Below are 72,089 nucleotides of genomic sequence, written 5' to 3'. Positions count from 1 at the left end.
AACCAATTTAGCGGAAGCTTAATTGAACATGAGAAACATCAATAAGAACACATATAACTGATAAAAAGAAATCAATCACACATAACACAGAAGATATAACCGGGTAAAGCACCAACCTAAAACCCCATCTCTGTATTATCATACAAGTGGAAATATAACCAGTATTACAAAAAGAATCAACTCAAAATCTATCCTACTCTCTCTGCAATACCTCTACTGCTCATAGACAGTCAAAGGCCTCTATCTAACCTTTGGTATACCCTCCAAGCCTCCTATTTCTTTGTGCAATTTGATTGGGGTCCAGTGCAACCACTTGTGTGAATTGGCCTCTTCACACACTCACTAACCTCTGATCCAACTACGCAGTCCTGAAGGAGATAAATCCTCATCCATGGATGAGCTTCCTTTATAGGAAAAAAATTCATCCAACTGATAGTACGTTGTCCCTTCTTTGATCTCAATTGGGTCTCTATCTGAACAGACATGCATGAGTTATTCATGAGTGAATACTCAGTTATTTGAAATACAATAGTTACATGCATGCCAACATTAACTAACTAAACTCTCATTAATTTAACAAACTGTTAAATTAGTCTAACTGGACTTGACTCAGTTAACTAAGCCAACTAATTACAACTCATATTACAACTCATCCTTATCTCTTTAACTGATGGATAAATTCCTCAATTAATAGATAAACTGTTGCATTTCCTCACATAGACTTCAAGTTTGATTTTCCTTAACTAATTAACTCAAGATGAATTAATTAATTAATTTACAAACTGCTAGTAAGACCAAATTCTAATTTTACTTCCTATTTCTAGTCTAGGGACTGACTAAAATAGGAATCCGCACTACATTGCTAAAATAGAACTTCTATTTTTAGCACTTCCATTTTTCATTCCTTGTTGCCCAATCCAGCACTGATGCCCAAACTGCTATTTTTAGCACTTCTATTTTTTAGCAATTTCTTGTTGCCATTTTTCAATAGTTTTCTCCTATCTGGATTGTCCAAATGACTTACTTGATAAGTCAAATGAAAACTATACTAGAATAGAATTCCAATGAACTATCATGAGCTCAATTGGGAGTTGAGGACGGCCTCCAAAAGTTTACTGCAACAACACTCTGAATTTTTGCACCCTCATTCTGCAATTTTTGACTAGTCTTGGGAGATTAAGTTTTTGATAGGTGAAATGAGCTCCAAATTGAAAACTAAGGCAGATAGGAAAGTAGACTCGACAATATTTCTAACGAGCTATCCCAAGCCTAATTTGGACGCTAGTAAAGCCTCCAAATGTGGCCTGCAAAAAGGTGTTGCACGCTTGTTAAGAGTGTTGCGCGTTTGTCAAGGATGCTACGTATTTCCTAAGGGCGGGCGTGCTGCCTATCAAGAGTGCTGCGTGTTTGCCCAGTGAGGTCCAGGGCCACTCAAAACTCAAAAAACACCTCCAAAGTTCAGAATTTTATCACCTAAAGGCTTTCATCACACAAATAAGTAGGTTGCTCTCTATTTTCTTTGCTCATACATTGTTTACTTGATGTATCATTGTGTTTAATTTTTCCTAAATTAAACTAAAAACCCTAACCTTAAGGCACCTATTTGCCTAGGCTCCCTATACCCTAACCCCAATTCACATCTCCTATCCCTAAAAACCCCTATCTTCACTTCTACCTCCCTGTCATCCCTTTCACATTCCAATATATCTTTCCCATCCCCTCAAAATTCCCTCTCATTACCACATACTCCCTTCATCTATATACCCCTCCATCACCTCCCTAGGGTTTTGTTTTTCCACTCTAAATTATACAATGGCAGAGGTGGACATGTAGGAAGAGAAAGGACTCCATGAGAAAGAAACATATTGAACTTATAGAATTGGACACAATGGAGGATGAACAAAAAACTTCAAATGGTAATTAAAGGTTAATATGCTAAGATCAATGAGCTCCAAACCAATCTTGATAGAGCAAGATATGTTATTGACTTCCTAGAGCAGAAAACAAGCAGCTGAAAACAAACACTTCATTGATGAAGTGAAATGCATCAAAGCACAAAGAGAAGAAGAGAAGGCTAAATTATTTTTTGAAGAGACATTAGAAAAGTATGGTGAACCTGATGATGAGGAGGACCAACCTCCAAGACAAAGACCTAGGACTAAGGGTTGTAAAGAGCTCTAGAACTAGAAAGGAAAAGACAAGCTGAGCTTGCTGAACAACTCACATTGATGAACAATGGGAAAACATGATCAATCAAGATTGGGAATATGGCTTGATAGGGTCAATTTGCATTTGGAGAAGCTGCTAAAAAAGGCCAATAGGGACAATCAAATTGTTACGCACATGGCTCACCATTATAGGACCCGGAACAATATTTGTAACATAAGAGTCAAGCAAATGAAGACAAGGCTAAAACAAACCCTCAAAGGCAAAAAGGAGGGTGATAGGCTTAGGTTGCTTACTAAGCTTCCTTGGCTGACCCATACACTTGATGGTGGTGGTCTCCCACAAATTTTGAGCAAATTTTGAGCAAGTTTTTGAGATTTTTATTTTTGCATTTTTGAAGAATTTAGCAGTTTTTGACACAAAAATTTTGGCCAGTGGTGTGCTGTGCTTTTCCTAGGAGCATCCAATGGCCAAAATAAGACCACCAATGGATTCATAATGATGTAAGCATGCTCCCTATGAATTTTCTAAGATTTTGGAGCAAAACTGGTCAGCCAAAAGGTAAAAAGCACCTAAAAAATCATGTTTTTCTCAAGATTTTTGCCCCTATAATGACCATGGCGCTGCGCATAGAAGCAACCTTTGGCGAATTAGTTTTTGAGAGGTCAAATCAACTCAACTCCAAATGGAAATAAAGACAAATTTGGAAATTAGACAAGACAATGCTTTCCAATGAGCTATCATGAGCTCAATTGGACACAGGGAAGGCCTCCAAATTGGCCCTGCAAAGAGTGCTGCACATAGCCTTTCTGGCGCTGCGCATAGGACAATTTTCTGCTAAATTTTCACTTTACTGTGCCATGAATTTAAATTTTGGGTTTTCTCTCATGGATGGTGTTTTTACTGATGTAAATGGTGACTAGACATGTAAATAAGATGAATATTAGTCACTGGAGGGTAGATTCATTGGATCAAAGGTTTTCTTGAAATCAAATGAATCAGTTTCCTCCCTTTTAAAAGCAAGTTGTTAGGGTTGCCTAGATTCTAGTTTCTTGTTCAAATTTTGACGGATTAGTTCCTCATCTTAAGGATTCGACCCCTGAGGATGGGAGGAAGTTGAATTGAGGTCTATATCTTCTTTTTCTTTCTCATTGTAAAGGGTTGGACTCAGTGGGATGCTTATGTTTTGATTAGATATCATTTTGTATCAGCTACAACAGGAGATTAATGAAAAATTACAACTATTTCTTTGGGATCCATGCGGTATGATGCTTAGTTCAGTTTTTCTTTTGTATTCATGTGTTATAATGTATTGTTGACTCCATTTCATCATTTCATTGCTTTTTGTGAATGTATACAAGTCTGAGAGGCATAATCCATATCTTTTATGCTCTGTTTTGGGTAGACATTTCATAGTCTGTATTTTTCTTCAGTTTAGGAAGAATCCATGTGGTTTACATGATCTTTCTAGCTCCTCACCTGTATTTCACCTCATCCATCAAACCCTAAGGTTCTGATCATTGTGCCTACCTTGCCCCATCGAACACCCCTGCAGTTTTGACCTAATTTCCTTGCCCTAATTGTTTGGCTCCTTCTGATCCAGCAAAACCCTTCCAAAAAATCAAATCAAAAACCTGTGCTACTATACCTAGCCTAATTTCAGTTTCTTGATCTAGTCATTTTGGCTAAGATCCTTATGGAGAGAGCCATCTCCTTGTTAAGTAGGGCTAGCTACTTGGCTAAGCGTGGTTTGTGGTTACCACGAAATTGCCTTATTTAGCCCGAGGTTCAATCCAGGTGCTAACAGGATATATGGTTTCACACTTATGATTATCCCCTTACCATCATATTGAGCACTATCATGAGACATGTGGTAGTGATATGTTTGAGTTTTCACTTGGTAAATCCTATAGCCAAGCTGTATGCCATGTTACTAATTAACAGGTTATGAGGAGAACTTTGTGATATTGTTTTTTAACCGTATATGGTATAGTTTGCAGGAATGAGGTGAGTTGGAAACATTAATGGTGATATGACATGTGTTTAAGAAGAAAAATACTGAGGTCCACTTCAGGACTCCCAACTACGTGAAGGTAGTTGGAAAGAGGCCGCAAACCCACTATGTTTCCATTTCCAAAGATGGAACTCCTAGCATATTTTAGCTTAGATATTCAATGAACCCTAGATCGACACTCTCAGTTGTTGGGAAGAACCACCAATAACCAGATCCTAGGAAAAATAAGAGTGTTTCATTATAGGTATGAGAGGATTTCAACTTGGCCTCAGCATGTGTATGGATTCTCCTTGCAAAGAATAGTTTGTTTAAGTCTGTTCATTGTTTTTGATAAGAGTTAATCCCTTTCGCTGTTTTCTCCTTCCATCTCTGTCCCATTCGGTGCTCTACTATTATACATGCAAAGAGTTTAAGTGTCTCTATTTTTGAAATAGTCTTTCAGTGTATGTTTCATGGCTTTTTAAGAAAGAGAAACTCATTTTTTACACACAGTCACTCGATTTTTAGGTCTCTGAAGCTATTATTTACTCTAATATTACCTATATTTCATTTTGTAACCTGAGTTTATCTCTTTGTCACTTAGAGTAGTTATATTTCCCAATGTCAAGCCTTGAGTATTTCATAACAAGGACACTTAAACTCTTTGTCCTCTCACCATGCTTACCATTTTACATGTCTTCAGATTGATTTAGCATCCCCTTTTTTAAACCGCAAGTATATAAAAAGGTATTTTGGGAAGTTCAAGAAAATTTTCTCCTATCCTAGTGTTATATATATATATATATATATATATATGTTGGATCTTATCATGCCTAGGTCACAAGAAAGAGCTCTTATCCAGATGCAATATCATGACTGATTATAATCAAATTCCCCCTTGTTCAAAAGCATCATATATAGGAGATGAAATTGTCCTTGTCGGAAAAAATTACATACAAGGTAACTTCCCTTGCTCCTTTTCACATTGTTTAAGCAAATTTATTTCACATATATTTCTATGATCTACACCTGGTCATATATTTATGTTACTCATGTACAAATGTCCATTAGCCACCATGAAGTAATGAGAGAAAGTTTAAAAAATTGTCTCTTGGTTGTAGTCATATTGCACTTATATTATCACCAACAATTTTGCATTTCAGCTTCTATAGTTGTCAATGTATACTTATTTACATACTATACTTACATATCTATCCAGTTGCACTTTGAATTGTGACATATATATTAAATGAGAATCATCTCAAAATGCACTCTCTTTTCAGGCACATAATAGAACTACTTATGTGACTCTTTCCACACATACTTATAATGTTATGATGTTATGGCTATACAACTGTTTCATTTTTGCTGCCATTCGCATTCTTTCTAGAGTACATGTTTTATTGCATGTATAATTAGTTCCCTTCCCCACATGATTTTTCCTGTGTTTGTTTTCAAAGCACTCTAGCATTCATGTGAAACATGATTTTAGACAGATTGTTGCTTTGCTGATTGATGCTTATACTCTGAGATTAATGGTGAATGAAAGATTTTATTGGTCACATCACATCATGAGCTTCTTTAGAAAATTTTCTCGAGGTGACCAAAGAGGTCATGGTAGAAGGAAAAATGTGTCCAAGAGGGAGAATAAAAACAAGATGATCAAATTTTCCATACACATTGATGCAAACTTCGAGGAGTTCAATCAGTTGACTTAGACAGATAATTTATACATTAGGAGAGGTCCTCCTCATCCACCCACTCCACATGCTTCACAAAATTATCCTCCCCCACACTCCAACATCATGTAGCCTCAAGCCTTAGATCCCACAACAACAACCCATGCACCATGATGGTTGGGACCTCAATCATGCTAGACCAACATCCAGATTTTCCCATTGGCCCATTGTATCTCATCACTCAATTCCACCTTTGATTACTGCACCATGTGCACCTTCTACATTCTTTCAGGCTAGGTCCTCCTGTGCCAACCAACTGGTTCATTCACCTCCTCACATCATAGTTGGAAAAATTAATTTATTCATTGTTCCTACACATTCCCCTTCGGAGGCTACATTTTCACACTCCCACACTAGTGCATCAGGAACAAATGGAAAGAGAGAAAATTTATTTCCAAGATATGCATTCAGAGATTCAAGGAGAAGAGAGGAGTGGAGGAAGAAGTAGAGGGAAGGTTCTAGTAAGAATCATGAATTTCCTTGATATTTGAGTCCAACTTTCTTTTTACTCTTTAGTTACTTCATGCAAACATACTATATTCTGTCGTATACACTATATTTTTGGACAACATATTGTTTTTTATCATGCTATGTTTTGATGATGTTATTATTTATGGGAGGCACAAGGTTGTTTATTGATGATATGATACTTTATGTGCACATTTTTTATGATGACGGTGTTTCTTGATGATTTCATAATTACATATATTTTATTTTTCATGGGAGTTATAATATTTGATGAAGATTATTTATGAACAGAGACATAATTAGGGACCACCTACCAATAAAAAAAGTAGAATTAAGTAAATATTCTTTCTAAAAAACCCCCTTAAGAATTAAAAAAGAAAATTTTAACTTAATGAAAAAATTAATCACAAAACAATTGTGCTCTCCAACTTCCCAAGGAGAATACAAAATCAACCAAAGGGCATAGAAGGAGAGGATGGAAAATAATAGTGAGGAGAGACATGCATAAGTTTTAAAGTTTCCATTTTCCCTTTATATATTTATTCTTGAGTACGAAGGCTTCCTTGTTTTGGTGATATCAAAATATTTCAAGGAATGACAAGAAGGAAGCAAGCACATCAATTTCAGATTGATATGATTAAGGCTATTGTTTATTTTTGGCATATTTTGTTTGTTAGAAGGTCTGATATATATAATATTAGAGCTAATTGGTGCATCTTTTGTAGAATATCTTGCTGACCCAATCTTATAAGAAAGGTCCAAGTTTTCCCAACCATATTTCTTGCTTATTTTTGGCATTTGAATGTCTATGTATGAGTCCATAACATATTATACATTTCATAATAGAATTTTGGTATAGATTCTCACAGGGATAAGCCAAAACAATTTGTTGTACTCTTATAATTTTCAATAAAATCAACATTTAAAAACCTTAATTTTTTGGCATATATCTTTGAAAATTTTAATTTATATTTGTTGAAATCCATGAGTAGATCTGCCAGTATTTATCGCTGATATTATTGGTTAATTTGTACCAGTTCATCAGATACTCACGTGGTCTTGTGGCAAATGGAGTATTATTATAAATCTACATATAAATTTTCTTATTGATTTGTCTTACACTATTTAATTTTCAATGTATCTATGCTATAAAGTATATATCTTCTTGTTTTTAATTTATTTCCTTGCTGTACAAAATGTCATCTTTATTTCAACATATTTGCATAGTGTTCATAGCCAGAATTAAAACACACTTAGGGCGATAAGCAACCACGCTTTGTCCATTATCTCATTCGCCTTGTGAGATTCAAGGGGGTTTTCATTGAATCTTAAAAAATTCGCTCGTCAATAGATTTTTGGTGGAAATATTACGGATTGATTGATTCATCTCTAGTTTTCTAAGCTTGCATATGACCATACCATCTGCTAACTAGTCTAGACTTCATAACAATCTAGATGGTAAAATAAATATTTCTCATTCATTGTTGAATTTCATACTTGATAACTCCAACTCTCTTGTTCAATTCGAACAATCTTGGGTTGTCATAATTCATGATATTGATTTGCAAGAATGAAGAGAAGCCCTTGAAATGCGTATCTAAGATCATGCTGCTTGAAGGTAATTGATTTATGACCAATGAATCCTATTCTTCTAGGAGAATCTATGGTTTAAGTCCTGAATTTAAATTGCTTGACGAAATATAAAGATGAAAAGATACCTTTACTACTCAAGCTCATCTCAAATTCTCTCAGGATCTTACTTTCTATTCTAGAACTACCTCTCCTTCACATAAAGTCACATAAGGAGCTCAATCTTACACTCAATCTACTTCCTCTTCTACACATTCTTCATCAACTGTGTCATCATCCATTCAAATTGATAGTTTATATTCATATTTTAATCCAATACAATCTACTACTAACCCTACTAAGGTGATCAAGTAGTATAGTTTATTTCAATTTGAGGAAGATGTAAATGCCACCCCTTGGCATGTATCTTCTCCATTGAACTTAATGCCTACCAATACACCAATACCTAAATTCAAAGATCATTTTCCCATGTTCTTGGATGATGGTACCATTAATACCAACAAACATCTAATTTCTTTCTCAAATGCATGCCATAAAATTGGCACAAATGATAACGACACTTGCACACACCTATTCATTAACTATTTGGAAGGAAAGGTAGTGATTGATTTTTTTGAACTTCCTCATAAGGCCTTTTCTACCTAGGCTGAGCTTTATTACTAGTTCAAATATACTTATAGGCAACCTCAGAGCCCTATTGATATGATTTGGGAATATAATAACGTTACTAACTTAATGATAACTATATTGAGTTCTCATTTTTTTAAAGGTTGCAAAATATCATGATTTTCATGACAATTTTGAAAAGTGTTGATGTAACATCAACCTTTATTTGGAGCATATTTTTCACATTTTAATTTTTATGTATTAAGTATGATTTTTTTTTTTTTAAATGTTAGTGATTTTCATGTCAATTTTGAAAAATATTGAAGTAGTAACAACCTATTTTTGTTTGGGGCTTAACTTTGACACTTTAAATTTTCTTATGTATTAGGCATGAATACTTTTTTTTTTTAAATGGTGTTTTTCACGCTGATTTTGAAAAACGTTGAAGAAACATCAACAAATTTTTTTCTTTTTCGAGGGCATGTTTTTGATACTTTTTTTTTTTTTTTATGTCTTAAGTATGCACATTTTTTAAAAAAGAAATGAGTATTGAATATGATATTAAAAAAGCTGAGATATAGCCCAAAGCCATTACAATTCTTCTAAAAACAAGAGCTACTTGTTGACAGTGTTGGACCTGCCAACATGTCAGGGGATCTCCCCGTAAGAAGTCCCAATTAGACCTCAGACCATTTGGTGTAGGAGTCCCAGCAGTGGGTTGTATGGTATTGCCTTGACTATGGTTTCACGCAAGGCAAGTAAGATGTCCCTGTTGGTAGCAAGGGTGTGACAGCTGCGGAAAGACAAGGAAGGTGCATGAACGGTTCTAACACACAGAGAGTGGGGTGAGTGCGCCCCTTGGAAACTTGTGATAGCACGCGGCTTGGAAGGGAACACATGAGTGAAGATGCATCACAAACTGGAAAGAAAGTTAGCTAACAATCCAAAGTGATGGTTAAACCAATCAACACATTTCAGTAAGATTCATACATACTTATACAGAATAGTCCATACATGCATGTGTAAGAAAACATATACATATATCATTTAGAGTAAACAAGATAGCTAGAATACAATATGACATATGCATGAAACGTGCTGGCTTTGTTATATTAAGAAGTGTAAGTTCCAGTCATACAATACATCCATGTCCAACCACTAGTTCTGATAGCGGAACGTTACAGTCACAACCGCCTGCTCCTCCAAAGAGATATACTAGCTCTGCATAGTGGAGAAGCCAAGGCTCATTATAATACTGTCCAAGCTCTCTCTAAGATACTCTTATCAGAAGCTTGGCTGACCAAAAGCCTCTACAATGAGTTATGAGGGACTATTTATAGCAAATGGTGGGGTGGCCCTTGACATTCCCCTTTGTGACAGTTCATCTACCCTCATGACTCTTCATCTACTCTATGACTGTTACATCCAAATATCGACACTTGAACTTCCACTTGACAAGACGTTACATACAATCTGCACATGTACCCATGTGAGACAAAATGGCTTGAGAAAGCCATGAAAGACATCACTAACACTCAGACCGTTGTGGTGAGACCAACTCTTTGACATCCTTGTGATGGTCGATGGTGGCCGACTGATGCCAAGCTTGGTCATCTGTTATGGTGCCTGTGCACTCAATGGTGATATCTTGTTGAAGCAAATTCTTACCTCCATTGCATCTAGGTACACTGATATGGCTCCTCCATCCAACTCATCTGATAGCATGCGCATGGTCGTCCTGGGTGCAACCGGACCGAAAAAATGTTGATGCATAGTTTTGGTGTTGATCTCCAAGCATGTGCTAGTGGCCATGCACATCAACTTGTCAAAATACATGTTCAACTCCAGTTGGACTTGCTTCTTATCTTCACCTCGGTGAGTGTGCCAAATGGGTGGGATCGCATGCGTGTGCACAATGAAATGCATGCTGCTGAATTCACTTGCATGTGATCAACAACACTACTCACCTTGTTTGCTCCGTGCCAGCTGCTGGGATGGATCCATAACTTGTATGAGCATAGTTTCATCTGTCTGTGTATGTTACGCCCCCTGCTGTACCTGTTCCTGCTGCAACTCATTCTCTTGTCTATGCAACTCTTGTTCTTCCTTGAGTTGCCACTTCAACACATGCAACTCCTTCTCTATTTTGTTCTCTGCCTTCACGCGATCTTCATGTCGCGTCGTCACCTCATAGCTTCAATATCCAAAGCTACTTTTGTCATGAGTGGATCTGCTTTAAACTTGCAGCTTTGCTCCGCCTCTATGTTGTCAACAACCTTCCTCTTGCATTTGTCACATGCAGGTGTGCTACCTTGTGCTGCTGCTGATGGTGATGCTTGCTATGATGCCGTTGCCATTGATCTTGATATCCTTGTCCATGAAAAACTTGATGTCTTCATGGATAGGCAAGTTCATAAACACTTGACCGGTTTCATCCCCAATTGCGCTCTTAACAGTGTCTTTGACTCTTCTCTCCTAGAAGCCATTGTACTTGTGTTGTTGAGAGACACACAAAAACCTGTGATTCTTAGAGACATAGCAACACTCATGGAAAGAAATCTGTAAGTCGAAAACTAAAACAAACTTGAGGATTGACTTGCAACATACTTGTGTGATCGAATGTGAAGGTTGCGCAATTTTTGCTGGGAGGTCAGGAGACTGACTGCCAAAACTACACAAGGCACTATCTGGGCTGTCGAGAGGTTGACTGACTGCTGGAACTATGCAATGCACAGTCCACCCTAGCCTGTTGAGGATTGAAACTGCACAATGTACAATTTTAGTTAGCAGTGACATGCAACCAACAAACTGCATTACGCAGTTTCTGGGGTCAACAGGACACAACCTCCAAGAATTGTGCAATGCAAGCCTAGAGGTTAGTGCTAGGATAGGTTTGCGCAATTTCAAGAGGGAAGGCAGAGCCTTCGCTTCCAGAAATGCGCAGTGCTAGTCGGGCAAGGCACGGTCCGGGCCAAGGCAGCCCAGTCTGGCCGACGGGTGAATGAAAACATGAGAAGTTTGAATGCATGGTGAGATGAGTGCAAACAAGAGTGACTGATCATACATGCAAATAAAAAGTGCAAAATTCAGAAAATGGGAAAGCATGCATGTGTGTAAAGCAAGTCTCCGCAACGACGACCGTCCGTGAAAAAACAGTGTCATGCATGCGACAACAGTGAGATGTGAACAAAAACTGAACAGTGCTTCCACAAGCTAACATACATCAAAATGAAAAAAAGAACTCACTGAAATCAAGCAAACAACACTCACACAAAGCGAAACACAAAAAGCGACAGAAACGCAACGCAAGACATGAAAGGCAGGCTTACCCCAAAACAGCTGAGCTGAATGTGCCGATGACTCCTAGATGCAATGTGGGATGTCAAAGCTGCAAGGTCGATGTGAGGAATGAGCTCTGCAATGTTCAGTTGATTAGTTTTGATAAAATTGAGGTTGTGACGTGCATGCTACAAATCTAGGAAAAGCGATACTTGGCTGGAGGTTTCTGAAATGATCCTTACATGTAACTTCCAGCTGCTAAAAATAGATCCATGAATCAAGGGATGCTTTTGCATGCTGCCTTGGGAGAAGTAGTCCATGAATGCAAATCAGTTTTGCTCAGTCCTGGAGGGAACCGGTCAACCTAAAGGCACATGCATCAGTCTGTGAACCTGGATGAAAATCTACGTAGTTTCTAGGCTGAGAAGAGATGGCTGTAGGGATTACACAATTTCTGGGAGGAATAGGTGACTGTTTCCTAGGATTGCAAAATTTCTGGGCTGAGCAGCTATCCTGGGTCAAACTACGCAATTTTCTCAAGGAAGCATGTCTGACATTCTTGCACAATTTTTGAGCCCAACAGGTTGCCTGGCTAGATTTGCACAATTTCTGCTAGCTGCTAGGCTGGCTGTCCCAGAGGGGTTGCACAATTTTTGGGAGCAACAGGTGACTGCTGCCCAGAATTTCACAATTTTTGGGCTGAGCAGCTGTCCTGGGATGAATTACGCAATTTATGGGAGGAAGACTATCAGGAAGAATTGCGCAATTCTGGAGCCCAGCTAGCTTTGTGCAATTTATGGAGGGAAGGTTGGTTCCCCTCCAGAGTTGTGCAATTCCTAGAGTTGCTCAACTAGCAACTGACACTAAGTCTAGAAAGCATCCTGTGAAGGGGATGGAACAAGCTTGCATGCACAAGCTGACAAGACTCTATGAAACAACTGAAGCTGATGTGCTTGACAATGCAAGACATGCTGCTGAATATGGTCGTTAGGGAGCCTCCAAAATGAAGCTAAGGAAAAATTTTGGAGGGTGGTCGTAGCCGCTACAACACTACCAAAATTCATTGAAGATTTGGTATTGATTACGTAGGATCAATCCAAATCCTTAATTGAAACTCCACAATACATAAAATTTGTTCCCATTCCAGTTGAAATTTTTCCAAAAGACCCCTAAAATCCAAATGTATTTGAATCCCATTCTTAACTTAGTGTCATTTTAATTTTGATTGGCTTCTCATTATCCTTGGAGAGTTATTTTCATATTTTTTCCAAATTGGATCCATCCCAAGTTTTCTGATGAATCTGTCTTGTCACCATTCATTGAATGGTCTCTATTGCCAGTTTCATTCTTTTTTCCCATTGGTGGTTCTTCCACATTTGCCTAATCAACCCATGAGGGAACTATTTCAATCCTTTTTTCTGGAAAAACACTCTTAGAGGCTATGTTCTTGGAGGAAATTTTTTTTCTCTTGACCGCTATTGGATGTTCAGCCCCAAAAGTTTTTTTTTTTTCGAAAATATTCTCCAAAGAAGAAATTAGAATACTAATATTCTCTAGATTGTCAGAAATGTCCTCACTGCTACCTGACTTCACTTGATTTGCTGTTGAAATTCCTTGGTCTTTAAGAGGATCTATCTTGAGCTTCGATTTATTTTTTTCCTTTTGCTGATTGGCCTCATTACCGAGAACTCAGGGGTGAACCTCCTTATAGATCATATAATGATATGATTTGGTGCCATCCCACCATATTAGTTTTCAAATGTTTTTCTTAGCTTTATTCTTCCCAATTTTGGGAAAATTTTAAAGGGAATTCTCGGTTTCATAACATGCTTTACAAAAAGAAATAATATTTTCATAATCCAAATTTTGCACCCATAAATAATCAAGAATTCTCGGTTTCATAACATGCTTTACAAAAAAAAAAAAAAATATTTTCATAATCCAAATTTTGCACCCATAAATAATCAAGACTTGCTAACTTAATTTCAACAACAAATCCTTTGTTAAAATCCATCGCCATACAAATGCATGCATATATGGGCTTCAAGTAGTGTTTAGTATCATCGCTTTGGCAATAAAATCTGCCTAAAGCATTACCAATTGTTTTCAATGATGAAATATTCCACATATGCAAAGGGAGATTGGGGAGCCTTATCCAAACTGGAGCAGTAGAGATTGAAGCCGAAAGGGGGTTGAAGGAGGGATATTAGGGTTGTATAGAAATCCCTGCACTACCCTAGAACCACAAACTAGAATCAAATATCAACACCTAATCTTCAACTATATCAAAGACTTCAAAAAAAGAATCCTTTGGTTAGAGGGTAGATATTCAAATCATCAGAAATTAAGGGTTTCTAATGTTCATAAATCTAAGAGTGGAGATCAACTAGCCATAGCCATAGACCATTAAACTTGCAAATAATACTAGCCTCTGAGAAGAATTTCGCTTCACTTAGAGCTTCAACCACCAAAAGAACCTCAATCAATAAGGCTTCATGCACTGACAACCCAGAGAAAGAGGAACCATAATGAGTTTTCACGACATCAGGAAAGGAAGGAGGAACCATAGCTATATTTACACCCTTGTGGAATTTCTATAACCAAAGATGATTTTTGAGCCCTTCGCTGAAGAAGCAGGGGGTAGATTCAATGAGGATGCGACACACATAGCAGCAAGAGATCTGAAGTGAAGGACAAATTTGATCCAACCACCAAGGAACAAGACTAAATCGACTTCTTGTTAGAAGACATCCACTTGGTTCCAACCATTGAGGAAGCCATGGCGAAAGATGAGATTGCCATAGAGGCAGAAACATAAGAGATTGATCTACTCACAACTGAGAATGCCAAATATTCTGAGGAGATACCAAGAACTATGAAAAATGAAGAGGAAGGAGTCGAAGCTACAATGAGATAGGGAGCCTCCATTTGAAATATTTTGTAGAGCAGGAGGAGAGGTAGTCGATTAGGGATGAACCCTAGTCGCCGCAACATAGTAGCCACACTTAGGAGCCATTTCAACAGCAATAGGTATGCACATTTTTTAAAATGTTGGTTATTTAACCATTTTTCAAGTTTGCTTCTTCTTATTCTTTTTTTTTTTTCCACTTCTTGAGATGTTTGTTTCTTAAGGGTTTTTCAAGTTTGTGTTTTCCGTTTTTCTTTGCAATGTTTTTATTGTAATGAAATTTTCAATTTTTTTGCAAAGTTAGAAAAAAAATTAAAAAAATTAATAATTTGAAGTTAGATATTTATATTTTTTTATATATCCTTAATTGATGATGATGGTTAACGTCCACTGAGACCAAATTGGTCTATCGGACCTATAATTTTCTTAGTTTTTAATTATCTGGCTCCTCGTCTTTCTTGGCGAGATTGGTGCTGTAACTTTCTTTTTTTTTCTCTACGGTCTTCCAACTTCCTTTATCTTGCATCTCCTTCATCTCTTCTGGTTCTTGGGACATTGGTGTCTTAGCTTCGCGATCCATTGTGTTCGTCCTTTTGAAGGTAGTCGGAGAAGAAGTTTGGTCTAGGAGATTTGCTTTGCTGTTAAATGAAGATTTATTTTGTGCGGTATTCGAATCCTCATCACTGTTGATGCTTGAGGGGTTGTCGAGTTCACTTTTTTGTTGTTGGGCGGGGCTTTCTCCCTACTTGTCTTGAGAGTTGTTTCTTTCTTTCCCGATTTCTTGTGATTCAGAGTTTTCTCTAGAGTATTCTTCTTTGATGACAGTGTAGTGTTCTTTTTGTGCTCCTTCCCACCATGTAGATCTGTGGTGGTTTTTTCTAGTAGAATTTTTCTCGGAGGCTTTGGGGCAATTTTTGGCTAGATGGCCTGTCTCAAAGCAAGATCAACATCTGAAGAGGACACATTCATAATCGAGTTTCTGGTTCCACGCATAGTCTTTACTTGTTAGGTTTATTTCAGCTGGGAATTTGGTGCTAAAGTCCATTTCCACACAGATGCGTGCATAGGTGGTTCTGGAATATTCCTCTATTTCTGGGCACCTGCAGTAAAATTCCCCAATTGCATTTCCAATGGCTTTTAGCGAGGAGAGGTTCCAGAGATGCAAGGGTAGACTTGGCAATCTCACCCAAACTGGTGCTGAGGTTATGACTGCTGTTGATGGATCGAATGATGGATTCCATGGCTTCATGAATAAGCCTGATTTTTCCCAAAACCAAGGGCCGAAATCTAGAATACATTGTCTGCTTTCAGGATTTTCAAAATCTACTATACAGAAACCCTTAGCACAGGGGTAGATATTAATTTCATCAGAAATGACAAGCTTCCATACCTCCGAGATCCAATTGTGGAGAGTTGTCAGCCGCGGCCAAAAACCATTGAACCGACATATTAGGGAACTTTTAGAAAACTTCAAAGCCTCATTGAGTGAGGCCTAGACCACCTGGACAGTGGGAGATGGGGATTCACTGACGATATGGGCAGGAGCTTGCCCTCCAGAAGCGGACGGAAATGAGCTAGCAGCTATTTTTGCGAAGCTGGGAGCCATATTTTCCTTGCCCGTAGAACTTAGCCACAGAGAAAAAAGCAGAAGATAAGATTAGATCTAGCTCTAGCCACAGAAGATTAGATCTAGAACCTAGCCACAAAGAAAATTAGATCTAGATCTAGATCTAGCCGCACAAGATTAGATCTAAAACCCAGCGGCAGAATCTCAGTAAGCTTTTTAATCTGCAAGAAACCCTTAGCATATTTTGATTGCATGGCCCATAAACAGATCTATGGATCTCAACCAGCACTTGTTTCCAGTCCTACTGAAGAGGTTACCGTGGCAGAGAAAATAGTCGATCAAAACCCAGCCGCGACAGATCAGCCGCAGAAGAACCGCAGATCAGCAGCAGAAGAGCCACAGAACAAACGTGGGAGCCGTAATTCTAAATCAAAGCCATTTCCGCAGATCCTCAGAAGCAAACTCTGCGAAAAAACCGCCTGACACCGCCAAAGTGGATGCGTAGATCTGGAAAAAAGAATCAATGACGTGCTGATGAAAGCGACAGGATTGGAATGAATTAACGGCAGAGCGAAGAAAACCCTCAAAACCCAGTTGCGGCAGATCAGCCGCAGAAGAACTGTAGATCAGTGGTAGAAAACTTCGAAGCTTGGTAGTGTATATTAATACTTCAATACACATAAATAATTTCGACTAAAAAAATAATAGTTCTAAACAATTGACAAATATATATAGGGACCTTTTTAGTGATGTCAAATAGAGGATTTTTAGGGGAAAAAATGAAAAGAAAAAGTTGAAAATAAGAAATTTTATGAAATTTATAGGAATTTTATGTCCGAACATAAGAGCATTTGAAGTGTTTTTTTTTTAAATAAAGATTCACATAAAATTTTAAGTAAAAATAACAAAAAAATTTCAAAAAAACCAAAGACAACTTTAACAAAAGAAAAAAAACAACATAAAAAATAAAAATAATTTGTTAAAAAAGAAGAAGAAATCTACAAAAAAAAAAGAATTAAAAAAAAATCATTTAAAACAAAATTTGGAAAAAAACCCAAAATTTAGCCCAAAGAAAATAAAATCAAATAAAAAATTAAAACAATATAAACTAGTTAAATCAAAATTTATTTTAAAAAATGGAATAACAAAATAACAAAAAAATTAAATAAAAAACTAAAATAAATTAAACAATCATAAAAATAAAAAACTAAATGTTTACCCAATTTTTGTTTTGTTTTGTTAAATTAAACAAATTGGAAAGAAACAACGAAATAAACAAATTAAAAAAGTAAAGAAAAAAAACATAATTAAAAAATTCATATATGTGTGTGTGTGTGTATTAATAATGTCCACTAAGACCAATATGGTTTATTGGACCTTAAGAAAGAAGTGGTTAATTGAGATTATTTAATATTTTATTTCTGTGATAAAAAAGGAGGGAAAGAAGCGTTCTGAGGTCACTATAGTTTTCCTGACTCAACAAGTCAAGGAGGTTGGTAGTGGGGCAAATGTTATGGAAATGAGAACGGATGTGAGTAAGGGCCGGAAAATCCAAGAGAAAGTGTTTTTCATCTTCAACTCTCTTAGTATCACAAAGGAGGCATATTATTTCATCCCAAGGAATCTTGGGAATAAACCAATGCCCAGTTTCACTCCAGAGCTCATGAGAATTAGTTATGATCCTTGCAATATTCATTCACTTCTTAGCACTGGTTAATACAGAAAGGTAATTCTGGTTAGCAAGCGTGGGGTTGATTACCTCCTTATAGTATCTTAACTCTTTTTCGCCTCTAACTCCTTATAACTCCACAACTTATCCTTAATTTTTTTTAATATTATCCTTGTTCCCCAATAGGATCTCCTCCCTTATCTCCCAATGGTCAAGCCAGGACTTCGCATCCTTATGCCACCCTTTCTTGAGCCGAAGGTAGTTTCGACTAGAGTTAGAAGCAATTTTTGGGAGCCTCTCGGCATCCATGTTCTACAACTTCTTCTTATACATCAGATACCTAATTATAGCCATGCATTCAATGGGGGAAAGGCTAGCCTCAATCAAGAGAATAGGGTAGAGATTATTACTTTTAATATTGAGGTTGTAAGTTATGAATTTTTTTTGGATCATTTCAATCTTTCTCCAAGAATATCTAGATAGACTACAACCCCACACCTCACATCCATATAAAATAACAGGGGTGACGAGAGTCTCGAAGAGGAACTTTTTTTTACTCCAAACCCAAAGATCAGTTGTCTTACAATTGTTTTCAAGCTCATAGTAAGCTTTCCAACCTCCTAAAATCCTTTTCTCAATGCTATAGTTCCAGTTGAGCTGATGGTGAATGTCAATACCTAAATATTTGTAAGAAGAAACATTCTCTAAGTAATTGTTATCATAGATGAAATTGTCATAAGCGGTCTTCTTGGATTTAATAATCATAACTTTAGTCTTATCAAATATTAATAGTCGTACCATCTTGATACAATAATCATGGAGGGTTTTAAGCTGCTTGTCGAGATCATTGGGACTCCTGGAAAGAAGAATGATATCATCAACATAAAGAAGAAGAGTAATGACTATACCAGCAAGCTTGGGTCCTTCACAATCTATAACTTCTAAGCATTCCTCAAGCTTGTCAATGTAAATGCCAAAAAAGGTAGGGGATAGGGGACATCCTTGCTTAACACCGAAGTTACATTTAATTTCAATAGATCAACCCTCTTATATATATATATATATATCCATATTTGAACTTTCTCTTTTATGTTTTTTTTTGGTTTTTTGTCATTATTATTTTTTATTATTTTTTAAAACTTTTTAATTTTTTGTTTTAATTAAATTAAATTAAATTTATTTTTACTTTTTTGTTTTTGTTTTTTTGCTACAGGGGTTGTGTCAGTGCTCGACTAGCAACCCAATCCCACTATATTTCAATTTGATAGTTAATTTTAAAATTTCGTTACAAGGGATCAATTCTGCCCCTAACGTGTGCCAATTTTATGGTTGTTTTTCAAGTTTTCATTGCAATGGGTCAAATCCATCCCCAGTGTGTGTCAATTTTATGATTGATTTTGAAATTTTCGTTGCAATGTGTCAAGTTTTCTTAGGCTAAGATTTTAAAATAACTATACTTTCAACATTTAAAAAATTACTCTTGGTATAATGACTCTTTGATTTACGTATTCATTTTGAAGGTTTTTTCTAGACATGATATTTGGTTTTAATTCCATGGATGAAAAATGTCAAAATTTAAAGTTTTTCAGATTCGTGATATTTTATATTTAACACTATTGTTAGAAAATGTTAAAATTTTAAGGTTTTTTGGAGTCATGATATTTATATTTAATGCCATGGTTGAAAAATATTAGAAAGTTTATGTTTTTTTGAGATGTGATATTTTATATTAACACTATTGTCAAAAACTATTGGAATTTTAAGGTTTTTCAAAGTCATGATATATATATATGCACACACACACACACTGCATTGCTAAAAAATGTTGGAATTTTAACAAAAAAAAGACGTTGATGCAACATCAATAATTTTTTTATTTTGGAGTGTTTTTCATGTTTATTACACAAAAAAATTAGTTTTTAATGCTATCGTTAATTACTTTTTTGGAATTTTAACCAAAAAGAAAGAAAAAAAACGTCGGTGCATCAACAATTTTCATTTTAGGGGTGTTTTTTCATGTTTATCTCATGAAAAATTTAGTTTTAAATGCCATTGCTAATTTTTTTTTTTTTGGAATTTTTCCAAAAAAGCATTGATGCAATATTAACACTTTTTATTTTCAGAGTGTTTCTTCATGTTTTTTTCGCAAAAATGAAGTTTTTGTTGGGCTAGAGTTCTTGTTTTGAGGTTACAATTCTTGTTAAGTTGGTAACTTTGTTTATATTTACAAAAAGCGAATTTGTGAAATCATTTAATCTTTGATTTACCAAATTATATAATTGGCTTCTTGAGAAAAGGCCACAAAACCAATAAACCGTGATGCATTATTACAATGCTATACCTCCTGCCTACCATCAAGGGATAGAGGAGAAAATTTTGATAATCTATGGTATGCATTATGAAAATGTTTGGAATATGAAGAACAGTTGCATCAGACTAGTCTTCCATTAAAAGAATCAACAAATTAGTCTGATATATCTTATGTCTTCCAACTCATGCAATACGTGAGAAATAAAATGATATATTTCAAAAGGAAGGTCACGATGCAACCGCATGCTGAGACTTCAACCTCGAATATTATAAGAAATCCTTCCCAAACATATCAACTAAATGCCCTTCTCTCCTGACCATGGTGTAATTTTTGCGAATATTATAATGATGAAAAAACCTACGATGTTAAAAATAACACTTGGAAAAGGAATTTTGGAAAGAGAATATACTCTATAATTGCAACCTTGGATTGGGATGATGATAATGAAGTAATGTTGGCTGAAACTAGGATTGTTTTCAAAGCTAGAGATACCAAAAATAAGCCCTTCAAGGAAGCTAACAATAGAAAAACTCTTCACGCTATGACCCTCACGTCCAAATGTAAATTCCACCTTCTCACCCTCTTTAGATGTATCTCAATTTAATATTCTAAAAGAAATCGCCAACGTTAAAGCTTATGCTTAATTGCTGGACATGACCACCATCCTTCAATAGAAACAACATTTAAAGAGTCTTCTCAAAGGAAAAATGCCTTCTCTTGTCCATTTCCTCAAGGTGCATCCAAAAGACAATTCTCACAAAGACAAGTCTTCATCACAAATAATCCTAGAAATTTTGTCAAAGACCATGGTTTTTACATTTCAATGAAAGTCTGTGAAGAAATTGCTCATTGTTGTTTAGTTGACAGCAGGTTAAGTCCTAACCTTATTCCTAAGATCATCATGGAAGAGTTAGGATTACAATGATCTAAAGAAAGACCCAAGGAAATGGTAGCCAACAAGAATTCTCAGAAAGCAACTATTGGCGAAGTCAATGATGTCACATTAGTCTTTTGCGCTCATCCCAAAATCAGAATCACATGTAATATCCAACTAATGGACATGACATTAAGTAACTATTCGATTATTTTGGGTAGATATTGGAAAACTAGAACATGTGGATATATTTATTTAGATGGTACTCATATGACTCTCCATAAATATGTTACGGATATAATTGTTTTTAGGAAAGGGAGAATCTCGCCTTACATTGAGAATTTACCTCAGCCTCACATAAATTATATTGAAGAAGATCTAGGGGTTTACTCTCTCTTCATTGAGGAAGAATCACTTCCTCTTCCTAATGTTGATCAAGATTATCAAGTCTAGTACATGCACTTTGATGGTGTATCTTCAAATGAAGGGAATGAGATTGGAATCATGCTATATTCTCCCCTTGGTAAGATGCATTGAGATGATTTTAGACTTGAACTTTACTGTACAAGAAACGTTGTAGAGTTTTAGGCTTTACTTTTGGGTTTTGAATGAGCCCTCAACTTGGGTTCTATACACTTGACCACTTTTGCGACTCTAAGCTTATAGTTAATCTAATTAACAAAGTATATTCTCCTTCAATAAATTAAGTAAGCCATATACACAAGTTGCTTGACAGAAAATTTCTGAATTACTTTTTGTTTATATTATTCATGTTCTCAGGGATTTGAATGCCTTGGATGATCTCCTACCTATATATGTTGCTAGTATCCAAAAACAACTTCTTTCGAAAAGGCCTGACTACATCCTACAATCATTATATTGGCCTCATCTCCTAAATAACAGGGAGGATTGGCAAGTATTTTCGGATGATGATTTTTTTTTCATTTATCTAGGGTCAATAATGTTATAAGAAGCAAATAATTTCTCTTAAAGACAATAAGTATCCTAAAGGGCTTGCTCCCCTTGAAAATTCCTTTTCACCCAATGGTGTGTCAAACAATAAAGAAGAGTTAGAAACAAAAATATGTGAGACTGTATCGACAAATATTGGGAACATAGAAGAACAAAGGATTCTTGCAAATAGGGGCCCAATGTTCCAAGGATGAAAATAAAAGTATTTTTAGACCTTTTCCAAGATTTTAGTGATGTATTTTCTTGGTCGTACAGGATTTTCATGGTTTTGATTATGGAATAATTCAACACACCATTCCAATCAAGGAAGATACCAATCATGTTAGGTAAAGGCAAAGAGGCGTGAGTATGCTCTTGAAGCCACAATTAGGAAAGAGCTTGAAAAATTACCCGTTTCTCACATTATTTTCCCTATCAAATGCTCAGAGTGGGTGGCTAATCTTGTGCTTTCCCGAAAGAAAAATTGGTGATATTTGTTTATGTGTGGACTATCACTCTTTAAGTAAAGTAAGCATGAAAGATAATTTTCCACTTCCTAATATGGTTTTGATTTTGTATCAATTTGTAGGATCTAAAATGATTTCACTTCTTGATGGTTTCTCTGGTTACAATCATATACACCTCAAGAAGGAAAATACATACAAAATCACATTTACCACATATAGGGAACCTTTGCATATGAATGTACGCCCTTTGGGCTTATTAATACAGGTGCTACATTTCAGAGAGTTGTGCAAATAACTTTCAATGACCTCATTGGGAATATCATCTAGGTATATATCAATGATTTAACTATTTATTCTGCATCGTAGATATCGCTTTGATCATCTTAGACAAGTATTTTAAAAGTGTAGAGAATACATGTCTTTAAACCCTAAAAAGTCCATTTTTGGTGTGACCGTAGGGAAACTTCTTGGGCATATCGTTTTTGAAACTAGAGTAAGCATTGACCCAAAAAGAATCAAAGTTATTAAGAAATTTCCATCCCCTAAAACTAAAAAATAAATTCAATCTTTTATGGGCACAATAAAATTTGTCTAAGGGTTTATCTATGTTTGTTCAATTTTTTTAAAACCCATCAATAACCTTCTTAAAAAGGATTGAACCTTTCAATGGGATGACACAGTTGAAAAATCCTTTGTGACCATTAAAGAGGCCATAACTTCAACCCCTATCTTGGTAAAGCTATAATTCACCAAATATTTTATCATATATATAAATGCAATGGAGGAGGCCATTTTGGTCATTCTTCTACAGAAGAATGACCAAAGTGAAGAATATCCTATAGCTTTCATGAGTCAAAGTTTGTTCGATGATGAATTGAAATACTTGATAATTGAAATTCAAACTTATGCATTAATCAAAGCTATACAGAAGTTTCGACACTATATCCTTGGAAAGCATACAGAGGTAAGAGTCCCATTACCTATTGTGAAATTTTTGCTTTCTTAGACTTTCTTGTTTGGAAAGTTAGCTCATTGGCTTGCAAAAATACAAGAACATGATCTAATAATTATTACATACAAAATAATCAAGGGACATGATCTTACCATGCATTTAGCCCAACACCTTGAGCCAAATGAAGGTGATGAGAAATATGATTCCTTATCAACCTTGTTTCTAATCAATGGTGATCAGATTGACATTGTAGACTATCCTTGGTACAAGAATATCATTTTTTATTTGCAAAATGAAAGGTGTCTTGTTAACATAGATAAGTCTCAAAGAAGAATATTGCAATTTGAAGCCTCCAAATATTTGATTCTTAATACTCTCATTTTCTGTGAGTTATTCGATTGATTCCTTTTACGTGGTGTAAATAACAAAGTACCAACATACTTTTGAAGGTGTTGTATGGATCCACTTTTCTGATATGCACATTGGTGGCCATTTCACCACCAAACATGTAGCTCAAAAGATATTTAGAACTGGTTTCTACTGGCCATCCGTCTTTAAGGATAACTACAAATTTGTCTAACGCTGTGAGGAATATCAGAAAACTACCAGAATTTTCTATTCCCTAAATGGGGATTAGATATCACAGGTCCTATTTGTTTGCCTTATTCTCATTATAACTGACTAACTATTTTACAAAATGGAAAAAATAAATACACTTAAAGAATGCCAAATATGAACAAGGAATTGAATTTATTGAGAATAACATCTTCTCCAAATTTGGCTTACCTCTTGAGATTGTTTCAGACAATGGATAAGCATTTGTCTCTCCTAAGTTTACTCGGTTTTGTTCTAAGTATAGAATTAAACATTCTACTTCATCAACCTATTACCCACAAGGTAATGGCCAAGTTGAGTCCACCAATAAAAATATAGTTAAAATCCTCAAATATATTATTAACAATAAGCCAAGAAATTGGCATACTCTTTTGATGGAATTTCAAAATTTTACTCTTTTATCGAGTTGAAGCCCTCAAAATTCATGTAAGCATTGTGAATTTTGATTTGGAGTAAAAATACAATTTGTGGAGAATTATGTTGTTGTTATCCTAATGATATTGTTTTGCAATTTTTTTTATTGTCGTATAATATGTCAATTTTCTATTAAATGAAATGCTTGTCCTTGCAAATTTTCACACATCATAAGAGGTATATGTGTGTTCACATAGCATAAATTAGTCTAAAATGTGTATATATATATATATATATATATATATATATATATATATATATATAGCATGATCTACACAAAGAGAGCTAAAGTTTTCATATTAAAATTTTATTTTTATGCAATTTTTTTTAATTTTTATTTATTTATTTATTATTTTTTTTATTTTTCGAAGTTGGAGAAATAATATTTCAATTGAATTTTGCAGAAACATGTTCGCGTAAGTTTTTTTTTCAAATATTTAAATAAATTTAAAAACCAAGAGTACCCTTTTGAAGAGGACTCATAAACAAATATATTGGTATTTTTTGAATTTTTTTCATTGTGTATATTTTATGTTATTGATTTTTTATTCAACCTCTTTAAAATTGTCCAAAACAATTTCAAGCATTATGTTTAAAAGAAATTAGAGGAAAAATATCATATGAATTTGAAAATGTCAAACTCATTTTCCATTGGATAGAGGATTCCTTCATAAATCTAGCTTGACCAACTCCGCCACTTAAGGACAAATTTTTCCCTAAGTCTGCTAGGGTACAAAATGGTGTTGCGGAGAAATTTGCAGAAGGGGTACTAAAATTTTCATTTTAGGACCTCATAAGCTCGATTGAGCACTTAAATTATAAATTCAAATAGCTTTATAGAGGGTTTAAGAAACCCTCAATCGAGCCATTTACATGGTTAACTAGGGGCTCGATCGAGTTATAATGCTCGATAGAACTATTGAGCTCGATCGAGCTATCAAGCTTGATTGAGCCTTTGTAATTTTTTTTTTTAGGAAAGGATCCTTATGTGAATCCCATAGATTTAGAATCAAGAAATATCTAAAATTTAATCCATTAATAATTTAACCAAGTCGATGTGATACTATTTTACTAAAAATGAAAAATCAACTGGATCTAGGTTATGAACAACATTAGATTTGTTTTATGTTATTGCGTCGAGAGGCACATTCTACAAACCAGTGTGTGGGAAATGTGTAAGTATGTCTATTCATGATCAAAATATACCTTATCATATACCTTGAATTTGAATGGATCATAAATTCACCTTCCACAAATGTTTTTACCTAATTAAAATTCCAAGTTATGTAAAATCTTAAACATATTTTATCTTTACTAAAGTCAATAACATTTCTTAAATCAAAGAAAAAGGTTAATTTAACATAAAGTATAAAAAATCATTCAAGTTTTATATAAAATGGATTCAAAATATTTTAATATTTCTTTGAATTAAATCTTTATAATATGAATCTTTAAAAGGAAAAACCATCTCTTATGAATATATTAAAACTTTTAAAGACAAAAAAATATTTCCAAATCAAAGTTGTAATAAAATTTGGTATATTTGAAAATATTAATTTGATGTAATTTTATTATAAATTTTGTTATCATGTGATGTAGGAGCATGAGACCTAGAGGAAAAAGACTTCAAACTTATTCCAAAAATACAAAAAAATATACAAGCAAAGGAGTGGGATCCTTTAGCCATCAATTTCCATGTTTTTCTAGTTTAGCATAGAGATAGAATCTAGGAATAAATCATGATGTAATAAATGTTAATAGATAAGTTATAGTGGAGGTTCTCGAGGAGAATACCTCGCTGAATAGATAGGATTAGTTAGCATAGTGGAGGTTCTCGAGGAGGATGTCTCGCAAAACTGATAGTTGTATTAAATTAAGCCTTTGTTTTAGGATCTGGTTGTTAATACGAACCAGTATATATGTAATTTGGATGCTATTGTAATAGGATTTGGACCACATGCTTTTATCACATATTTCTCAAAGGAAGAGGGATTTTCTCTGTGTATTGGTCGATCTCGGAGGCGTGGTGACCTCTGAACACCTTTCTGTGCATTTGAACTGTATTTTCCTGTTAACTGGTATTTATGTGTGTATTGGTTTCGTTTCTTTTCTTTTGAGTCTTAATAACAGTGATTTGGCCTTGTTTTCCAACTAACACTTCGGTTGAAGCCTGTTGGAGTGCGTTTCCTTTATATTGGCGAGCCCTAGCTCCTTTTTATGCATTACAAAGTTCCACAGGTGAAACTCTAGTTTACACTGGAAAATCGTGGAAAAATGTAGCCGGAATGGAGTTCCAGACTTGAAATCTTATTATACCTGGTTTATACCCATATCGGGTTCGAAACCAATATCGCATCACAGAAATACAGTGGAGAGGAATTAACCCTTTGAAACGCCGAGGTCCGAAGTGCGACTTCTGGACCCGAAACATTATACTGGAGACTCTATTAACTTGTCGGGTCCGCAGGATTGTCGCATTCGCGAGCCTTTAGGTGAAGGGAGTCTGGTAGGGGAGTATTGGAATCACCGATTGCGATTGCCAATAGCTCCACATGTTATTTCATCAGGAGGCGTAATGTTGTGTTACCGTCCTTTGGGAACTGCCGATAGCGATTGCAATAGTGTATAACGTTTTCCCTTGAAAAGACTCGCCGATAGTGTATCTCTATGTATTAATGCTTTCCTTTGTAAAAGCCCACCGATAGTGTATATCATGTGAAATAGCATTACAGTAGTGAAACTCCGCTGATAGTGCATTTCCGTGTAAAATCACATTATGGTTGTGTGAGACCACCGATAGTGTAATTTATGCACAATCGTGCTAATTCCACCCAAATGCCCCGCCGATAGTGTATTTCGTAATTCCTGTGGAATTACAGTCCCGATAAAGGAAAATAGGTTCTATTGAGTAAATTTTTCCGGTAACAAGGGTTGGGGCGATTAAGGGGGAAAGAGTGGTGATTTGAAAAAAAGGGGAATTTATAAACAGTCAGCCAAGAAATAGATGACTAATACTCCAGTGCAGGAAGAAGAAGGAACTCCATCAGACTTAGAAGAAACTGTTTCAGGATTTGCAAGATTGTCTAAATCACCTACACCCAAGCCACCATTAGTGGTATCAAAGCAACCTTTTGACACTGAATCGAATCTTAGAAGCAGAAGAAGGAAAGTTAATATGGCTTTCAGAGTTGGAAGAGGATGAGGATATGGTAGAAGAGGACGACCAGTTGCAAATGTTGAAGTAATGGAAGCTGTGCAACAGATGCAAGCAAGGTTGGAGGCATTAACAAAAGGGAGAAATATAGATGATGGAGATGTTAGTGAACCTGAGGTTGAAGCTAAAGGAGAGGAGGAAGCTGTAGAAGTTACTCCTGAGATGAGGTTCTTCCAGTCAGTGTTGAGATCCATAGCTAGGCCAAAGACTGAGGTTTCAATATATGAAGGAGGACTGAATCCAGAAGAATTGATAGACTGGATTAATGGCATGGAGAAATTATTTGACTATGAAGAAACGGAAGATGAGAAGAAAGTAAAGTTTGCTGTCACCAAGCTAAAAGGCCATGCAACACTTTGTTGGGATGGTGTGCAGGCAGAAAGAAAGAGACTTGGAATGCAACCTATCAAAAATTGGAGCAGGATGGTAGAAAAGCTAAGAGGTAAGTTCCTACCAAGTAATTATCAGCAAACCTTGTTCAAACAGATGCAGAATCTTAGACAGAGGTCTATGACAGTGAAAGAATACACAGAGGAATTCTATAAGGTAAGCATAAGAGCTGGACAAACTCAGGATACAGATGAGAAGGTGGCTAGATATGTGAATGGAATTAGGATGGACATTCAAGATGAAATAAGTATACTATCTCCTAAAATAGTAGAGGAAACTTATCAGATGGTACTGAAAGCTGAAGAAAAACTTGTGAGGAAGTAGTCTGCCAGAGGGAGAGGGAGTTTTTCTAGAGGAAGATGAGGCAGAGGAAGAGGAAAAGAAGTAAGATGTTACAGATGTAACAAACTGGGACACAGAGCTTTTGAGTGCCTAGAGAATGCAGGAACAAGTCAGAGGAACGCAATTGTTGCTCAAGTTGAGGGAGAATTAATAGCACCAACAATGGCAGAAGAAGAAAATATACCAGAGAGAGGAGAATCTTTGGTAATCAATAAAGTTTTGCTCAAGCCAGCAAAGGAGATAGCTGAACCATCACAAAGGAAGACCTTGTTCAGAATAGTGTGTAAGGTTCAAGGGAAATGCTGTCAGATGATCATTGATAGTGGCAACACTGATAATTTGGTTTCTATAGAAGTGGTGGAGAAATTGAAGCTGAAAACTATGAGACATCCAACACCTTACAAGGTGTCATGGTTACAAAAGGGACATCAGCTGTTAGTGAATGAACAGTGTGAAGTGGAGTTGCAGTTGGGCAAATATAAGGACAAAATTGTATGTGATGTGATGCCAATGGATGTGTGTCACATATTGCTTGGAAGACCTTGGCAATATGACAGAGGAGCTATGCATGATGGGAAAAGAAACACCTACAAGTTTGGTAAAGATGGTATCAATCATACGTTGCTACCTATGGAAGAAGAAGATGCATCAGGAAAGAAGACTGATCCAAAAACTCTGTTATTGGGAGGAAAGGAATACTTGTAGCAGATTGAAGAGAATGAGGTAAATTTTGCTGTAATCTGCAAGCCCAAGGTAATAATGACTTCCACTAAAGTTTCTGATTTACCCATTGAAATTCAAGAAATGTTGGACAACTATTGTGATATCATTGTTGATGATTTACCTAATGAGTTTCCACCCATTAGAAGAATCAACCATCATATAGATTTGATTCTTGGAGCAAATCTACCTAACAAAGCAGCTTACAGAATGACTCCTACAGAAAATGAAGAGGTTAGGAAGCAAGTGCAGGAACTACTTGACAAAGGGCTGATCAGAGAAAGCTTGAGTCCTTGTGCAGTACCAACAATGTTGAGTCCAAAGAAAGATGGAGGCTGGAGAATGTGTACAGATTCAAGAGCCATCAATAAAATCACAATCAGGTACAAATTTCCTTTACCTAGGATTGAAGATTTAATGGATTGCTTGAGTGGAGAAAACTATTTTTCAAAACTAGATCTTAAAAGTGGGTATCATTAGATAAGGATAAGAGAAGGGGATGAGTGGAAAACTGCCTTTAAGACAAATGAGGGATTGTATGAGTGGAGAGTAATGCCTTTTGGGTTGTCAAATGCACCAAGTACGTTTATGAGACTCATGAATGAAGTTATTAAAGAGTTTATTGGTAAATTTGTAATAGTATATCTGGACGATATATTAGTTTATAGCAGGTCTAAGGAGGAGCACATAAGACATCTGAATTATGTCTTACAAAGGCTACAACAAGAGAAATTATTGCTGAATTTGAAGAAGTGTTCATTCATGAAAGAGGAGTTAGTGTATTTGGGTTTTGTTATTTTTGCTGAAGGGCTGAAGATGGATCCAGAAAAGATCAAGGCAATCATGGAGTGGCCTTCACCTAAAAGTGTTTTTGAGGTAAGAAGTTTCCATGGTCTTTCTATTTTTTATAGAAAATTCATAAAGAATTTTAGTAAGATCAATGCACCTATTATTGAGACCATAAAGAAGGATAAACAACCATTTAGATGGACTGCTGAAGTAGAAAAGAATTTTTAGCTATTGAAGAAGAAAATCACTGAAAAGCCTATTTTGGTTCTACCTGATTTTAGTAAGCCTTTCCAAGTGAAGTGTGATGCCAGCGAAGAAGCTATTGGAGGTGTTTTAAGTCAGGAAGACAAACCTATAGCTTATTTTAGTGAAAAGCTAAATGATTCCAAAAAGAAGTATTCTTCTTATGATAAGGAGTTCTATGCAGTTGTACAGTCATTGAAGAAGTGGAGACATTATCTAATGTCAAAGGAATTCATACTTTATTCAGATAACCATGCACTACAGTATATTATGTAGCAGCCAAAACTTAGCCAGAAACATGCTAAATGGGTAGAGTATCTTCAAGGTTTCCATTTTGTCTTGAAGCACATAAATGGCCAATCAAATAAAGTTGCAGATGCCTTAAGTAGGAGAAATGCATTACTTAAAGCGAGTCAAATTCAAGTGTTGGGTTTTGATTCTCTTAAATAATTGTATGAGACAGATTCAAATTTTAAAGAGGCATTTGAAGCTTGTAAGAATCTTGTTTTGATGGATAGGAGTAAATGGTTGGATTATTTCTTACAAGATGGAATGTTGTTTAAGAGAAATCAGTTGTGCATACCAAACTATTCTATGAGGGAGAATTTAACCAAAGAAAAACATAGTGGAGGAATCACAGGACATTTTGGTATAGAGAAGACTTATGAACAGTTGAATAGATTTTATTTCTGGCCAAAAATGAGATCTGATGTGGAAAAGTATGTGAGAACTTGTAAAATCTGTCAATATGCAAAGGGAAGAAGCCAAAACACAGGTTTGTATGTTCCATTACCAATTCCAGATAGGCCTTGGGATATGGTAAGTATGGATTTTGTTTTGGGCTTACCAAAGACTCAAAGGGGTAATGATTCAATTTTTGTTGTAGTGGACAAATTTTCAAAAATGGCACATTTTATTCCATGTTATAAAACTAGTGATGCTACACACATTGCTAATTTGTTTTTCAAGGAGATAGTAAGATTGCATGGGTTTCCTAAGAGTACTGTCTTAGACAGAGATTCCAAGTTTGTTGGACATTTCTAGAGGACACTATGGAAGAAGTTGGGAACTAAACTGAGTTTCAATCCTGCCTATCATCCACAGACTTAATGGACAGACTGAAGTTGTGAACAGGAGTTTGGGCAATCTTTTGAGGAGTCTTACTGCATAAAATCCAAGACAGTGGGATCAAGTGTTGGCACAAGCTGAATATGCATATAATGAATCACCTAACAGGAGTACATGACAGAGTCCATTCCATATTGTTTATGGAATGCACCCAAGAGTAGTATCTGAGTTAAGGAACTTGGGAAGAGATGAGATGAGAAGTGCAGAGGGAGAAGATTTTGCTTCAAAAATGCAAGCAATACATGAACAAGTGAAACAACAGCTGCAGGATAGCAACATCAAGTACAAGACCAGAGCAGACATGAGAAGAAGAGAGGTGAACTTTGAAGTTGGAGATTTGGTTTTAGCACACCTCAGAAAGGAAAGATTTCCAAAAAGGGAGTATAATAAATTAAAGTTCAAGAAAATTGGACCATGCAGGGTACTAAGGAAGTTTTCTGCAAATGCCTATGAAATTGAATTACCCCCTAATGTTGGAATATCTCCAATTTTCAATGTTGCAGACCTATACAAGTATGAAGGTGAAACTGTAGATGATACAACACAAGATCAAGAGACACAAGAGATTGACTGGGTAAAACAGTTACCTACAGCAAAAGAGTTACAGCCAGAAAGGATTTTGGACAAGAAGGTGTTCAAGAAAACCAGAGGATAGGAGTACTTTTAGTATTTGGTAAAATGGAAGGATCAGCCAACTGCTGAAGCTACTTGGGTAATAGAAAACATGCTACAGAAGCTGGGCAGTTCTGTAGAAGAGCTCATGGACAGGAGCCCATGAAGAATTTTGTCCTCAGGAGTCTGATGTAGGAGCATGAGACCTAGAGGAAAAAGACTTCAAACTTATTCCAAAAATACAAAAAAATCTACAAGCAAAGGAGTGGGATCCTTTAGCCATCAATTTCCATGTTTTTCTAGTTTAGCATAGAGATAGAATCTAGGAATAAATCATGATGTAATAAATGTTAATAGATAAGTTATAGTGGAGGTTCTCGAGGAGAATACCTCGCTAAAAATATAGTATTAGTTATCATAGTGGAGGTTCTCAAGGAGGATGTCTCGCGGAACTGATAGTTGTATTAAATTAAGCCTCTGTTTTAGGATCTGGTTGTTAATACGAACCAATATATATGTAATTTGGATGCTATTGTAATAGGATTTGGACCACAGGATTTTATCGCATATTTCTCAAAGGAAGAGGGATTTTCTCTATGTATTGGTCGATCCTGGAGGCGTGGTGACCTCCGAACACCTTTCTATGCATCTGAACTGTATTTGTCTGTTAACGGGTATTTATGCGTTTATTGGTTTTGTTTCTTTTCTTTTGAGTCTTAATAACAGTGATTTGGCCTTGTTTTCCAACTAACACTTCGGTTGAAGTCCGTTGGAGTGTGTTTCCTTTATATCAGTGAGACCTGGCTCCTTTATATGCATTGCAGAGTTCCGCAGGCGAAACTCTAGTTTACACTGGAAAATCGTGGAAAAAACTTAGCCAGAATGGAGTTTCGGACTTGAAATCTTATTATACCTGGTTTATACCTGTATCGAGTCTGAAACCAATATTGCATCACAGAACTACAGTGGAGAGGAATTAACCCTTTGAAGTGCCGAGGTCCGAAGTGTGACTTCCGGACCCAAAACATTATACTGGAGACTCTATTAACTTGTTGGGTCCACAGGCTTATCGCATTCGCAAGCCTTTAGGCGGAGGGAGTCTAGCAGGGGAGTATTGGAATCGCCGATTGTGATTGCCAATAGCTCCACGTGTTATTTCATCGGAAGGCGTAATGTTGTGTTCTCGTCCTTTGGGAATTGCCGATAGTGATTGTGATAGTGTATAACGTTTTCCCTTGAAAAGACCCACTGATAGTGTATCTCTGTGTATTAATGCTTTCCTTTGTAAAAGCCCGCCGATAGTGTATTTCATGTGAAATAGCATTACGGTAGTGAAACTCCGCCGATAGTGCATTTCTGTGTAAAATCACATTATGGTTGTGTGAGACCACCGATAGTGTAATTTATGCACAATCGTGCTAATTCCACCCAAATGCCCCGCCGATAGTGTATTTCATAATTCCCGTGGAATTACAGTCCCGATAAAGGAAAAGAGGCTCTATTGTGTAAATTGTTCCGGTAACAAGGGTTGGGGCGATTAAGGGGGAAAGAGTGGTGATTTGAAAAAAAGGGGAATTTATAAACAGTCAGCCAAGAAATAGATGACTAATACTCCAGTGCAGGAAGAAGAAGGAACTCCATCAGACTTAGAAGAAATTGTTTCAGGATTTGCAAGATTGTCTATATCACCTGCACCCAAGCCACCATCATGTCATGTAAAAACATCATTAAATCTAATATTAATATTAAAAAATTATTATTATTATTATGAAATCTGATATTAATATTAATATTATAATATTAACATTATTAAATTTAATAATTTTGGATTAATATAATATTAACTTTAATAAAATATAAAATTTATTATATTATAATATATTAGGATTTATATTAGCTCCAAATATATATGGGAGGGAAGAAGAAAGACCTAGAGTGATAGAGGTGGATACATAGAGGGAGTGATAAGGAAGAGATGGAGATAAAGTGAGGGAGAGAGAAGAGGAGAAGTGGAGAAAGAGAGAAGGAGATGAGAGAGAGAGGGAGAGAAGGGTAAGAGAGAGATAGGGAGACACAAATATAGAGGGGGGAGGGAGAGAAAGAGACAATGAGGGAGACAATGACAAGGTTGGAGGGAAGAGAGAGAGAGAGAGATTCTAGGGAAGGGGGGGTGAGAGGGAGGTAGGAGAGAAAGGGAGAGAGAGGAATTGAGAGAGAGGAGAAAAGTGTGGAGGAGAAAGAGAGGGAGAGAGAGATGGAGTTGGAGGAAAAAATATGGAGCGAAGAAGAAATACATAGAGTGAGAAAGGTGGAGAGAGATAGAGGGAGTGATGAGGGAGAGATGGAGACAAAGTGTGTATGTATGGGGGTGAGATAGAAAGACAAATAAGTAGAGATAGAGAGAAGGGGGAGATAACGAGGGAGGGAGGGAGATAGTGACAGAGTTGGCAGATGAAGAGAGAGAGAGAGAGAGAGAGAGAGAGAGAGAGAGAGTGGGAGAGAAAGGGATATAGATGAAGGAAGAGAGAGAGGACTTGAGAGAGAGAAGGAGAGAGGGAGGGAGAGAGAGAGGGAGGTAAGAAATACATAGAGAGAGAAAGGTGGAGAGAGAGAGGGGGTGACAAGGGAGATGGAGAGAGAGGGAGAGAGGAGATTAGGAGGGAAGAGAGATAGAAGAGCACTCAATGGCTTTGTCATAACAATCCACTTTGGTACCACAAAGATATAACTAGTTCATACCCAAAATCATACTATATGACCCCAACGGTAATACGTTCAAATGTGCTAAAGTAGGCATACCATTGAAATCAAATGCACAAGATCTTACCCAACGATGAACTCTCTTCTTGGTACCTGTAGCCAATACACTAACCAATATTCTGCATGCACTTATTTATTCAAACCACACTTATCCATCAAGTCAAGGTTAGCATAACTATAATTAGATCCAGGGTCAATCAAAATAGAAACAACTTGATCACAAAGCTTAATGTCCATATCAATGATAGATGCCTGATGATCTGCCTGCCTATTATCCAGCGCTGCATAGATATGAGGAATGATCTACCCAACATCCCCAACAATATGTTCTTCTTGTGCATTATAGATCTGAAACCTACCACTTTGATTTTGCGGAAAATCCCTCTTAAGATGCTCCTTACCACATGTCCAACACTCCAACTGTCATTTACCATCACCTCTATTCTTCTGTTGTGTCCCATGTCCCTGTCTAGCTGCATTGAATTTCTTATGCAGTGAAACATCCTCTTTTTCTTATGCATTCTAAGGCCTTGTTCTTTTCGGATGCTATTTTCCTTTACTTTTATCTTTCCCTTTCCATCCTTGCTAATTTTTGTCTTATGCTTTGAATGTTCATAGCAATGCTTTAGTTTCCCATAACTTCTTCAAGTGACCGAGGCTCATCATACTCAATCTGATCTTTAAATGCTAATGGAAATCCACTGATAAATCTATGAACTTTATCCTTTTCGTCTTTAAGATATGGTACATACCTCAATAGCTCCAAGAACTTAGTCATATACTTCTCATCTGTCATCGATCCCATTTTGAGCTCATAGAACTCCTTCACTTTGTTGTCATAGTACCTTTCCGACAGGTACGTCTTTTTGAAGAGTCTCTTGAATTCATGCCAACTCAACTCAACTATCCTGATGTCTCTGACCTATTTTACATCTTCCCACCATATATCCGCTTTCCCTTTGAGACTGACGATAGTTATTTTTCTCTTCATATTCTCTATATACTCATGTAGTTCAAAGAAATTATTCATGCGAAGTGACCAAGCCTCTGCACCCTCAGGATTCTTCAACTCTCCATAAAAAGTAGGTGGCTTCGATTTCTTAAACTCATATGGGAAGTATCCCCTATCACTCCTATAAGGGTGATAATGATGACGATCATAATTCTTATCAGAATCAAAACTAGAATAATACCTATGTCCATCACCCCTCCTACTTGGAGTATCCAAGAATCTACCATCTTTGACCGTGTCATCTCTATCTAACCTTTGAACACCATGATATCTACTTCCATATGCCCCATTAATCGCATCCTCCTATCCATAGCTGATCTGAAGTGGTTCCTGTCTCTGCAATTCTGAAAACCTCTAAAGAATTACTGCATTAACTTCTTCTTGTTTCTCCTATGCCTTCATGATTCTCTCATTATCTTCTTTACAACTCCTTATTTCTTCCTTCAAAGTCCTCAATGTGTTTGCTAAGTCATAAGAGTGCCCAACACCCTATTTCTCATCTGATTCATAGGGAGAATCTTTGTAGTCTACCATCTTGCTAGTTATCTTGATCTCTTCCCACAAGGCACACTATGTCAGCTAAACCAAATCATAAACAAAAAAATACCTTAGTATAACTCAAGGAGGATATCTCATCTAAAAGACTGATCAGATTAGCACAATACATATATAAACATAATCATATAAGCATTTAAACATCATCTCAAGCATTATCCAGTCATCAATGCATGACCATACCCACCACACATCATGACCTCATGCATGGAAACTATAACCATATCACTATATGCATAACAACATATGTATGACATGCACACATATACATTACAGACAAACATTGACATGCATATCCAGTGTAAAACCAACATAAACTCATGATAAACACATCCCACAACAATGCCATTAACTTTTCACACTGCAACACCACAACAACGATAACCAACACCATGCATACATAGCCAGTACATAGACCACAAAAATGAGAACATATATGCAACTGAAATGAATGCATGACCATCACACCACCCATCTAATCCAAGGGGTGAACCATGCTCTGATATCACTCTATAACACCCTTCTCTCACATATACCAAAGTAACCGCCCAATCGGGGTAAACATGTGACGAGAGGCTACTATGATCTGATTCAACCTCCTAGGTCACCTTAAGGAAGTTGAACTAACAAAACACAACCAAACTAACCATCCACACATCCTTCAAAACCTCCAAGAGATACCCAACCTTTCTAGGTGACCAACCCCTGAGGAAACTCAGCAGTTCAAAGACCTAGAGCCCCAGTTGCTCCATTGCCAAGCCCTCCAAGAAACTAAGGGTCCCAGTCACTCCCATGATCCTACCTGAGTGTGACTGTAGCCTTTTTCTTCCAGTGCCATGCTAGCAACTATGAGATTTAAGGCTAAATTCCAGGGCTAGGACCTAGTCACTACCCATAAATTCATGGAATTTATAGAAATGAAAAGAAACATAGAGACAATGATGCCAATGCAAATTCTTGAACAAAGACTTAACTAGACCCCTACTAGCCATGACAAGAATTTCATTAGACATGTCACAGATATGCATTTTACAAGTCATAATAACATATCTAAGCATAGGGGTATTATACTTATATGAGAATCACTAAGAAGCATTGATGCCTTATCACATTAGATGCATTATCATCTATTAGTTCATAAATTCATTGCTCAATCATTTACAAATCAAAACACGATGAGAACCATACATTTTCACTATTATAAAACATATTCATAACCAACATATGAAAAATAGAAATGATGAGGATACAATAGCCATAAATGCCACATATAATATAGTACTTTTACATAGAAAATACCAAGGAAAGGAACTCTTATTAATGAATGAAAAATCCAAATTCGTATGGGACTACCACATTCCACCCGTCCATAGATTGGCTGGGACAAATATCTCTTCAAATAATCACCCCCATTCCATATTCCAAGCATGAATATGGGACTCAAACTAAAAGAACTAACCAGGGCTTCCTGAGGCTAAACCACCTCACTCGCATCAATAGAATCAAGCTTTACCAAAATCCTCATAGGAACACCAGGCCATAAACAAGCATGGATACCATGGCATTTCTCCACCTACCATGTGAGGAATTTTCTTATCTCCTAGTCTCTAGGCTTTACCGAAATCCACAGTTCGATCTAGGGATCACTAGGTCATAATCGAGACACCACCCTCCAGGCTTTACCATATATCCCGCCATTCATCGAAAAAGATTCCTAGGCCTGAACAAGGGAAACCACCTCTAGGATTTATTATATATCCCACCATTCACTGGTCAAGGATTCCTAGGTCCACCGAGGGACACAATACATGGATTTACCACAACCCATAGTCCGATTCAAGAGTCACTAAGCCAATGGATTTACTGCAATCCATATTTTGGTTCAGGGATCACTAGGCCATATGTTCTTTCATTCATAGATCCACCTCACTCAGCTTCGAATCCATCCAGAAATCCAGCTCAACCAAAACATGAGAACCCCATCACACCATGGCTATCTGAAAATGGCAAGGCAAGGCTGAAGAACACTATCACACCTGGAAAAACCCATGCCCATGACAACAAGAGAACCAAGAACACACATGCATAACCATGCATGCCAAATCTAGCAAGGAAATCACACATGCAAATCGATACCTACAAGTAAACCTACTGTAGCTTCTTGATTCTTCTCTGTCTTGCTTGATCTTTTGCTTCCTCTTTGCCTTCTCTGTCTTTCTTGATCCAATTTTGAAGTGCTCCAAGAAAAATATAAGTGTCCAAGAGTGAGAGAGGGAGAGAGAATAGAGAGAGAACTCCAAAACTAAATTTACCAAAGGCCATGAACTGATCCTCAAAAGCCTTTTTATTAATGTGGCCTCTATTTTCTTCATTTTCCATTAATTTCCTTCATTTTCCTCCTCACATGAAACCTGCAACCTTTCACCTTCCTTTTCTCCTAATTTCCATTATGTTCATAAATAAATTGCAAAAAATGCCATTTTTCCTTTCCAAAGCCTTTGTCATTTCCTTTTCCAATTTACTTAGCCATAATAACCAAAATGAGCACCCACACTAGGATGCTTTTCCCAACAATCAGCTTGGAATAAGTGTCCCATAATTGTGGTTATTATTTTTCCTTTATTAAGTTTTATAACATGGAATTTTCTCTAGGGCTATTACATTATCATTTATGGAAGTTTCACTGAGTCCTAGCCCAGAAAAGTGGCTCAGAATTCGGGGTCGCTAGCATAGAACTAACTGGGAAAGTCCATAGTTGCATGGAGGCAGGCTTATCAATGTGACTATAGGGATACAATTGCTTGCATGCCTTGGTAAGGGAGAAATTGAGGCTCTAGGTCAGTGAAAAAGAGAGTTATCTTAGGGGTTGGACACCTGGAGGGGTTGAGTTGCTCCTGGATATTTTGTAGCACTTGAGGGAAGTTAGTAAGGTATAAAGTTGTCGAATCCATTTACTTAAGGTCATATAGGAGGTTGAGTCTTATCATAGTGACCTTAAACTCATGTTTACCTTGGGCAACCTGGTGAAAGTGGATAAATGTGGGGCGAGGAAGTTACAGGATGGTATCAAAGCCAAGTTATGCTCTCTTTGGGTAAATCCTTATGTTGTCATGATTATGGTTTTCATGCATGGGGTCATGGTGTACAATTGGTATGGTAATGCATGATGTTGTTATATTGATATGATTATAATTATATATGTATCACACTAATGTGGACTGATCTTACAGATGAGATAAACCTCCCCTAAACATAATAAGGTATGGTTTTGATTTTGGTATCTATTTGTTTTATCTGACATGGCCTACTTATAGGAAGAAGAGAATCAAATATGATGAGAAAAATGGTAGACTATAATTCCCGTGATCCCTACATATGAATTGGTCAACAAGGAGGAGATATTTCACCTGGTATAACAAATACATCAAGGAGTTTGAGGGCAGAGATCAGAAGTTGCATGCCAGACAATGACAGGTTGGCTGAGTCTCAAGAAATACTTGCAAGTGCTCAAGAGAAGTAGGTAGAGGTAAATGAAATGATTCTTTAGATTTTGTTAGAGTTGCAGAGATAGGGAAATTTGACTATCAATCAAGAGCAGGAAGAGAAAACTAATGGAGCCTATGGTAGTAGGTCTTGGTTTGGATACAAATTGGATAAAGGGGATACAGTTAGAGGTGGCAGATCATTGGATACACATGACAGGAGGACTGGTATGTATGGGCATCATTATAATTCCTCATCCAAGAGACTTCATCACAATCATCACCATCATCATCCTTATAGGAGGGGTGAGTACTTTCTTGAGGATTTCAAGAAAGTCAAGTTGCCTACACTCGATGGGTAGATGAAGAAGTCAGAAGACGCGGAGGCATGGTTTCCTGGGATGAATAAATTATTCAAATTGAATAGCTATTCAGAGAACATGAATTCCAAGATAGCCACCTTTAGTCTCAAATGGAAAGCAAATATTTGGTGGGAAGATGTGAAGAATGTCAAAGGCATTCAAGAATAAGAGGATTTGGGATGAGTTTGAGGGACTCTTCAAGAAGAATTACTTGTCTGAGAGGTAATATGATGACAGAGCTAAGGAATTTTATGATATGTAGATGAGTTCTATGAAAGATGATGAATACAATAGAAGTTTGCTAGAGCTATTGAGGTATGTGCCTTACCTCAAGTATGAGAAGGCTAAGATTTAGAGATCCATCAATGGGCTGCCAAAAACATATAGAGCCCGAATTGAGTTTGATGAGCCTAGATCATTGGAGGAAGCCATGAAGAAGCTAAAGAATTTTTATGAGCAATCAAAGTGCAAAGATGAGCCTAAGCATTATTTGAAGGGAAATGAGAAAGTTAAAGGGAAGTGACCATTGAAGCGGGGAAGACATCAGGATGCAGGTGAGAAAGAAAATGTGGTTCCTTATAAGAATTTCAATGCAGTTGAGAAGTGTTATGGGAATAAGTACCCTAGGGCTTTGGGTTGGAACCCAAATAGAGCAAGAGAAAACTACAGTAAGAAACACTCATACAACTCAGGCAACATGCTTATATAAACAAAATATGCGATAGCAACCATACCTAGATGTCCTTCGTTTGGGTAGTTCTAGCAGGGTTCAGACCCTATGCAACTCTTGATGATCTTCGAATCTACAAATTAACCAATTCGAACATAGATAGCAGCATATAGATAAATCATTTTAATGAAATCAAATTTATATCATATAAGCAAATGATTAGTTATACATCAAAAATACATTCATACATGAATTACAACAATATCTGATGCATAAACAAAGTTAATCTTAGGAACAAGAAAATGCTTCTTTTTATTGTAGAAAGCTATAACTAACACAGAGAGAATTCACCTGAATCTTATTCTTCCGGCTCCAAGCAGAACCTTCCTCCAGATCCGTCCAGTCCTAGTCTTCAACAACCTCCTTCCATAACCAATACCATGATATCTCGAACAAGAGGGAGAATATCAACAATCAAGGAAACAAGGGTTTCCTAAAACTTGGGGAAGTGCTTGAAGCACAGGGATACCTCAGACTCAGTCAGGGATAATATCAGTATAATAATTCTATATCTTCTCCTCCTTAAGGCCTTCCCATAGAAGTCTATTTATACTTCCACCAATTAGTTTTTTAGTTGGGAAACAGTTGGGCCACGGGCACGAGGAGGTAAACAACAAGTAAAACCCATGAACTCCACCCATAATTAAGGAAATTTAAAATTTTAAAGTGTTTTAACACATATATGTGGGTTGGGTATTGATTAACCTGCGTGTACATGCTTTTATCTAAGAGAAAAGTAGTGTACAAGGAATAAAACATTGTTTTAAAAATATTTGGACCAAGTCTGGAAGGAGGGGTTGCCCTAGGCCATAAACCAGGCATCATAAGTACCAAGGGTGGTAAATGGAGCTATAGTAGATTCCCCCCAATATATGAGGTTAGAAGGGGTACATGATGGCTCAAATGTATTAAGTATATGGAAAGGAATCCTGTCGAGACTGAGAAGGACTTCACCAGAATTCAACCTGCCAAGCCATCAAAAAGAGATTAGAAAGAAACTGCTATTTGAGGCAGGCATACCCATGCTTAGAGAAAGTAAAGCATGTCCACATATCAAGTACAAGTGGATCCACTATGTATACAAGTATATAAAGAACTGAAAGCACATAATGGATCATCTGATCGTGATCGAAAAAGTACATGTCTGAATATCACATATAAGAAGATGATCAATGAAGATGAAAGATGAAGTTGATCATTGATATCAAAAACTGATCCCAATAGTACCAAATGAACATGATGGAATAAAATGATACTACATCACAACTTGGATGCCAGCATATAAGATGTCATTGTGAAGGACTGCAACATATAAGGTGGATGGTGTCGACTAGCAGTAACAGGAGCAACTGAAAAGTGAACCAAAACATGCTGATGCAACCCGAGGTCTTCACTAACCGCCGTGGTACATTTCTACACAATGGGAATAAATGATCTGAGGTCGACCATGTGAGAAATTGTTTACTTACCGGTCATTGATGTATACCATTAACAAATGCGAGAGTACTCACCGATAATGATAATGAGAGTCAAGGTACCTAGTACAATCTAACAAGTGCGAATGAATGAGCTGGAGTCGAACACTTGGAAGAATCTATCAATCAGGGGACAATGATGGTTTCCCACTATCGATAGCGAAGGAATTTGCCACTGATGACTGCAAACCCCAAGGTACTACCAAATGGACTCTAGATATTTGTCCCAGAGCAATGAGCCGTAGTCGATAGGAAAAGATCTGCTAGAAGGAAGGAATTAAGGCATCCTTCATCAATCTAGTGCGAGTGTAACCCGTAGGCCAATAATGTGGAAGGAATCAGATGAAAAAGATGTAGTAACCCGACCGAAGCACGTTTCCGGTGTACACAAGATGTAGCTAGTGCACGATAGAAACCCTTTGAACCAACCAATAATGAAAGCTGACATAGAGGCAAGGAATCCACCAATAGGGTCAAATGGAAACCAAGGCACTGCACGAATCCAAATGTGTGATAATGAAAGTTGATGTCGAACACAAGGGAAACCACTCAGTCAAAGACCCATGATACTGATTGACGCTGAGCACAAGGTGACCTATCAATAATGAAAATAGGTCCAGGGTGCGGCTCTAGGCCTTCCCTCAGAGCAATATGTCGTCGTCGATAAGGACAAGACTCGCCAACAAGAAGTCAATGGAGACCTTCTCAAACTAGCATGAGCAAAGGACCAATATAACTAATGTGATGACAAACATGACACTGACAACCAGGGATGGCTGACTAAAAAATAGGTCAAGGGACACCGGAGAGAGGCCGACTCAGGCTTACTTCCCTTGAACAAAAGCACGACTCGATGATGACTATATGGCAACATATGATAACTTTGTATAAGTTCGTCATGCAGGAGGCACGAGTGAACTATCCATATGATTGGAAGAGGTAACCAATCAGAGGAGAACTGACTCAATAAAAAGGTTAAGGCGTACCTAAGTCAAACTAAATCCTGCCCAAAATGGAGGAGAGAATTTCTTTTCAGTGCTTTGTTCAAGGGCAACACGACTAACTCTAGCTACCAACAATATATGGAAATGTTGTCATGTTCCAACTCTTTTTGAATATATAATTTTTTTTTCTTTTTCTTTAAGCTGGAAAAAGAATAAAAGAATGCTATAGTATAGTGGAAAGAATGAGTGTCAGAGAAATAAATGATCTAGTTCCTGGGATGGGAACAATCCTATGCTCAATGCAGGGAGGCGAAACTGGTCAAGGACACTCAAAGGGATGTTCCTTCCATGGGTCAAAGGATGTGTCAAGTTGCAGAAGCTAAGTGATTGCATGGTTGATTTTGCAGAAGACATGGTCAAATAAGTGGCTTAAACACGAGTCCAAGTGAAGCTGGCTCAAGGCCAAAAGGTGCAAATAGTCAAAATGCAATGTAGCAATACAACTCAACACAAAGCAGCCTTTAGGATATAAGGCGAGAAATAAGCGTAGAAGCAAGGAGAAAGTGTCTTCAACGCACAAGTCATGGTGGGACTAAAGAGGACTCCCGAGCATACTCAGTATCACAACATGGGAAACAAATGTCAGTGAGTTTCTAACTACGATGCCCATGTAATGGATGGCTCTACCATTGCATCATGATTTAAAAATCGGCGAGTGAACGTGGTTTTCTAACCAAGACACGATGGGGTCGACCCTATGGCTAATGTATCACTGAACGGAGGCTAGTATGCAAGATTCAATGAAAAAATGGTTTTCCCTAACCTATATGCTAGTGAGTGAATGATACATGCCATGACGGGTCAACTATCATGGGACCAAAATAAGATCTCGAAGAAGTTTCCAAAATATCTTGAAACAATAATCCATTCTCGACAATCGAAGCCCACAAGTCAAAAAATTCATGAGACGAAAAATCAAGTTTTGAGAAAAAATTTTGAAATTTCAAAGCTATATATTGACTTTTGGCTTCCCAAAATTTTTTATTTCTGTTTGGAAAAGAGCAATGGACAAAAAAGGAGCAAACTTTCCTTTGAAGAATTGGACCGTTCAAATCACGTCAAAGTTATCAGGTAACCCTCAAATCATGCTTGCAATGTTTTGTGATAGTTTTTAGAAGTTTTCATTAAGATTTGACTGTGGGAATTCATGTCAAAAAATCCAACTCTGCGTACACATGGGTTGGTTGTGACCAACCCGTGTATACAATGGCCTTACACGCGACTGTGTGTAAAGGGAACCCGCGTGTACACGAGTTGAAATTCAAACACAAAATCTAACTGTTGAAACTCATTTTTTTTCAGGATGACCATCACATGGAGAGAGAGAGAGCATACCACAATTGACAATGAGGTAATGAACGACCAAAATGCACTAGATGCATTGAGAGGGCGTGGCTTATTGAAATTCTTCAAAATGCCAAACATGAAAGCCAACACACGCTTGCTCAAATTGCTAATCCACTACTGGAGTGTAGAGGATGATGCCTTCATGATAGATTAGATGCCTCTACGCATTGAGGTGGAAGACATCTACTTTATTACAGGTCTTTCCCGAAGAGGGATGGTTGTGCATTCGACTGGCAGGACAAGGTGTAGTCTTTCAGTAGAAGACTATGTACATATATACTGTCCTGGGCACTTGGAAAAGATTGGAAGTTAGATTCCAATCAAATATGTGGATAGTTTATCTCTGAGGATTTTGCTATTTACCATTGCAAGGGTAAACGGATCAGCTTCACTACATCAGGCTTCACGAGTGTCCATGAACCTGGAAGTGGAATGCCTAACCACGGTTTTCGACTAGTGCACACCTCTTCTAACCAACATGAAGAGCTAGCTGACCTCCATTTAGAAGGGTCAGACAAAGAACTTTGGATATGGGACTATTTTATGCTCCTTCATCTTTGAGAAGGTACCTGGGATGCGTCCCAAGGTATCTATCTCTATTAGCAGCCCACGAGATCCTCGGATGGGTAGATGGGCTAACTTGATGAAATGCCTTGGAGGCGGGGACATGCCTAGGATGACTTTCGATGATGAGTTTTTCACTTGGTGGGACCAACAGATCATCGCAGTCGACGACTACCCGTATGCTGGTATGGATTTCCGAGGAGATCCAGACTTGGTGTTGCCACCAAACGCAGCATGGGGAGACATAGGTAACATTTTTTTAAGTTTTTGTCAATTTTTAAGATTTTTTTTCTTTTTTAAATATGAAATGAACTTAGAAATATTTTTGATGGGACAAAATACTGACAAAATGACCATGTTCCAGATGTGGGTCCAGTGAGACCAGATGGATTTCTGAGGCACGGGCGTCGCAGAAGAGGTGCCGAAGAGGTAGAGGCTGAGACAGAGAGGGTCCTATATGCAGTTCAATGAAACTTGGTGAGATTGAATCACTAGGTACCGATGATAGCCATAGAGAATCTACTTGAGGATATGCAGTGCCACATGGTAGGAGTACCACAGGACTGGGTATGCATACTTCAGTGTGTGGCCAATGCAGTAGTTAACTTTTTAGCCACTCATCCTGAGCTGGGTCGATAGATAGACTGGACATGATTATGGGCATTTCGTCCCAATTTTGTATATTATTTTTTGAACACTTTATCTATACACAGACAGTTTTATGATATATATACAGATCCAAATTTTTTATGTTTGCTTAATTTGATGAATGATTGATATGCCAATCTAATTCTTGATTAGCGATAGAGTCCGCTAATGAATTTTCAGATCGTGGAATGTGCACATATGTAATATAAACAAATGATCATTGCAACACTCTCACTCTAAAAAATTGGCGATATAAATAAGGATCACGAACCCAATAAATGTTATTTAATTGTGACACTACCAGCTGTGAGTCAAGATACACTACCAATGAATCAATTCCATAAGAAATTGCTTCAGATAGTAAATTAATAACGACAGTATATTCAGAAATGTTATTTGAAGCAGGACCAATACATACTCCCCTTAAAACCATCAACTGGCCAGATGGATAATAAATCACCCAAGCTGTGGAAGTGAGATTCTGAGTGTGCTGACTAGCACCATTGGCGAATCCGAAATATATCAAGTCATCCATTAACACATGCCAAAGCAGATAAGAAAAATGTCAATATCAAAAACCGCTCGACAAAATATGTACAAAAATACAATATATACAAACAAGCAATTGCTCGGCCATAACCTAAGCAAAATAATTTTTAAGGTAGAGACCATTTCAGGGTTCTGCCAACTTGTTCCCTTCAAAATCGACTAATTCATAACCCCATTTTCCTAAAACTCGTTTTACTATAAAGGGACCATACCACATAGACTTGAATTTTCCTGCCCCCAAGGCATCTTTATCTTGGTCATAGACCAAGACAAGGTCGCCTTAAGAAAAGACCCGAGGACGGAAAACTTTATCATACTAAGTTTTAACCCTTTTCTTATGGGCCTCATTTATTATGGCGACATCTCGATGCTGCTCATCGAGATGTTCCAAATGAACAAGGCATTCTTCGAGACTAGATGTCTCTGGAAGAAGCTCTACAACTAGCTTAAGGGACGAAATTTCACATTCAATAGGAAAAATAGATTCCAGCCCGTAAACTAATTGAAGAGGTGTAAAACCAGGAGCAGTCTTCACCGAGGTTCGGTATGCCCAGAGAGCTATATACAACATGATGTGCCATTTGGAGTGATTTTTGTCAATTTTCCTTTGCAGGATAGTCTTGAGGGACTTATTCACGACTTTGACTTTCCCATGGCCTGAGGATAATACGGAGACGAATGCTCCTGTCAAAAGCCCAACTTAAGAGCCAATTCGGTCATTAGTTGGTTCTGGAAGTGACTGCCATGGTCAGTGACAATCTCTCTCGGGATACCAAAATGTGAAATAATCTGATTGAAGAGAAACAATGTTGCTGTTTCACTATCGTTTTTGTAAGTAGGCATGGCCTTAGCCCACTTCATAAAGTAGTCTATGGCCACTATGATATACTTCTGATTCGTCTCCGAAGGTGGATTACAAGTGGTAAAGTCAATGCCCCACTTAGTAAATGGACTGACAGTGATAACAGGAAAAAGAGGAGCTGGATGAGCGCGCATCTTCTGAGTATAGACTTGACAAGGGTGGAAACGTTTGACCGCTTCAATACAATCTTTGAAAATTAAAGGCCAAAAGTAGCCGGCATGCAAAATTTTCTAGGCTATTGCAAGCCCTGATAGATGACCGCCACAAGCTCCACTGTGGCAATCAATGAGTATAGAGTCTACTTCCTCCAAAGTTAAGCAATGCCTAAGGATTGAATCAACCCCTCTACGATATAATGTATCACCAATGATAACATATTTTTTGCAAGGTGACGTAACTTTCGATGCTCATCCTTAGAGGAAGAAGGCGGGAACTTCGAAGTCTAGTGATATATAATGATATCTCCATACTAGGGATCTTGTGAAGAAATGAGGAATAAATGTTCATCGGGTAAATTTTCCTCATAAACAATGTCTTCTTCACGAGGAAGCTTGGAAATTAATTTTGCAAAAACCAATGACTTCTTAGACTTGGCTGATAAGAACTCAAGATCAAAATCTTGTAAAATAACAATCCATCGATTGTATTTGCCCCCAATCACTCACCTACTGAGGACAAACGTTTTGTGTAGCAGAATATAATGACGAAGCCGCTGGACAGCATGGACAGCTGCCAAGGCCAATTTCTCAATAGGAGAATAGCATAGTTTAGGACCTACTAAGCCTCGACTCAAGTAGTAAATGACATGCTCTGTGAGAGCATCATCCTCTTGAAGCAGAACCATACCTATGGTTGATTCTACCACAGCAAGATACAAAAGGAAATCTCTGCCATAATCCGGTGGACTCAATAATGGGGTAGAGATTAATGCCTGCTTCAAGGCATCAAAATATCATTGCACAAAGTCATCCCATAAAAATGGAACTCCTTTCTTAAACAAACACATAAATATTTTGGTAATCTTAGCGTAGTTTGCTATAAATCTTCTCAAGAAATTTGCCTCTCCTTGGAGACTTTGAAGTTGTCGGATGGAGGATGGGGGACGCAACTGAATTAGTGCCTCAATCTTGAAGGGATCTACTCAAATCCCTTCAGTCGATATGATGAATCCTAACAACTGACCAGATGTGACCACGAAAACACTCTTATTCAATTCAACCGGATTTTGTAAAATCGACATCTCTCAAAAACTAACCGAAGGTGGTTGGGATGATCTATTCTCTTTTGAGAATGAGCAACTAAATCATCCAAGTATGCTTTGATGACATGTTTGATGTCGTGGAAAGCATAAGACATGGCCTGCTGAAACATAGCTCCAGCATTTTTAAGACCAAAAGGCATCTTTTTGTATGCAAAGGTGCCCCAGGGACAAATAAAAGTTGTCTTATGCTGGTCCTCTGGATGGATAGAAATTTGATTATAACCAGAGAATCCATCCATGAACAAGAAAATTTCATTACCTGCACATTCATCAACTATTTGATCAATAAAAGGTGTGGGGTAATTGTCCTTTGGACAAGCTTTATTCAAATCCCTAAAGTCGATGTAGACTCGGATCGTTCCTTGATTTTTATCTACCGGGACTAGATTAGAAACCCACTCCGTTAGAGGAATGGGGTATATGAAACCTGCCTTAAGCAGCTTTTCAACTTCAGCTTTAATAGCTGTTGCTTTCCTAGGATTGACCGGTCGAAGCTTCTGACGAATAGGCTTAGCGTTTTCGTACGTCTTGATCTCATGCTGGACTATAGATGGATCAATACCAGGCATTTCCTCATAAGACCAAGTGAACACATCTTGAAACTCTTTAAAGAGGTTGGTGTAAATTTGAATCTCTTCAAGGGAACAATCAGCTCCGATGAAGACATTTTCTATAATGTCAGGATTCCTAGAGATGTTTATAGGTACAGTTTTTGAGATAATCGACATATTACCTTCGACAAATAATTGTGCTGGAGCCAAAGGGTTTGAAACTGTACAAACATCGCTAGTAAGCAGATTGGAGAACCTAGATTCGACTTCATGCAATGGGGGAAGAAAATATGAACGATGATGTAAATCTTCCCAAGGTTGATCTACACCCGTCATCGCTTCTAAAATTGCTTCGTCAGATGGTAAAACTGTATCTAAGCAATCCAGAGTAGAAGTGGAGTCAAGGGTCCAAGCTGGAGCCACATCACCATCTAACTCCTCCTCTGAAAAAGGAGTGGGATGGTTGTCTGTAGAGTTAATGATAGATTGATAGCTAAGTTCTGCTGCAGACATGGGGAATGCCATTCCACCAACTTGCCCTCCATCTAATGTGGTTGTAGATGAAGGTAAGGTCCAAGGGTCTGAAAAATAATGAGTTCGAAAGAACTATTTCCGTGAAGGCCCCTTGGAGGATGAAATTTCATTGATTCTAGCTGTAGGAGGGCAAAGGTCAAATATACCCATCAAGGAAGAGTACATCCCAACTCCTAAATTCTCTATAGGTTGATGGGGATTATCCACCAATGGAATGGTAGAATCCGAATTTGCTCGAGAGTCACCCGAAGAATAATCTAACTGATCAATTTTAACAATTCTCCCCTCATGAGGGAAATAGAGGATGCATAATAGAGATGAAACTATGGCATCCATCTCATAAATCTAATTCCTTCCTAAGAGGAGGTTGTAATCTAGGTTGGCATCAATGATTTCTACTTCAATATTAACGACCTTTCCTCCAACACATATAGGAAAATCCGGGATAATTCTCTATGGCCTATGATAATGACCATCAAATGCTGTTAAGAGAGTCGGTGAAGGAACAACTGAAGGTGATCCAATGGCCTTCCAACATGACATAGGCATTACGCATGTGGAAACTCCCTCATCTATAACTGTCCGAAAAATATTGGTTTTTCGGTAATTAGAATTTATCTGGAAAGCCATATGGTGAGGAAGTCTCTTTTTGACATTCAGCATATCAAAAGTGAGTACTAATGAATTTTTTAGATCCACTGCCCCGATCGCCGAAAGAAAAGCACTTCTCTAAGCAGGACACAACTGGTGTACCTCCAATGCAGACATAGCACAAGGACTTTGAGCCAGATCTTCTACAATCGAGTAGTTCTGGGATATCCTAGCATTAGGTTTAATAGTCGAGCACTTTGCGGAACCTTTTGGTATCCAAGGTATAGACTCAATAAAGGGTTGCTCAATATGAAGTGGGTCTGTGGTTTTGGGAATAGATTTACCCTTAGATGTTTCTATTTCACCATAATCATGTGCTCATGTGGCAATGTCAACATGAGAGTTCATCATATAAACATTTGAGGAATTTTCCCCTTCCTGGTTGCCCCCTGCGGAGGTACCAACGTTCGAGTTCACGCCAGCAAGTAATTGCTGCCCTTGGGGAAAAGGGTTAGTTAGGACAACTTGGGAGCTAGAGGACCCTTGCTGCACTAACAAGCGTTGAGCATCTTGAATCTTGGGGCAAAGGTGAGTCAAATGATCTCCATTGCATAACTTGCATGGAAATTTAACCTTCTTTTTGGACTCTTTTCTACCCTCACCGGCACCATTTCCAGGCTTGTTTGCATTACCCTTCCCTTCCTGGTTCTTCTTCTTACCTTGTCCCTTCTTCTTCCCATCAGATTTTTGATTTCCTTTGGGGTTAGAAGTTTAGACGGCATTTATGGAGGTAGGTTGGGAAGGTGAAGGTGTAGACGATGCTACCTGGTTAGAAGAAGCAGTTTGTAGAGACAACTGCTGCAATTGGTTCAAAAGGTTCATCATAATTGCATTAGTTGATCCAACTATACCATCAGTGTGAGGGCTTGGTTTCGGTTTGGCTAAATCAACCTTGGATCTAGGAGTATCAGGTAGGATTTTCTGAAGAGTCCCAGACTGAGAATATATCAGTTCTAATTGCTGGGCTCGAAAAATAGCCTGCTCTTCCGAATAAACACCGGAAAGAGAAACATCCTTTGAGATCTCAGGTTGTAGAGATTTTAGAAACCATTCGAGACGAAACTCTGGTGGAATTTTAGCTTTGATAAGCCTCTTTCTCCATCTCCATTCCTGGATATGATCCGAAATGTGAGTTGCCATGTCTTGATGAAAATTGGCCAGAAGCTCAATTCTGGCTTCATAGCGGACAAGCAATTGAAAATGGTTCAAGAAAATATTAGCCAAATCAGCAAAATAAGTAAAAGTGCTCCCTGAAAACTCTATATACCATTTGGCCGCATTCCCGGTTAGGGTGCGCTGAAATAACCTCAACTTGATCGAATCATCTATTAGGGAGTTGGATGAGCACCATAAGTGGAATGTGGTCACATGGTCTCCCGAGTCTTCACCATTCTTCCCTTCAAATTTTGGAATATTCGATGGAAGTTTAGTTGGGACTGAAGGCCAAGCCGAATTGTACCTAATTAGATCATTCGTCAATTTAGTCAAGTCTGGCAGATTAAGCGTGGCCAAGAAAGGAAGTCGTGGAGGACCTTCGGAATTCCATCCGGACTGGGCAAGGTTCCCATAGGTCTGAAAAGAATGACCTGGATTTTGAAAGGCCGCAGGTTGCCCAAAGTAACTCGCAGAGCCTACTAAACCAAAGAGTGATCTTTGTGGTCCAACACAATTCAGAGTTTGACCAACTCCTGCCGAAAATCCTCCGTAACCGGTGAAGTTACCCCCTAACGAAGTATTGAAAGGAGCTGAAAGCCCCTGATAAGGGTTCCAAGTGTTAGCAAAGGGTGAAAAACTTTGAAATGAATTAATCGAGGAATACGACACATTCCCTTGTTGGCTGAAAAATTGATTCCCAGCTCCTATCCCACTAACCGCAGGGTTTGTCCAACTCTGAAAGGGGTTACTACCTTGACTTGTAAAAGGAAAAGGCATTGACCCTACTGTCGGATTGGAGCATGGTATATGACCACTTCCAAATGGGAAACCCTGAAAAGAAGCTAATCCACTCATCATGGATGTGGAGGTGGTTGATGGTATATTTAAAGGAACTGAAGGAATACCTTGAGAGGGGATTCCAAAAGGGAAAAATAAAAAACTGGATGCATTAGGCTGAGAACTTCCACTCATCGACGGAATGGAAGTAGACCCAAATATAGATGTGCTGGGAGTGTTAGAAGGGATGGAAATAGTTCCTCCCCCTTGCACAGATATGGGAGTCTGCATGCTCGCAACACTCGTCGTGGATGCCATGCTTCCAGCAGTGGTCATCGAAGGGATAGATGTATGTGGACCTGGGCTCGAAGGCCTGTGAGTCGAAGTTCCAACGTATAACAAAATGTCTGGATGATCAGGAGGGAGAGGAGAATTCAGAGCCGCAACCGACTTTGAAAGCTCTTCTACTTCAATACTATCTTCTGACTGGAAGAGTACTCGAGAAAGAACTGGTGTGTTCCTCTCTAACTCTGTAGTAGTACCAAGTCTGTCTTGTGAACTAATGCCCCCAAGTAGAGGATCAATCTTCGATGCGCCTGCTGCCACTGGTTGGAAACCACTGGCAGAATCGCTCCTACGCTTTCTAGGAGAAGGCTCTGGGCTCATAGGTGAAAGCCCACGAAGTCTCCGAGATCATCGAGATGGTCGGTCAGCCACTTTGAATTATTTTTATAAAATCTACTTAAATACTCAAGAAAATTAAAAGCTAGGCCGACTAGGAGCATAGAACACTCACTAAAATGTCCCTAAAGATATCAATAACTAAACGACTTCAAAGTATTTCCGCTTCGGGTGATTAGGACTGGACACCAAAATACAAGAAAGTTAATAATAAGGGCCTTCCAAAAATAGACAGGGGTAATTACGCCCCAGGCCTACTAGAGAAGGTATTAGAGGTAGTTATGCTGATCTCTAGACAACAACCTTTACTGGTGCAAGCCCCCAAGCTTCGACAGGGTGCCCTCCAGAAGTGTTGCTAAACGTGATGCAACGTCAACCTCAGTTGCCACAGGATTCCCCTCCGCAGCCACTTGTTTGGATCCTTAGGACACGAAACTATGGTCACCAACTCGTATTAGAAGTTGGGCAGAACAGTCTTGAGGTAGGATCCGACAAGTAAGAGAGGAGGTATCTCTCGTCCTTATCTTCACTAACCCTTGTGCTTAACTCCCAGTCACGGAGCTTTCCCAGTCTCCCTAATGCTATTGGATTTCGCTCTTTAATCAAACTTCTATGTTTTACAATTTAGAGCGGCCTTGGAGAGTTAACTCTCCTCTCGCCTAATCCAAGGCCCTAATAAACCTAAACTTGTTGGTGTATTCTGATGACAATACAAAAGTTCTAGTTTATTTTATTAAGCACTTGATTTTTAATGGCTGTTCTTTTAAGTCAAAAGGATAAATGGAAATTAAACTAATGGTGTTTGTATGACGCAAAAGAAATCAATGAAAAACTAACTTATATGAATGCAATCGTTTGTTCTTCGATGAAAAGACACTTCTGCTTGGGTTCTACGAAACTTCTATAAAGCAAAAAACTTTGTCTTTTCTTTTCTTAAAACACACTTCACACACACAAAAACTAAAAAGACTATTGATGCTTTAATAATGCAAAACTACCCTTATGCAAGGTGTAAATGAAGATGCAAAATCCTAGATTACTCTAAAAAAGAACGAAAGCAATTTTTTATAATTCTTAATAAGCCAACTTAAGTGTTTGAAAAGAATACAAATTTTGAATATAAAATCTTCTCTAAACAAGAAGGACAAATCCAAAAGGACCACAATTTACTTTCAAAAAATCAAAAGAAACCAAAATCAAACTTGGCAAAAGAAAACAAAAACAATGTTTTTTAAGAACTTTTCTTTTTCAAGAAGCAATGAAAACAACTTTTCCAAAGAACTCTAAATGCCACTTAAAACTCAAAGACTGAAAGAAGAGCACAAGGAAACTTTGCAAGTTACAAATTCGAAAACAAATGAAAAATTGCACAAAAAGGCTTCAACTTGTACTAAACGACCCAAACAACAACAAAGAGCTTTGACAAACTAACCAAGAAGTCAGGAAAGAAATACTTTCAAATTTGTCAAAAATAAACTTTCAAAAAGCAAGAAAAGATATAAGGCCACAAAATGACGGAAATCAAAGCAAGTAAACCAATAACCGAGCTTGACACTAAGATTGAAAACAATCTGTTATTCTAGAGGACCAAAAAAATCAAGAACCTCTACAAGAAGTCTTGTGTGCCAAAACACAAATCATAAAATTCACTCAAAAGCAAACGTAGGCCAAAACTTTTCAAAGCGGAAGAGATTCAAAATAGTAAGTTCGCAGAACAACAAAATTCTAAAGATAGAAATTGACCACTCAGAGACCAAATAGACCAAGAAACAAATATTTCTGGGCAGAGAGATTTGAAAAAACAATGCAAAAAAATGGTATACGCAACTGTGTTCAAGCACAGAGGCGTGTACACACACTTCTGATAAAGGAAACTCACATATATGCGGGTTCACTTCACAGAAACAAGCATGTGTACGCTAATGTAAACAAACTAAAGCGCGTATACAAAGCTTTGCAAGAAAAATAAAAAATAAAGCCAGATCAAAAAGATCATACTTAAGGTCTAAGTTTCTACTGGACCAAATTATACTGTCACAACAAGCAAACCAAGAACTGAGCCCTGATTGACACTAAACAACCCAAACTAGGAATAACAAGATTATTATCCCCAGTGGAGTCACCAATTATGTTATGGGAATAAGTACCCTAGGGCTTTGGGTTGGAACCCCAACAGAGTAAGAGAAAACTACAGTAAGAAACACTCATACAATCAGGCAACATGCTTATATAAACATACTATGCGATAGCGACCATAGCCGAATGTCGTTCGTTTGGGTAGTTCCAGCAGGGTTCAAACCCTCTGCAACTCCTGATGATCTTCGAATCTGCAAATCAACCAATTCGAACATACATAGTAGCATATAGATAAAGCATTTTAATGAAATCAACTTTATATCATATAAGAAAATGATTAGTTATACATCAAAATAACATTCATACGTGAATTACAACAGTATCTAATGCATAAACGAAGATAATCTCAGGAACAAGACAATGCTTCTTTTTATTGTAGAAAGCTATAACTAACATGGAGAGAATTCACTTGAGTCTTCTTCTTTCGGCTCCAAGTGGAACTGTCCTCCAGATCCGTCCAGTCCCAGTCTTCAACAACCTCCTTCCATAACCAATACCATGATATCTCAAACAAGAGGGAGAATATCAAGAATCAAGGAAACAAGGGTTTCCTGAAACTTAGGGAAGTGCTTGAAGCATAGGGATACTTCAAACTCAGTTAGGGATAATCTTAGTATAATAATTCTATCTCTTCTCCTCCTTAAGGCCTTCCCATAGAAGTCTATTTATACTTCTCCCAATTAGTTTTCTAGTTGGGAAACAGTTGGGACATGGGCACTACGAGGTAAACAATAGGTAAAACCTGTGAACTCTACCCATAATTAAGGAAATTTAATTTTTTAAAGTGTTTTAGCACATATATGTGGGTTGGGTATTGACTAACCCACGTGTACATGCTTTTATCCTAGGGCAAAGTAGTGTACAGGGAATAAAACACTGCTTTTAAAATATTTGGACCAAGTCTAGAAGGAGGGGTTTCCCTAGGCCATAAACCAAGCATCACAAGTACCAAGGGTGGTAAATGGAGCTATAAGAAAAGGGACATGGGTTGCAACCTTGAGAGAAGCAGACTAGAGGTGATGGTAGGGGACCATTGTAGTGTTGGATATGTGGAAAAGATCATGGTAAGAAATATTTTCCATTGTACCAAGGTAGTAGGCCCCAAATATACAGTGCTTAGGAGGTGTGAAATAGCTGGGGATGTTGGGCATAACATTCCTCATATTTATGCAATTGTGGACAACAAGCATGCATATCACCAAGCATCCATTATTGAGATGGAAGGTAAGATCCATGGTCGAGTTGTTTCTATTTTGATTGATCTTGGATATAATTATAGTTATGTTAATCCTAACTCGGTGGATAAGTGTGGCTTAAGAAAAGAAGTGCATGTAGATTCTTGGTTGGTGCAGTTGGCTACAGGTACTAAGAAGATAGTTCATCACTATTCTAGCTGAATGGTATGGCTACAACAACACATTTGAATGTACTATCACTGGGATCATATAATATGATTTTGGGTATGGATTGGTTGTACCTTCACAGGACCAAAGTAGATTGTTATGACAAGTCTATTGAGTGCTTCGATGATAATGGGGAAAAGAGAATTTTGCACAGAAAAAAGAAGCCTACATCAGTGAGGATGTTCACTACTATGTAGGCTAAGCGCAGTTGTAGGAAAGGATGTGTGACATTTGCGGTCCATATCTCTAGTGAAAAGGGTAAGGATCTTGAGGATGAAAAGATATTCAAGAGGTACCCTGTATTATAACAATTTCAAGATGTGTTTCCATCATAGATTCCATATTTTCCTCCCTAAAGGGAAGTGGACTTTTCTATTGAGTTGGTACCAGGGGTAGCACCAACATCAAAGGAACCTTACAGGCTGAGCACACTAGAGTTAGTAGATTTGAAGCTATAGCTGAAGGGAATAATTGATAAGGGATACATTAGGCCAAGTGTATCCCATTGGGGTGCACCAATATTGTTTGTGAAGAAGAAGGATGGTACTCTCAGGTTGTGCATTGATTATAGGTAGATGAACAAGGTTTGAATTAAGAACAGGTACCCATTGCCGAGGATCACAACTTATTTGATTAGTTGAAGGGAGCAACAATGTTCTCAAATATTGATCTGAGATTAGGATATAATTAGGTACGTATCAAAGAAGAGGACATCTACAAGACTACTTTGAGGACTAGGTATGGGCATTATGAGTTTTTTGTGGTTCCATTCGATTTGACTAATTCTCCAACTACTTTTATGTCCTTGATGAATAGTGTGTTGCATCCTTATCTGGACAATTTTTTTATTTTATTCATTGATGACATCTTGATATATTCTAAGAATGAGGAAGAACATTTCGAGCAGTTAGCAGCAGTGTTGATATTTCTAAGAGAGAATTAGTTGTATTCCAAGCTTAGCAAATGCAGTTTCTTTCAGACAAAGGTGCATTACTTGGGACATGTTTCCAGGGAAGGCATAACAGTAGATCTAGAAAAGATAATAACTATCATGGAATGGGAAACTCTGATGACGGTAACCCCGTCAAACCCAGAATCAAATTCAACTTGGCATATAAAATTGCAGCTCAGTATTTGCCAAATCAAAACCTTAATAATTCATTCAAATGTTCACATAAATCAACCCCAACAAACATCATACCAAACTGTCTCTTCATTTACAATCCATATTTACAAGCTTTTAGATCCAATATCAACATTCATTTTAGCATCGATCCAAATAAAAAAACTCATCGAAATTCTCCATCAAAGCTCAACTCAGAAGTTCCAATAAGATCTGCGCCCCTGTCTTTTACTAAATGTTTCCACGCATTGAATATACAGCTCTCATGCTGCATATATTCTACATACACAACCTTGACTTTAAACTCAACCTGCACACTGAACTTCTCATAGCTTTTCCTTTTCAATAAAAGAATACTCCCATAGATTAAAAACTCATCAAATATCCATTGATCTCTTGCAATGTTTGCGTCTTCATGAATTTAACTTCCCACGCTATCAGTTTGACCGCTCCATTCTTCATACAAAATGAATACATCTCCAAAATGGATTACAGCAATCAACAAATGAAATCTCAACTCTTAACAGTTAAAAAAATTCCTGTTCTCTTACTTTTAAGAAGCTCAGATTCGATATATTCAATTAACCATCAAAACAACGTTAAAACGCTTTTCAAAACTCAGTTCCAGGCATATCTATGTTGCATTGGCCGCAATTAACATATAACACCAACCATTTTCAGATTGATCCAAGTCCGATGCGATATATTCACAATTGGAAAATTAACACAGATTGCAAGATATATATATATCTATTAACTGATGTTTCGATGCAATATGTCTGCACTCAATACGATCGGCGGTCACCACATTTGAATAACATATATATATGTGTTCAACACAAACTTCCGGTGCGATTCCACAACAAACAATCGAACTGATTTGAAAGCCAAGCTGTTAATGGTTGCAGCTCCGATCCGATTTATCAGAATTCATCAATTGGCCTTTTTATAAGTGTTCTCCTCTTAAGTGCTCCAAAATTTCGATCCGATTTATTGGAATCAGAGATTTCCAACTGAGTGTTAATAACTCTATCACCGAATCATATACTACCGCTCCGAAGCATTCGGATCCGATGTAATTCAAAAAAAAGTGAATTATGAATTAACTTAATTCCGCCCAAAGAGAATTGTCAGTCTTTTAGACTGTTTTTCTGTGTTAAAACACTGCCTTCTGCGCTAATTTTAACACGCCCAGTTTGCCCCAATCACTGATATTCTTATAATTCAAATTTAAACACGCCCATACTATCACAATTTCAAGCAGATTCACATGTAGCATAACTCAGACTCCATGCACATCACACAAAGAGATAAACGAATTTTATTTATAATATTAAAAAAAAAGAACAGAGTTCGCTCTCGGCCAGTTTCACAAGGAGAAAACCTATGTTACTAATAACACAGTCCTCTCCACAAATCTTTGTTTCTTTTACACACAAAAACCACACTCTGTTGCAAATCTGAGCTTTCACTCTACCAAATCACACACTATCAAAAAAAAAATCCCCTTCTATGAAGAAATCACTTTGTTTATTACAATTTCTCTATATTTTTTCCTAATTCCTCTAACAAATAGATAATAAATCTTCTATTTTTAAAACTCTTAACAGATAAGATCTCCTATCATTGAACTCCCGTGCACACCTATTTAACAACCTTATCACTAAATCGAAATAAAGCAATTTCACTTATTACAATAATAACAAACTATTTATGAAATCGACTTCCACAGTAATACTAAAATTGACCAACAGTAAATGAAATTCACACCGTCAAGCCACAACATGTGAACAGATTTTTCACATTGTTGGCTAGTTCCGATGCTCCTGCATCAGATTCTCGGAGTTTAAATTAACCATGATCTCCTGATCATGCAATTCTGTTCTGTGTCCTCCTGGATCCCATATTTGGTTTGATAGTCTGTCCTTAGTTACTGCTGTTGTTGTTTGTCCCTCAAGTCTCCATCCTTTATGCTGTAATGCCTCACTACCTGCTGTTGTCCTTTTCACACATTTCGCTGCTGCTTTGCTCACTCTAATTTGCAATTTTCCATTCCCTTCGCCTGTACTATTTCTTCCAGCTAATCTTCCTTTCTTCTTTTGTCCTGTATTTGTTTTACTGGAATGTTGTAGTATGAGTTTCCACAACTCATCCAATTCTTTGTCCATCTCACTTCTCATGTGCTGAATACTATTCTGCTGCAACTGATTGTGTTCTTGAATTAGAACATCATAATCTTTGTGCCAAAAATCTTCCATATACATTTCTGAAATGTACAAATTCCTTTTCCCAGGTTCTTCTTCTGGGTTCTCATTCATGACTTCATCATTCCTTGCTTCAAATTCCAGCATACCTTCCATTAATCTGATCTGTTCTTCTTGGTTCAGATTGACTTCACATTGCCCTTTTCTTGCATGTAAATCTTCATCAAAATTAATCAACTTGATAGACACAAATGCTTTACCTGGTTTCCTCATCAAAAGATTCGACTTATACCACAAATCTGTCATCTCGTCTGGAAATTCTCTCAAAAGTTCTGTACAATCTGCAATATCTGTCTTTAATCCTCCTTCACTCTGGCTTTCTTCAAGATCAATGATCTTCAATGACTCAGTGTATCCTTTGAATTCAAAAATTCTTTTGCCATCCTCCTTATTCTGCATATGACTATGAGTAGTCATTTCTTCAACAGTCTTCAATAACTGTTTGTCTTTCCTCAAGTCAATGTGACCTGCAAACACACAACAACCTTCAGTTTTCGAAATACAATACCTTCCATTTTCTTTTGATGCTTCAAGCACCAATCCTCCATCATAGATCTTTTGGATTTCAGCGGATCCTTCTTGCGGTGACTTCAAATCAATATGAATTTGTTCAAGTTTCCTGAATTCGTTCATCAGTTTACCATTCAACCTCCGTTGCAATAGCTTCCACTTCACCTTTTTCTTCAGTCTCCATTTGTATCTTCGGTCTTCACTTATCTTTCTTTGTACTACTAGACCAATTTCTGGTTCTTCATTCTGCTGCCAACTTCTATACTTCTACAATTTGATACCTTCCTCAAATTCACTCTCATGTAGCTAATCATTCCTTCCAAATTTCTGGTTACTTCCATCTTGCTAAGTTAATATTTCTATCTCCTTCATGCCTTTGAGGACATAACTCCCTTGTTGCTCCTGATATTTCATCTCACCTTCAAATAATCGCTGCTCAATTTCTCTAATTTCAGCATCATCTTTTTTCTGGCAATCCTCCTGAGTTGACCTGTTTTCCACATTATCATATTACAAGCATCTTTCATCAATTCCATTAAACAAATTCATTGGTTTACCTTCTTGTAGTCCCACCATGGAATTATCATTAGACTTCTGGCCTATATCAACCTCATCTGACTGTTTCACACCAAACAGGATTTCATCTATGAACTCCTTCTATTGCCATAGATCAACGCCTTCTTCCTCTAAAAGGGATTCACCATCATACTTTACCTCAAGATCTTCATTCCTGGTTGTGACAATTTCATCAGGCTGTCCATCATCCTCTGCATATCCTGCAAACATACACAAACTATAAGAATCAAAATCACAAGGCTTCATTGCCTCATCTGCTTCCTTTGTCAACATATCTTCGAATTGTTCTGAACTATGCCAGTAGTTCATAAGATCTTCAGCTGACTTCTCATTATCCTCTTCCCCCAACATTTCACCTTGTTCTGGTCTGCAAATGGAAACTTCCAATTCTTCCTCTGCTTCTCTGATTTTCTCTGATTCCTCTTGAGCACTCAATATCTGCTCAATCTTTCTCAATTCTTCTACTATCTCTGACTTCACTTGTTGGTTTCTCCTTTCTCGTAGCCTTTGCCATTTTAGTCTTCTCCTCATGGTCCAACCATTCTTCTGGTCTTTAATATTTCTCTGCAGCATCTTCATCAATATTCCAATATGGAAATCTATCTCATCTTTCTTTCGGTCAAATTCTTCTTGACTCATCCTCATGCCTTTTGCCTTGGCACCTTCCTTTCTGTTGTGACTTCTTTGTGAACTTCCAATATGACTATCTGTAGTCATTGTCTGATTCTCTCTTTCCATGAGCTCCTCGCACCTCTGCAACAAGCCTCTGCAACAGTAAGTCCTCCTTACTGCAATCCTACCTCACTAAGCTCTCCTCACTCAGTATTTTGGTAAGCACGATCCCCTATCTGGAATCTTCTCCTGAGCAACACCTTTGCTCCCTCTAGGCTTCTGCAATCTCTCACTCTCTCTTTCGAAGACACTTCAATTGTCCTCTCTTCAGGTTCACTGCCACTTCTAAGGACTTTCCTAATTCTGCTTTTAAGAACACATCTGGTTCTTCTCTCACAACTTCTCTTAGTCTAGATTGCTGCAGTCTTCATTCTTTCTTAAGCTGTCACCTGTATTTTGAATGGATTTCCTCTCTGCTGTAATCTGGTACTAAACTTCATTCAGAAAACAAACATATTCAATTTCAACAGAGCCAAGCTCTGATACCAAAAATGATGACGGTAACCCCGTCAAACCCAGAATCAAATTCAACTTGGCATATAAAATTGCAGCTCAGTATTTGCCAAATCAAAACCTTAATAATTCATTCAAATGTTCACATAAATCAACCCCAACAAACATCATTACAAACTGCCTCTTCATTTACAATCCATATTTACAAGCTTTTAGATCCAATATCAACATTCATTTTAGCATCGATCCAAATAAAAAAAACTCATCGAAATTCTCCATCAAAGCTCAACTCAAAAGTTCCAATAAGATCTGCGCCCATGTCTTTCACTAAATGTTTCCACGCATTGAATATACAGCTCTCATGCTGCATATATTCTACATACACAACCTTGACTTTAAACTCAACCTGCACATTGAACTTCTCATAGCTTTTCCTTTTCAATAAAAGAATACTCCCATAGATTAAAAACTCATCAAATATCTGTTGATCTCTTGCAATGTTTGCGTCTTCATGAATTTAACTTCCCACACTATCAGTTTGACCATTCCATTCTTCATACAAAACGAATACATCTCCAAAATGGATTACAGCAATCAACAAACGGAATCTCAACTCTTAACAGTTAAAAAAATTCTTGTTCTCTTACTTTTAAGAAGCTCAGATTCGATATATTCAATTAAACATCAAAATAGCGTTAAAACGCTTTTCAGCACTCAGTTCCAGGCATATCTATGTTGCATTGGCCGCAATTAACATATAACACCAACCATTTTCAGATTGATCCAAGTCCGATGGGATATATTCACAATTGGAAAATTAACATAGATTGCAAGATATATATATATATATATATCTATTAACTGATGTTTCGATGCAATATTTCTGCACTCAATATGATCGGCGGTCACCACATTTGAATAATATATATATATGTGTTCAACACAAACTTCTGGCGCGATTCCACAACAAACAATCGAACTGATTTGAAATCCGAGCTGTTAATGGTTGCAGCTCCGATCCGATTTATCGGAATTCATCAATCGGCCTTTTTAGAAGTGTTCTCCTCTCAAGCGCTCCAAACTTCCGATCCAATTTATTAGAATTAGAGATTTCCAACTGAGTGTTAATAACTCTATCACCGAATCATATACTGCCCCAATCACTGATATTCTTATAATTCAAATTTAAACATGCCCATACTATCACAATTTCAAGCAGATTCACCTGTAGCATAACTTAGACTCCATGCGCATCACACAAAGAGATAAACGAATTTTATTTATAATATTAAAAAAAAAGAACGGAGTTCGCTCTCGGCCAGTTTCACAAGGAGAAAACCTCTGTTACTAATAACACAGTCCTCTCCACAAATCTCTGTTTCTTTTACACAAAAAAACCACACTCTGTTGCAAATCTGAGCTTTCGCTCTACCAAATCACACACTATCAAAAAAAAAAATCCCCTTCTATGAAGAAATCACTTCGTTTATTACAATTTCTCTATATTTTTTCCTAATTCCTCTAACAAATAGATAATAAATCTTCTATTTTTAAAACTCTTAACAGAAAAGATCTCCTATCATTTAACTCCCGTGCACATCTATTTAACAACCTTATCACTAAATCTAAATAAAGCAATTTCACTTATTACAATAATAACAAACTATTTATGAAATCAACTTCCACAGTAATACTAAAATTGACCAATAGTAAATGAAATTCACACCGTCAAGCCACAACATGTGAACAGATTTTTCACATTGTTGGCTAGTTCCAATGGTCCTGCATCAAACTCCTAGAAATGTGGATGATGTAAGATCATTCATGGGGTTAGTAGGTTATTATAAGAGGTTCATCAGAAAATTCTATCGAATTATCTATCCCATTGCATCTTTGCAGGGAAAATGGAAGAAATTTGAATGGACAAAGGAATGTACATCCAATTTTGAGCAGTTGAAGCAATTGTTGACAAATGATCCAGTTCTTAAGATTGTGGATCTAGATAAAGAGTTCATGGTGTGTATAGATGCCAACAAGGGAGGACTTGGTGGATTCTTGATGTAGGAGGGACAAGTGGTATGGTATGAGTCCAAGAAACTAAATGAGCATGAGCAGAATTATGTGACTCATGATATTGAGTTGCCATCTATTATCAATGCATTGAAGATGTGGAGACACTATCTTCTTGGCAGGAGGTTCATATTGATGAGTGACCACAATGGATTGAGGTACCTATTTGACCAACCACATCTAAATACCAGGCAAGCTAAATGGTTGGCCACCCTTAGTGAATTTGACTTTGAGATCATATACATCAAGGGTGGGGAGAATAGGGTTGCAGATGCTCTCAGCAGGAGAGTGAAAATAAACCATATTGTATTAGTGAGCTCTTATGCGATAGATTTACATGATCGAGTCTTACATTCAGGAAAGCAGGATGACAGGTATGAGGAACTTAGGCACAAGTTACAGCGGCAGGGTACAGGTAATAAGGATGTGGACTATCATCTCACGACAGATAGTTTGGTGATATTTAGGGACACGATTTATGTGTTAGATGACAGTGGTCTCAAGAAGCGTATCTTGAGGGAGCTTCATATTAAGCCTTATTTAGGACACCCTAGATACCATAATACATTGACGGTAGTGAAGAAGTTATAATACTAATCGAATCTGAAGAAGGAAGTGGTAGAGTTTGTGGCTAGATGTTTGGACTATCAGCCGATGAAAGCAGAGTGTAAGCATGTAGGTGGATTGCTTCAGCCTATTCCGACTCCAGAATGGAAATGGGAGGTTATTTCCATGGAATTCATTACAGGTCTTCCGAGGACATAGCGGTAGCATGATTCTATCATGGTTGTTGTTGACAGTTTGAGCAAGGTAGATCACTTAATTCCGGTGAAGATTATTTAATCAGCTAGTGGTGGCACATGTCTTCATCAGGGAGATCATGATATTGCATGGTGTTCCGAAGAAGATTGTATTGGACAAGGATGCTAAGTTCACTTCCAAGTTTTGGAAGGAGTTGTTTGTAGGTTTGGGAATAAATTTGGGCTTCGATACAACTTATCATCCACCAAAAGATGGAAAGAGAGAGAGGGTCAACAAGATTCTCGAGGATATGTTGAGGATGTATGTGATGCATCCACAAAGGATATGGGAGGAGTACCTTCCATTGGTCGAGTTTGCTTACAACAATGGTTATCAGGAGTCATTGAGGATGAGTTCATTTGAGGCACTGTATGGGTGAAGTTGTAATACTCCTATCAGCTAGAGTGATCCAATGAATAGGGTATTGATAGGATCGAACATGTTGGCAGACATGGAACAAGAAATGCAATTTATAAAGAAAAATCTAAAGCCAACACAGGACAAGAAAAGAGTTATGCATACCAACACAAGGTAGTTAAGGATTTTCAGATTGGGGAGTATGTGTATTTTCACATCAATCCCAAGAAGAACTCCTTGAGGATTGGATCATGTGCCAAGTTGACACCACCGTATTGCAGGCCTTTAGAGATCCTTGATAAGATTGGGCCAATGGCCTACAGACTTGCACTGCCTCCAATAGTGAAAGTCCATGGTGTTTTCCATGTTTCATTGCTTAAAATATATGTAAAGGATGTTGATCATGTTATTGTAGGTGGAACCAGAAGGAGAATCCCAACCAGAACCTCAGTGCATATTGCAACATAAACAACTCATGCTCTGTAACAAAGAAATTGAGCAAGTTAAAGTGCAGTGGAATCACTTTAGGCTCGATGAAGCTACATGGGAGATGGTTGATCAGATGTGGGATATGTATGCTTCATTGTTTGTTAGTTAAGGTAAAGCAATTTTGGTATATGTACATATTCATGTATGGTTGTTTTTGTAAATATCATAAGGAGTTGTGTTATAAAGCTCTAATAAGCGGGTTGGTTGTCATATTTGTCATGATGGTTTTTATTTTGAGCAGGTTGTTCATTGTAAATACTACAACGAGCTGGGTTATAAATCTCCATGGGCAATATGTTCTCCTTTTCAACGGTTTTTTTGGTTATATGTGTCATATAACACCAAGGATGGTGTTCCCCTAAGGGGGAGGGGTCTGTAACAACCTCGAGTTAAAATTTCATGTAATAAAGTTAATAAAGGTAAAATAAGACCAAGGTCATGGGACATGTATTCCAAGCTAAATGTTGGGCAAAATATCCTAGTGGGAATCACTTGGTATGTTTATGGCTAAAGGGAAATTGGAAAAGGTAGTGACAAAGGATTTGAAAAGGAAAAGAGGCATTAATTGGCATTTATTTATGAAAATAATGGAAATTAGGAGAAAAGGGAGGTAAAAGGTCACAAGTTCCATGTGAGGAGGAAATTGAAGGAAAATAATGGGAAAATGAAGAAATTAGAGGCACCAATAATAAAAAGACATCAGAGCATTGGTTGGTAGCTTTTTTTCAACTCAGTTTTGGAGTTAGTCTAAGAGAGGAGAAGAGCACCAATAGGAGAAGGAAAGCAAGCAAGCAAAGTAAGGACAAGGAAGGACAATGAAGGCAAAGGAAGCAAGGATCAAGCAAGGAAATGTTGGATCAGAAAGCTTCAACAAAAATGCTTACAGGTAACAAATTGCATGTATGGTTTCCTAGCTGGTTTTGGCATGCGTATCATATGAATGTGTGTGTTTTGGTTTCTTGTTGTCAGTGGAATGAATTTTGCCGGGTTTTGATAGTGGTTTCAGCCTTGCCTTTCCATTTCTGAATAGCCATGGTGTGATGGGATTCTTTCTCAGTTGAGATATGGATTTCCAAAAGGTTTTAGATCCAGGTGAGGTGGTCTCAGGAAAATCCCAAGGGTTGGGGGTGGAGATGGTTTTATATGGGAATCCCTCAAAAAGTGGGTGGAGACATGAAAATTCCTCAAGGGACGGTGAAGGAAATCTAAGGCATCCAAGCTCAATTTGGTTTTGTGATCTTGAAATTGGTTTAGGTGAGATCACGGTATGGTGATGATGGAGGTGGTTTAACCTCTAGATTTTCTTAGTTGTTTATGGATTGGTTCATCCCATGATATCCCACATTCATGCTTGGAATATGGGACAAGGGTGATTGGATGAAATAAATATTTGGTTTAGCCCAATCTATGGGCGGGTCATTCATGGAATTCCCTGACTTGGTTGGCTTTTCCATATGGTTAATAAGAGCTAAGTTACTCTTTCTTTTGATGAGTAAATGTACTTGTTATTATGTGGCTTAAATGGTTATTCTATCATTGTTATTTATTTGGCTATATTATGGTTATAAACATGGTTAATTGAAAGATCTAAGTATGGTTCTTATCATATTTCACTCAAGGAATGTCTCGTTAATGAATGTATGACCTAACTAGTGTTATGACAGCTATTGTGAGAAGGCATAAACCCTTCTTGTTAAATCTCAAATAAGCTTTCATATCGTTATGTTCAAATATGCATTCATGATCTGTAGGTTGCATTTTCACCATGTGTTTGATGAAATTCTAGTCCCACTTGGGAGGGATCAGGTTAAGTCTTGGTTCAAGTTTTGGTTTATAAGCTTTGTTTCTATGTCATTTATCATTTCTAGAAGTTTTTGTAATAGCCTTGGTGAAAATTCCATGTAAAAATATATAATGACCACAACGATGGGACACATCTTCCAAGATGAATGAAGGGGGAAATATCCTGATGGGTGTTGATTCAATTTATTATGGCTAAGGAAATAGGCAAAGGAAATGGCTAAGGATTTAGAAAGGCATGAGGCATTTATTGGCATTTTATTTATGAAAATAATGGAAATTAGGAGAAAAAGAAGGTGAAAGGTCACATGTTGCATGTGAAGAGGAAAATGAAGGAAAACAATGGAAAATGAAGGAAATTAATGGAAAATGAAGAAAATAGAGGCCTCATTAATAAAAGGGCTTATGAGGATCAGTGTGCAAGACTTGGCCAGTTTAGTTTTGGAGCTCTCTCATATTCTTGGAGACTTAGAGTTTTCTTGGAGCATTCTTGGAGGGTGGCAAAATTGGATTCTTGGAGAAAGAAGGCAAAGGAAGAGCAGGAAAGCATAATAGGGCACCGGGATCAGCAAGCACATCAGATTTTCTTGTAGGTGCCAAGTTGTATGTATGATTTCTTCACTAGTTTTGGCATGCATGGCACATGCATGTGGTTTATTGGTCATGATCTGTCACTCGCATGGAGGATTTCCTGGATTGATAGTGGATTTGCCTAGCCTTGTCATTTCCTAGATATCCATGGTGATTGTGGTTTTATTTTCATTGTTGTGTTTTTGGTTGGTTCTCATGTTTCCTTAGCTTGGGTTGAGTTACTAGTCCTAGAGCCTTGGTTGGACAAACACTCTAGAGCCCTGGAACAAATTGGGTTGAGTTACTATTCCTGGAGCCTTGGTTGGAAAAATGCTCTGGAGCCCTTGGTGGGTTGAGTTACTAGTCCTATAGCCTTGGTTGGACAAACGCTCTGGAGCCCACTAATATTTGTGGGTTGAGTTACTAGTCCTAGAGCCTTGGTTGGACAAATGCTTTGGAGCCTTGGAAGGCTTGGATAGAGACCTTTCTGATGATGGTTTTGTGATGTTCGACCATGAGGTGGAATCACTATTTGATGGGTTGAGGTGGACGACCTCTGGAAGCCCTAAATGGTTTTTTATTGATGTGTTCTATGAGATCCCACCTCATGCTTGGAATATGGCATTGGGCTGAATGGTTGAAGAGAGATTTGGCTAAGCCATTTTACAATTGGGTCGAACATGGATGTCCCATCCCAGGTTTGTTTTCTGTGTCATTAATGAAAGGTTATTTCTCCCTATATTTATATGATTATTATGATGGATTATATGTGGTGTATATGGTGGTGAGTTCATTGATGTTTCTGTCCCTATTATGGTAGTTATGTATATGTTTTATGACAGTAGCTATGTATGGATATCATCATGTTTTTACTTGTAAATGAATGAATAATGTATCTATGACCTAATGGATAGAATGACAGTTAAAGTGATAAGGAAACAATGCTTCATGGTGAATCTCAAATAAGTATGAGACCCCTATGCTCAGATCTGTTATTTACACATGTAGGTTGCATATTTACTAAGTGTTTGAAAAAATGCCTATCATGGTTAGGCTTGGTTAGGTCAAGCCCTTGATTAAGTTTTGTGTTAGAGGATTTTCCTTGGTGTCATTTATTGTCTTGGATAGTATCATCAAGTTCTATGCATTGGTTTGGACACTAGCTTTAAAAAATTGGCTTAAATCTCATAGTCTCTGGCACAAAACTCGCTGAAAAAGACTGCAGTCTCTCCCTTGCAGGCACTGTGGGAGTGACTATAGGGTTCTAGTCACATGCATGACTTGTCATGGGAGAGAATTTGGGTTTATTTAATTGAAATGCTAGGTTAACTTAGGGGTTGGGCACCTGGAGTGGTGGATTAGCTCCTGGGGGTCCTGAAGCTGACGTTGAATGTCTGTATGGTGTGTTTCCACCAGTTCCACTTCCTTAACGTGGCTTAGAAGGTCGAATCATATCATAGTGGCCTCTCATCACATGTTTACCCAGACTGGCCGGTTGCTTTGGTAGATGTGGGAGGAGGGTGTTATGGAGTGGTATCAGATCATGGTTCACCCCTCAGACTAGATGGTCTATGTGTTGGTCATGCATGCATGTCAGTTGCATGTGTGTCTCTCACCCTTGCATTCCATGTGCTTGTTATTTTGGAATGCATCACTGTGAGTGTATGATTCGTTACATGTCGATCTATGTCGCTTACATGTATCGTTGTAGTATGCTTGGTTACATTTTTTTATTCTTGGTTGCATGTATCATTCTTGTAGGTTTGATTTCAAGTATTGTTCATTCATGCTTGGTCATATGTGTTTATGCATATGTGTGGATGGTTAGGCATTACTTATGCATGTTGATGATTGCATGTGGAAATGTGTACAATGGAGTAATGACTATTGTCATGCATGAGGTCATGGTTTGTGTAGTTGATGTGAGCATCCATTGATAACTGCACCCTAGCTAGAATGACGTGTATATGGTTTCGTACTCATGTGTTATATGTCTATATGCAATTGTTATGCATGTATGGTCTTGGTATGCAATTTACGTTATCATGATGCTCTTGGTATGTTATGATGCTAATGTATTGGCTGAGATGGGGTAGGAGATGCAGATCATTAAAGTGAAGTTGCAACATTGGAGCTCAAGGCAAGAGAATGTCATCATATAGGTTTGTATGTTGGGTGTTTAGGTATGTAGGTTAAGGATTCTTATATGCATTAGGGTTATATACCTATGGTTTATGTACATTTCTACTGATGTTATGGTTACATTCATGATATATGTTAGGTGATTAGTGTAGTTATATGCACATGTGTCAGATAGTCATGAATGATAGTAACCTATGGTGGTATGCATTTCTATTGTTGTTTTATGTTAGATAACTTGATGGTTAGGTTATATGTTGTTGATGAGAATGATATATAGATTATTGTTGTTATATGATATTAACTTGATGATTAGGGTTATAACATTAATATCTTGATGTTATATGTATTGTGTTAACCTGGATTGGCCTATGCAGATGGTTATGGTTACGACATTCAGGTATGAGTTGAGTTATTGTGTTGCATTGTGTTGTACTAATATAGACCGATCGTACATATGTGGATTCTATGCATAAATGATAATTGTGTATGAGATATGATGTAAACATGTTAGCTAGTGATTATTTTGGGTATCATGATATTATTTATATTTGAGTTGATATCTCGTGAAGTTATATCATGCTAACTAGATTCATTGTGCAAACAAGATTGCCTCCCATGAGATACATTAAGGTATGAGTTCGATTATGTCATATATTTGGTGCTTGATTCTTTGATTATGTCATCTATTTGGTGTTCGAGTGTTTGGTGTTTATTACATTGTCTAGTTGATTTATTTAACATGGTATGTTTGCAAGTTGATTGAATGTTTGATGAATTTCTTAATACGAGTATGTGTTCAAATGATCTTGTTACAAGATGATTGTACTAACACATATGTGTTGAGACAGTTGATATGTACTTGAATGTAGTTGACAATTGTAGCATATGTCTAATGACTATGAGTTGACTATGGATTACGACATGATTATTAGTCTTGGTAAAGGTTGGTTTCAAATTGATAGATATGATTGTCTTGATATTTGGAACATGTGATTGACATATGTGAGACAAGGTAATAGTTAATGTTTTTATATAACTAATAGTTGACTGATGTGATAGTACATAGTAAGCCTCAATTGAAACAAGGTAAAAAGGTAAAAGAAAGGAATTGGGCAAAAATTCCTTTGACTATGTTTAGAATCCCTAATTCCAAATGAATGAGTTATTTGCATACAAGAAGTCTTGTTAACCCTAATTTGTATGAAAATATGGGGATATGTTCTAGATTCATGAATATGTACTTGATAAGTATATTAGCTAGTTTCTAGTTACAGGTGGAGGGAATTGCAGTCCCTTGAGAGATGGCTTGGATGTCTTCAGCTGAAATCAATGTGTTTGGCACAAAGAGGTAAGATAAATGGTATATTGTTATATTTATTTATGCACTGACAATTATATGTTTATGGTAGTATGATGCAGAGGATTGCATGGCAAGAGACTGCCATGAAATATTGAAGAAGGTTCAGGTTGAGCTTTCCCTGGGAACCATGGAGATTGAGTCATGGTGTTTGTTGTTAGTATTGTGCTTTTTGTCTTTCGTGATTTGTTGTGGTTGATTTGAGGCTTTGTTTATGTCTAGTGTTGGCCATACCACTTTGTTTGCAGAGTCGTGTTGTTATTGGTTTTCATGGGTCTCTTCTTGTTTGTTTCTTGTGGTTGCATTTTAAGTTTTGAGTCTTGGGAATTGGTTGAGAAAGAATAAATTTAATGTAGCTCGGGGAGAGCTGTGAGGTACCCGAAAGTTAATGTAAGATTC

Source organism: Pinus tabuliformis, chromosome Q (genome assembly GCF_031772625.1).
Source record: "Pinus tabuliformis cultivar Carrire ecotype Pingquan chromosome Q, CPIR1, whole genome shotgun sequence".
NCBI classification, from domain to species: Eukaryota; Viridiplantae; Streptophyta; class Pinopsida; order Pinales; family Pinaceae; genus Pinus; species Pinus tabuliformis.
Note: the sequence above shows the minus strand (reverse complement) of the source record.